Source organism: Populus trichocarpa, chromosome 4 (genome assembly GCF_000002775.5).
Source record: "Populus trichocarpa isolate Nisqually-1 chromosome 4, P.trichocarpa_v4.1, whole genome shotgun sequence".
Classification (NCBI taxonomy): Eukaryota; Viridiplantae; Streptophyta; class Magnoliopsida; order Malpighiales; family Salicaceae; genus Populus; species Populus trichocarpa.
In genome coordinates this window covers 7,693,635-7,754,582 of record NC_037288.2, presented here as the reverse complement: position 1 = coordinate 7,754,582, position 60,948 = coordinate 7,693,635, and the positions used below count along the sequence as shown (strand labels likewise).

General features: G+C 33.7%; 6 protein-coding genes and 1 pseudogene across 9 annotated transcripts; 3 read left to right on the top strand and 4 right to left on the bottom strand.

The window, feature by feature from the left end:
- Window positions 1-211: 211 nt before the first annotated feature.
- LOC7493539 (5-oxoprolinase 1) lies at window positions 212-4,712 on the bottom strand. Its single transcript, XM_052452062.1, has 2 exons — window positions 4,566-4,712; window positions 212-4,459 (listed from the first exon to the last, which is right to left on the bottom strand). Exon 2 carries the CDS (start codon window positions 4,441-4,443, stop codon window positions 634-636), a length of 3,810 nt encoding a protein of 1,269 aa, XP_052308022.1. The 5' UTR covers window positions 4,444-4,459; window positions 4,566-4,712; the 3' UTR covers window positions 212-633.
- Window positions 4,713-6,141: 1,429 nt separating this feature from the next.
- LOC7493540 (probable transcription factor At5g28040) lies at window positions 6,142-8,512 on the bottom strand. Of its 2 annotated transcripts, none has more exons than XM_024598982.2 (2): window positions 7,138-8,512; window positions 6,142-6,861 (listed from the first exon to the last, which is right to left on the bottom strand). In XM_024598982.2, exon 1 carries the CDS (start codon window positions 8,201-8,203, stop codon window positions 7,157-7,159), a length of 1,047 nt encoding a protein of 348 aa, XP_024454750.2. In that variant the 5' UTR covers window positions 8,204-8,512; the 3' UTR covers window positions 6,142-6,861; window positions 7,138-7,156. The 2 variants fall into 2 exon arrangements, with proteins under 2 accessions (XP_024454750.2, XP_024454751.2); XM_024598983.2 differs by having other exon boundaries at window positions 6,142-6,854.
- A 1,461-nt stretch (window positions 8,513-9,973) lies between these two features.
- LOC7493541 (pentatricopeptide repeat-containing protein At1g66345, mitochondrial) lies at window positions 9,974-12,611 on the top strand. 3 transcript variants are annotated; one of them, XM_024599227.2, is made up of 3 exons: window positions 9,975-10,285; window positions 10,547-10,691; window positions 10,781-12,611. In XM_024599227.2, exon 3 carries the CDS (start codon window positions 10,800-10,802, stop codon window positions 12,468-12,470), a length of 1,671 nt encoding a protein of 556 aa, XP_024454995.2. In that variant the 5' UTR covers window positions 9,975-10,285; window positions 10,547-10,691; window positions 10,781-10,799; the 3' UTR covers window positions 12,471-12,611. The 3 variants fall into 3 exon arrangements, with proteins under 3 accessions (XP_002305195.2, XP_024454995.2, XP_024454996.2); XM_002305159.4 differs by lacking the exon at window positions 10,547-10,691 and having other exon boundaries at window positions 9,974-10,285; XM_024599228.2 differs by having other exon boundaries at window positions 9,975-10,691.
- A 470-nt stretch (window positions 12,612-13,081) lies between these two features.
- Window positions 13,082-25,870, bottom strand: LOC18097591 (valine--tRNA ligase, chloroplastic/mitochondrial 2-like; annotated as a pseudogene).
- A 7,234-nt stretch (window positions 25,871-33,104) lies between these two features.
- Window positions 33,105-34,542, top strand: LOC7493542 (geranylgeranyl pyrophosphate synthase, chloroplastic). The gene has a single exon (XM_002305160.4). It carries the CDS (start codon window positions 33,222-33,224, stop codon window positions 34,317-34,319), a length of 1,098 nt encoding a protein of 365 aa, XP_002305196.4. The 5' UTR covers window positions 33,105-33,221; the 3' UTR covers window positions 34,320-34,542.
- Window positions 34,543-46,657: 12,115 nt separating this feature from the next.
- Window positions 46,658-50,990, bottom strand: LOC7487374 (1-(5-phosphoribosyl)-5-[(5-phosphoribosylamino)methylideneamino] imidazole-4-carboxamide isomerase, chloroplastic). Its single transcript, XM_002305826.4, has 8 exons — window positions 50,678-50,990; window positions 50,486-50,550; window positions 49,821-50,031; window positions 49,199-49,284; window positions 48,352-48,453; window positions 47,924-48,057; window positions 47,174-47,222; window positions 46,658-46,972 (listed from the first exon to the last, which is right to left on the bottom strand). The coding sequence occupies exons 1-8, from the start codon at window positions 50,832-50,834 to the stop codon at window positions 46,796-46,798; spliced, it is 981 nt and encodes a 326-aa protein (XP_002305862.3). The 5' UTR covers window positions 50,835-50,990; the 3' UTR covers window positions 46,658-46,795.
- A 455-nt stretch (window positions 50,991-51,445) lies between these two features.
- LOC7493543 (uncharacterized protein At5g03900, chloroplastic) lies at window positions 51,446-59,665 on the top strand. Its single transcript, XM_002305161.4, has 14 exons — window positions 51,446-51,945; window positions 52,845-52,952; window positions 53,053-53,153; window positions 53,264-53,347; window positions 53,666-53,741; window positions 53,834-53,899; window positions 54,589-54,675; window positions 55,942-56,007; window positions 56,242-56,384; window positions 56,465-56,551; window positions 56,634-56,700; window positions 57,708-57,851; window positions 58,677-58,837; window positions 59,315-59,665. The coding sequence occupies exons 1-13, from the start codon at window positions 51,562-51,564 to the stop codon at window positions 58,818-58,820; spliced, it is 1,557 nt and encodes a 518-aa protein (XP_002305197.2). The 5' UTR covers window positions 51,446-51,561; the 3' UTR covers window positions 58,821-58,837; window positions 59,315-59,665.
- Window positions 59,666-60,948: the final 1,283 nt, after the last annotated feature.

The following is a 60,948-nucleotide window of genomic DNA, read 5'->3' as shown; positions in this document are numbered from 1 at the left end:
TATGTTAAATCGGAAAACAAAATCTATCAAAGGCGAGTGTTTTGGAGGGAGAAGGTTTTGGTGGTTATGGTGGTTTTTGCTTTGATGGGAAGATGAACATCAAGATATTGCAGGAAGACAAGTGTTTTGGTAGTCTTTGATGAGAAGGTTTGGGTAGTTTTTGCTTTGATGAGAAGATGAACATCAAGATATTGCAGGAAGAAAGGGAACATACTAAACCATGAATTATTTCATTTGCTCATATGAGAACATTTCATAACCACCCAATATAACAGTCTGGAGTATCACTATCTAGGAGAGAACAATAGCAAGTTTAAGAAAAAGAAAACTCACGCCAAGGAAATAAGAAACTCCTGACACATCAGTTCTTTTTTGCCAGAATGTTGCAAAAGCAATGGAGCTGCAAAACCGGGATCAAAGCAGAAACAGCAATGGAATCAACCTGTAGCAAACTGGGCAATACTGCAAGCTATGCAGCATCAGCTGATACAGCAACTACAGCAAGTTTCATAGCACCAACTGCTCTTGATACAGTCATAGCACTCAGAACAGGCATCTCAATGCAGCATCGGAGAAACCAACAACAAATCCACCCACCACTACCACCTCAATGCAGCAGTTTGCACCAGAAAATCAACATGAACCCCACCCACCACCTCCAGGAGTTAAAATCTCAAGAATCTCCCCTGCCTGCACCTCAACTGTGTTCTTACCTCCAAGGTAAACTCTCCGTTTATCTTTGGTAATTAGGTAATTGGCCCCGCGAGCCCCATCTTTCCCCCCCTTCAGACCTTTTGGTGCATGCACACGCCTTTCTGAAAGAATACTCACTACAACTGGCCGCCTGAACTCTATCTCTCTTACAAGCCCATCACCCCCTTTATGAAGCCCAGATCCTCCACTGTTCTCTCTTAGTCCAAACTTATGCAAAAGAACAGGATACCTTTGCTCAAAAATCTCTGGATCAGTCATACGGGTATTGGTCATATGGCACTGGACTCCACTTGTCCCATCCCAGTGAGGACCAGCACCACTTCCACCTCCAATTGTTTCATAATAGCCAAAAGTATTATCCCCAAAAGTGAGATTATTCATGCAACCCTGAGAACAAGCACAGGCCTGAAAGGCAGTAAGTACAACATCTGTTACCCTCTGAGACGTGAGAACATTACCTCCAACAACTGCAGCCTTGTCACTTGGAGAGAGGAATGAGCCTTTAGGAATATGGATTCCAACCGGGGCTAAACAACCTTGGTTGAGAGGAATATCAACATCCACCAAACAGCGAAGGCAGTATATAACTGCGGCAGCTGTTACTGCTTCTGGTGCATTCCAATTCCCATACACCTCAGGGCTTGTCCCACTAAAATCGAAAAATGCTTCCCCTTTATTAGAATCAATAGTTAGTTTCAGATGTATGACAGAGCCATCATCCATGCTATCTTCTTCTTCTATAGTTACATTATTATTCTCTCCAAACTTGTCTGACTGAGATGAAACTCTAGCAGCAACTGATTTGAGCATTTCCCTCACTGCTTCTTCTGCATTTAGCTGTACATAGGTCATATAGGCCTGAACAGTTTCCAAACCATACTGCTCAATCAGTTCTTTGATAAGGGAGATACCTCTCTGGTTTGCAGCTACTTGTGCATGTAGGTCTGATAAATTGTCTTGAAGCCGGCGAGTTCCAGGGATTTTATGAGCTGATTCATCAGAACCAGGAAACTGGAGAAGGTTAACAATTCCCTCTTCCTGAAAAATCCCCTTTTCTACAAGCTTAAATGCTTTAATTGCAGCTCCTTCTTCCCATATTGACTTTGAAAAGGGGGGCATGCTTCCAGGAGTAATACCCCCAATCTCTGCGTGATGTCCTCTACTTGCAACAAAAAAAACCAGCTTACCATTATCAAACACAGGTGTGATGACAGTTATGTCAGGAAGATGGCTACCTCCGGCACTAGGATGGTTGGTGACCAAAACATCACCTTCATTCAAGTTTTCTCCCCAATAATTGAGCTGCCACCGAACAGTACTGGACATGGCTCCAAGATGCACAGGGACATGGGGGGCATTAGCAACTAGTCCCCCATCAGGGCCAAAGAGAGCACAAGAGAAATCTAGCCTTTCCTTGATATTTGTTGATATGGAAGTTCGCTGTAGCGTCCGTCCCATTTGTTCAGCTATTCCCATAAATCTGTGATTGAAAATTGAGAGCTGCACAACATCTGCAACTTTTTCGGCTATTTTCACGGTGCTCATGTTAGACTCAATTTCAATTTTGATGTTTCCATATATCGTTATGATAGCTTTGCATTGGGGTTCCACTACCACCGTGCTATTTCCATTCATGATGATTGCAGGGCCAGGTATGACGTGTCCACAACCCAGATTATCAAGCTTGTATAGAGGTGTATCAAGCCACCCATTCCCAAAGTAAACCTTATAGTGGCCTTCCACTTCCAGGTTACCAGAAGTGGGTTCCAGTACTTGTGGCTTCAGTATGTTAGTGACTCCAATACCACGAACTCTGACGTCACATATAAGAATATTCCTATTCTGTAGCTTGAATCCGTACTCCTGCTGGAATAGCTTCACAAACTCCACTGCATAGTCGGACCCTGACCCATCTTCATTGACATGTTTCTTTACCATGATGGCAGTATCCGTGCCCTCATACCGCAAGTTTAAATATGTTTCTGTTGTAATGTTCTCCTCTCTGAACCCTTGCTCCTGTAGCTTCTGCCTTATCTGCTTCAGTAACATATCTTCTCTATGGGAAGCCTCCAAGATGGAATCAGGGCCATAAACAGCAGAATATGGCTCTTGTGCCTCTTCAACAACATCTGCCAAGCCCATGCCATACGCACTTAAGATCCCACAGAATCTGTGAACAAGTACTTCTTTCATGCCCAACGACCTGGCAATGGCACAAGCATGCTGTGGGCCAGCACCTCCAAAGCAAGCAAGAGCATGGTTCCTTGTTTCATGGCCCTTCATCTCTGTCAACTGCCGTATCGGACGGCACATTGTTTCATTTGCAACATTCACAAATCCCAGAGCAATCTCTTCCACAGTCATGTCCTTAGCAGATGAATCTTGGCTCTTCCTATAGGAGTTTATTTGATTGGCAAGCTTCTCAAATTCTTCTCTTGTTGCCTTGATATCTAAAGGCTGATCTTCGTTGGGGCCAAAAATGGATGGAAAATGATCAGGAATGACAAATCCTAGAACGAGATTGGCATCGGTAACTGCCAATTCCCCACCTTTACGATAACAAACTGGGCCTGGATGAGCACCCACTGATTCTGGTCCTACCCGGAAAGCTCCAAACTGGAACTTCAACTTTGATCCACCACCAGCAGCAACAGTGCTTATGTCAAGTTGAGGTGCTTGAATAATGGCACCGGAAATCTGGGTTTCAAGGACATGTTCATAACTCCCAGCATAACGGCTCACATCCGTAGATGTACCACCCATATCAAACCCAATAAGGGGCTTCTCTGTTTCAAGCCCAAAAAGTGTCTGCGAATAACCAACAACTCCACCTGCAGGACCAGACAAAACAGCTTTGTGTCCTGAAAACCTATTTTCCGGTGCAAGCCCTCCATCCGATTGCATAAACAAAACATTCACCTTACCCAACCCTTCATCAAATTTCGACATAAAACCTGACAAATAATCCTTGATAACTGGGGTTAAGTACGCATCCACGCTAGCAGTTAACCCCCGAGGAACAGCTCGAACCATGGGAGTCAAAGACGAAGACAAAGAAACATGTCGAAAACCCAAATCAACAGCAAGCTTTTCCACAGCCAATTCATGTTGCGGAAACGTATAAGAATGCATCAACACAACAGCCAAACAACTAATCCCTCTCTCCAACAACCCCTTCAACAAAGGCTTCAAACCTTGTTCATCAACCGGCTTCACAACCCTCACAAGCTCACCCGACACCCCTTTAACCACCGAACCCAAACCATCATCCCCACTATCATCAACAACAAGCTGAACTCTCTCATCAACCTCAATAACCTCCTCGTAAAGGTTGGAGGGTTTCGAAACCGTAAGATCAAAGATATTCGGACGAGCCTGATTACCAATCTGCAACAAATCCTTAAACCCTCGAGTGACACACAAAGCAATCCTCTCCCCTTTTCTCTCCAACAAGGCATTGGTAGCTACAGTGGTCCCCATCCTAATAAACTCAATCTTATTCGTGGGGATTTTGGAGGTTCTGGGAATCTTCTCTCCTGTATACTCCTCAAGAATCCTCCTAATCCCTTCCACCGGAGCATCCTCATAATTCGCCGGATCAACAGATAACAGTTTCAAATCCCGACCATCACTCTTGCCTGAAATTTCCGCATACACATCGGTAAACGTTCCGCCTCTATCTATACAAAATCTAAGCTTTTCTTCTTCTTTTTTCTTCGAACTTCCCATCGAATGATCGATCAATCTATCAACAAAATAAATAACAATCCAAATTAAAACAAGAGAGATGAAAAATCAGGTAGCCATTACTCGATGGATTGATTCAAAGGAAATGAGAGAGAGAGACTTACAGGGTGATTGAGGAAGAGAGTGATGATGGAGCAGCTGAGGTGGCAGTACCGTGGAGCAGAACTGGGTGGAGTCGTCCAGTTTTTAAACACTACCCTGCTGGCTGAGAGATATGGTATAAGCGGGGAAACGGCGACGTTATCGAATATAGCTTTCTCTCGCATAATTAATAATTGAAAAAAATAAAGGAAACCTCGATTTAGTCCCAAACCTATATATTTATTGTCAATTACATCCTAAATTTATAGGATTTATTAATTAAATATCATAAGTTTCATATATTTATTAATTGTTTTCTTTTGTCAAGTTCAAGTCTAATTTGCATATTTTATACGCTAAAACGGCATTTGTTTTGATGAAAAAGTCAATGAGTATTACCATTTTAGGTTTTTGAAATGTTTGGGACCTAATTGATAAAATCTATAGGTTTGGTAATTAACTGAAAATGAGTATATTAATTTAAAACTAAATCGAGATTTCCCAATTATGTATTATGATAGTATTTAACATTGTAATATCAGTTGTTTTTTAATGTATTTTTTAATTATAAATATATTAAAATAATATTTATTTATTTTTAAAAATGTATTTTTGATATTAGTACATTAAAACAATAAAAAAACTAATTTGAAAAAAAATAATTTAAAAAAAAATTTAACCGCAAAAACAAACACTACCCCCGCGCGCGCGTGTGTATATATATATATATATATATATATATACACAGAAACAAGAATGTCGTACAATCTATGTATAATGGCTCTCTTGAACCCTTATTTGTTCTCAACAAGAAGTATCATGTTATAGCATAAACCAAGTTGTATGCTGCTGCTACAGGATGGATCTGTGCATGAGATTGAAAAACTACCAAGCAAACATAACTTAATCTCCCACACGGAACAATATCTATGGAGGTACAGTACAGTACCTTGAAGGGCGTTGGAGGTCTTTCACCTTTCATATCTAGTACAGATTCTTGAGTTTTTGGCTAGTGCTGATGTAAGTGTTTGGGGCTCTCTTTAATCCAGGCCCACGCATAGTTTCTTTCTGCATAGAATGTTTCGGCATTGTGTTGCAGCTACAATGATTGTGTTTGCAGGATGATTGATGGTTGTTTTGAAATGTGATTATAGATATCAGTATAGGCAGTGTTTCGAAAAAACAGTTAAAGTTGTGTTTTTTAAAAAATTATTTTTAATATGTTTTTAAATTGTTTTGATGTATTAATATTAAAAATAAATTTTTAAAAATAAAAAATATTATTTTACTATTTGTTTCTTTGTCTTCTTCCTCCTGAACGCCTGACAGCTTATTCTTACCCAATTCCAGTTGTTTGCAACCCAAAACCAAAACTTGATCCATGTTTAAGAACCAACCTATCCATGTGAGAGTTAAAATTCAAAGAAAAATTTACGTAGTCAAAAAACATGGAGCTCATGCAGTAATCCCTACAGCTATTGTAAACAACAAAGCCAATTATGTGAGAGCACCGAGGTTGTCAAAATAATCACTCACCACCTGCAACAAGAATATTTTCAGCAGTGCAGAAAGTAGAAACCTCTACCCTCACCTTTTCATGGGGTATTTTTTTTCCTGCCTACAGAATAATAGAGTTCAGTAGGAAATCAGAAAACATGCAAATTGAGCTACGGTTCATTTACCTGTTTCATGGGCTGTGTGTTTTCGTCACACTGGGAAGCTTCCTACATTGCTATTTGACAGATGAAACATATAGCTGAAGCTCCAAAGGATACTGTTCTCCTTTTACAACACTATCGCATCCTTGCCAGGCAGATTCACAAACCATACACATAATTAAACTGTTTGTAGAGCTACTGCAAACAATCGTGAATAGGTTACCAAATTTCAAGCCTATTTGTTGATCAATTGATCAGAAAGTTCCATTAAATGGTGAAACCATCACAGTAAGAACCAATACTAAGTTCCATTTCGAGCATGCGAACCACTTTAACATCTGATTAGCTGACTGTTCAGTCACTCTTTATGACTTGGTTCAATTTGAAGCATGCTAACTACTTCAACATCAAAATGAAGCATCACTGGTTCAAACTAATTTGACCTCATGGATCACCGGTGGAAAAAAATTGCTTCTCTCCTGTTCAATGAAGTCTCAAGATGCTTCCTCGAGCTTGAACTTAAGCAGATGACTTCCCTGGGCCTAAATTTTCTACAGAATACACAGGTAAGAGTTTCAAGCTCATAGTCTCACTATTGCAGGTTCTCCCGTGAATGATTTGGTCCTTCTCTGTGGGGTGGCAATGGGACAATACCTGGCATCTAGTTTATAGCAATTAAACATATGGAAACAAGCCAATCTCAAATAAATTGTAAAACTCGTTGAATTTACATGAACCGCATAATGCAAGTTTAGTAACCAACAAAGAGGAAGAGGGAAAAAAGAAATTATCAGAGACAACTAGCACAATCATATGATAGGAATGAATGGACTCTCATTACCTTGATTTCCCGTAAATAATTACATATAACTACTTAAAAAATTATAAATTACAAAAAAAAACCTACATTAGAGAATGCACAAGTAAATCTACTCACAAGTCAACAAAGTCATTGCCTATTTAGCAGAATTGTCAAGAAGCAACCTCAACCGAAGAGCCAAAACATCAAACTCAGCAACTCTTTGCTCCCTCCACCTCCTTTGAAAATCCTTCTCCTTCTTCCCTTCCATTGAACTATCCAACCTCTCTTTAAGAACAACCTTCTTGACCTCCTTTACGCACTCGTCAAACACATTTAGAACACTCTTAGCCACACTCTTTACTGCCACACTACCGCAGCCACCTCCACATCCACTCACCCCCTTATCCACCTCCCAACCCACATTGCCTTCCCTCATTTTCACAACATACCCATCATCAAATTCATCCAAATCCAACGACTCCAGATCATTCAATTCATTACTCACATTTACATTTTCGCAAGGCAAAGCAAAAACCGGCAAAAAACTACCTTTAACACCCACCAAATCCTCATCCAGTTTCGTCCTTTTAACATTATCAGGACGAAAACTACTCACATTACCATCAAAATTACTATTACTATTACTACCTGTACTCTTATTACCTCCAAAAGGCGAGCTTGAAGCAAATTCAGGGCTCCAAAGCTGTTTAGAGAGATCAAAAAGAGAACGATCATGAGGCGATAATAATGAATAATTGAACCCATTACGCGCAAGGCGCGAAGACGTACTGCGAAACTTCTTACGCAGCCTTCTCATTTTCTCAGAAAGCTGAGATTTTGTGTAAGGTTGTGACATTGAATTGGAGAATCTGTCATAAAAAAAGGGCAAGTCTTTAGGAAATGAGAGGCCTTGAGAGGATGAAGAGAGTAGGCCTTGAAGGAAGCTTATTTCATCAGGCTCAGACCAGATTCTGTGGAACTTAAAAGGTGGTGGCTTTGATTCAGAATTAGTGGTGGGAGTGGAGATTGCATCTGGGTTTGTGGTGGTAGGTGTGGTGGTGGAGGAAGTTTCAAGTTTTGGAGAGAGGAGGTGGTGGTGGTGGAGAGAATCAGGTGTTTTGCGTTTGATGGGGAGTTTGGAGGCTGAAGAAGAGGAAGAGGGTTTAAAGGGGATATGTTGTGGGACTGGGGTGGAGTCCATGGCTATGTTTTGGTTCAAGAAGGGGGTTAGGGTTTGATATCAAGGCTTGAGAGGATCTGGGACTTTTGAGTTTGGGGAGTGCGAGAGAGTTTATGGGCTGATTTTAGGAGGGTGAGGGATGTCGAGACTTGAGATTTGAAGACGGTGTTGGTTTGATGAAATGTTTGGTAAATTGTGGACTTGAGATTTTGTTTGATAAGGTAATGTGCAGAGTGAATAGAAAAGGATGAGCATTGTCTACATCAATATTTGGTTTCCAAAATTAGATCTCTCCACCTTACATGTACAGGCAAGAACTAAGGAGAGGAGAGACAGTTTTTCTGTTGATTTATTTTTAGGGTCAATTCCTTCTATTTTTAAGTGAATTATACTTGTTTTAAATTGGAGAGTGATGGGAAAGATTGAAAGGAGTTTAACTTAGAAGTGTTATTAGAAATTGCACATGTTGAATTAAAAAAAAAGAAGCAGGAGTTTAAATTTAAGTAATTTTAATTATTAATTTGTAATTTAATTAGAACTTGATTTTTTTTTTTTTCAAACTAATATTGTTAGACTTTAAATTTTTTTAAAAAATACTATTTCTATCGACTCATGTTAATATATATAACCTGTGATGTGAACTTTCAACAAAGTCATGAGCCAGACCAATTTAATAAACTGTTTTTTAACTTAAAAAAGAAATTGTGTGAAATTGTTCATTTTGTTTGAGAAACATCTACCATGTGTGAGATATGCATGTCAAGTGTGCATCTCCAAATCTCATGAACAATAAAATTTGTCAATCTATCTACACGTTCATTTTTAAAGCAATTATTCTTTGCATGACTCCAATCTATCAGTGATTTTTTTATAAATTATTTTTCAAACTTTCATGTGTTTATTTATCATTATAAAAATTAGTTACCGGAAAACACTTTTCAGTCAAAGAAAAATTTAGCTTGGTTTTCAGGAAAGTGTTTTCCTTTTATTTTGAACGGAAAACACTTTCTAAAAGTTATGAAAAATTTAGAAATATCATCTTATTTGCTGATTATAATAAATTTGATCCTCAAACTTTCAATTACTATACATTTTGTTTTGAATTTTTTTTCTTCAATTTCACCCATTAGAATTTGATTTAATTTGATTTTTATATTAATTTTGATCCTTATTTTTATGATTGTTATTTGTTTTTCTCTTATTATTTTTTTAATTGAAATTTTTTATCTTTCAAATTTGATCCTCGTTCTTTTGATTGTTACTTATTTTATTTGAAATAATTTATGAAATTATAATTATAATTATTTTAATTTCATCGCCTTTCAATTTTTTTTATCTTTAGATTTGATCTCCATTATTTTAATTGATATTTATTTTATTTGAAATAATTTATGAAATTATTTTTTTTCTCAATTTTATTCTCATTCAACTTTTTAATTTGTAAGATTTGTTTCTTATTATTTTAATAAACTTGAAAAAAAAATATTCATAAGTTATTTTCCAACTCATTTTCCATAACATAATCAAACACTGAAAAATACTTTTCAATTTATTTTTTATGACACTAGTAAATATCAAAAAATAAATACTTTTCAGTAAACAAATGGATTGTAGTATATTTTTATAAAGGTTTAGTTCTTGATTTTACCATGTACAAACCCGAATTCTTGGCAAAGTAGTAGAGATGATTTAGCCGTATAGTTGTTACATCTTGTTAAACCCAATCTTGAAAGACATGGAGCTAACATGAGATGAATATTGGATTAACTAGATATTCATTCCATGAAACTTAAGTTAATTCAATAAAAATATAATCAGGTCTACAAGGAACATAAAATATTTTTAAGAAATTTATTTTCTTAAAAATAATTGACCTACGAAACAATAAAATCAAGCAATATCAATGAATGGGCACCTTCCCTTCATTGAATCCCTCCCTTTGTATTGCTCCCTCTTCCCTCTTCCCTCTCCAAAGCCTATAAACTTTTAAAGCAAAACAAAAACCATCGAGGAGCGGGCAGAAATTTCACAAGGATTCGTGAGGGCTTTCTGTCTTTCTCAAGCACTGACCAAGTAGAACGAATCACTCTGCTTACTTATCAGGTTCCTCTCTCTCTATACTTTTGAAGTTTCGAGATTTTTATTGCCTTTCTCAATAATTCTTTGAAGCAAGGACATGGGTTTTGATGCTTGTATGGAGATATATAGAAATGAGAAAGAAAAATTCAAACTTTTGAGGAACAATAGTGCTTAGTGACCCACGCCCACATGCCCATGGTTCGCAAATTGGTAGCAGCTGAATGTTTGAAAATTCTGTGAAGGTGAATAAATGTATGAATGTGTCTAATTCTGAGATTTTGGCAGGCAACGGAAATGTGAAAGTTTAAGGACAAAATCTTTTGGCTTGAACTTTGATCAAGCTTTTTCTTTTTTATTCAATCTGATACTTGAAGATGTTACAGTTACATGTTAGTTGCCGATGCAGAATGTTTTGCAATTGCTTTTAAAGGTAATAGCTGAGCACTTCATGATATTTGTCAAGATGTACAATCCTAATAGAATTCATGTCTCATCCGATACTTTGTCCTGATTGATTAGGTTAAACTTTGGCAAGAGCATGGCTTTGCTGCGTCGAACTTTTCCATCTTTGATTTCAACACCACTCAAGTATTCCATTCATCCACGTGTCTGCAGTTCTTGGTTTGAGGTGGCTAGATTTCTTCATGATGGCACAAAAACAGAAAGTGATACAGTTGTAAGCTCCATATGTGATTCATTAAGGAGAGGATATAACTGGGATACCCTGAATAGAAAATTTGAGTCTCTTCAGCTCAACAATTTGCTTGTCAAAAATGTACTGCTGGAATTGAAGGAACCAACCGATGCAAAACGGGCTCTAGGCTTCTTTCATTGGTCAGCAAGAAGGAATTTTGTACATGGGGTTCAATCATATTGTCTGATGATTCACATATTAATTCAAGCTCGGCTGATTATGGATGCTCAGGCATTGCTTGAATCACTTCTGAAGAAAAGTGTAGGGGATCCTACAAAATTTTTGGTTGTGGATTCCCTCCTTAGTAGTTATAAGATTATTATATCAAGTCCCTTAGTTTTTGATTTGCTGGTTCAGGCTTATGCGAAGCAGAGAATGTTTGAGATTGGTTTTGATGTATGCTGCCGCTTAGAAGAACATAGGTTCACCTTAAGCCTTATAAGTTTCAACACCTTGATTCATGTTGTTCAAAAATCTGATAAAAGTCCCCTGGCGTGGAAGATTTATGAGCATATGCTTCACCGAAGAACTTACCCAAATGAAGCAACAATCGAAAGCATGATCAGTGCTTTGTGTAAGGAAGGGAAGTTGCAAACAATTGTGAACATGTTGGATAAGATCCATGGAAAGAGATGCTCTCCTGTAGTTATTGTTAATACTTGTTTGGTATTTAGGATTTTAGAGGAGGGAAGAGTTGAACCGGGCTTGGCTTTATTGAAAATGATGCTTCGGAAGAACATGATTCTGGATACTGTTGCTTACTCTTTGATTGTTTATGCTAAAGTCAAACTTGGAAATTTGAACTCAGCAATGCAGGTCTATGAAGAAATGCTTAAGCGAGGTTTCAATGCAAATTCTTTTGTGTACACTTCATTTATAGGAGCTTATTGTAAGGAGGAAAGAATTGAAGAAGCAAATCAGTTGTTGCAAGAAATGGAAAACATGGGTTTGAAACCATATGGAGACACTTTTAACTTTCTCCTTGAAGGTTGTGCTAAAGCAGGAAGAGTAGAAGAAACTTTGAGTTACTGCAAGAAAATGATGGAGATGGGACATGTTCCCAGCCTTTCAGCTTTCAATGAGATGGTAGGAAAGCTGTGTAGAATAGAGGATGTGACACGAGCAAATGAGATGTTGACGAATTTGTTAGATGAAGGGTTCTTAGCAGACGAGATCACATACTCTAATCTAATTTCTGGTTATGCAAAAAACAATCAGATTCAGGAAATGCTCAAACTTTACTATGAAATGGAATATCGCTCACTCTCTCCTGGATTAATGGGTTTCACTTCCTTGATCAAGGGCCTCTGCAATTGCGGAAAACTAGAGGAAGCAGAAAAATATTTAAGAATTATGATAGGTCGATCTCTAAATCCTCGTGAGGATGTTTATGAAGCATTGATTAAAGTGTATTTTGAAAAGGGTGACAAAAGAAGGGCTCTTAACCTCTACAACGAAATGGTTTCTAAAGGATTGAAGCTTTGTTGCTCGCATTATTTAGGTGCCAGTACATAGAATATGGAAGGCTTCTTGCTGGATTAGAGAAATCTAGTGTGAGCTTTCAAGTCCCAGCATCAAACTGCCTTGGCAGGTTTTTGCTTGAATCTTGTGTAAAGAATCCTCAAAAACTTGAAATAATTTTTAGATTTTGTTTGATGGGTCCCGTTTCTTTCTTGATACGAATTAGAGAAATGACTTTATCAGACAGTAATGGTTTGGGATTTAACAATAAAGTTAACTGTCAGCCAAGCAGCAATACACCAACAATTTGGAATCTTCTGATGGTGCTTACAGGGAGTTTCTGCTAATCCATAGTTTTGAACTGCAAGTGTAAATTGGCTATTGATATTATTAAGGCTGTAGCAGATAGATAACCACTATTCCCTTCTTTCACATTTACAATCAAACCGATCCCATTCTTGATAAATTTCATATTGATCAGTGACAACGTTCTTCTTCAACTGCATTACAGTGGCCACTGAGAATACAAAAGGTTTTACTCGGTTTCAAATCATCAAAGCCTAAAAGACTGCCAGATCATGATACGAGGCAAAATGGAAGACACATCCATATAAAGGTAAAATATACGATAGAATTTAAGTTATTGAAAAATGTAGAAAGATAAATGCAGGACAATATAAGTAGAAATTCTGGTGGTAAATGAATAACTGTACATTTAGACGGCCAAGAATTCTATCAGTGACCTGTGGCACAAAAATTATCATGGATAGGAGCACAATCTTATAAGCAATTTGTCAAGTACTTTTATCTCTTCCATTAAACAAGGCAAAGCAAGACTCAATTTACGTAAAACTTCCGTACATCCAACTGTTCCACTATCCTGTCCTAAATGGTCATCCATAATCGTCCTTGTCCCACCAGAAAGTAGATGATGTGGATGTCAGATTGTTGTATGGAGCACTGGGTCTAGCAATGAGATGAATCCAATTTTGTGGATTTAATCTGGACAATGAGAAGAAATGAAGTCTACCCAGACAGCCTATTGCGACACCAGAACAGAGGATTTCAGGAAAGCCAACCGATTCTTGGTGAGGTTTATCTTCTCCTCTGCTTCCGCTGCCTTTTCTCAAACCCCATGGACAACATCCTCGGGAGCTTTCTCTACAAACTATAAAGTGAGGTAGATTGTAAGCATGTTGCAAAAGTGATATCAAGAGCTATGAATGTTAAAATATATTTATTCTAGGGTAAGAGACTAGCACTAGCAGTCTTACTTAACATCAAGATGTGCTATGGCCTAGAAAATTATAACCTTGGATCATACAAAATCCATAATGATCATGGTTCAGCAATCCCTTATTTTGAGGGGGAGATTTGTGGGCATAAACACATGTAAAAGTTGAGTAGAAAGATGCTCATAGTTTTTGAGAACTGAGACGAGCACCAAGTACATCATACTCTACTTGCATCTTGGAGAGGCGCTTTGAAAGGCGTTCTACCTCAGCAGATATATCAACCATATCTGCAAGAGGAAGATAAGCTTCTAGTCCCTCACTGGCAACCAGATGAACTGATTGGTTTGCATCCCCTAAAGCACAACAGAATTTACATCATTTAGAATTAAAAGTTCAAAGGCCAGTCATAAGTAAAGGAAAAATGAGAGAAGACAAAGTAATATATGTCATTTATAACTGGCCCATTTACAAGAAAGAAAACAAAAGGCGGAAACAAAGCAGAAAAAGCAAAACTGATTTGGAAATAAACATGCCTGGAGGAGAATCTGTGAAATGGACATTTTGTAGATCTAGCCTGGAAAGAAGAGCTAAGACTTCCTTCTTGTTCTGCATTGACAGTGATTTTTATTACCATGCATAGTGTGCACATGCACAAATTCAACAAACAGCCATGCTACAAAGTGTCCTCCTTAAAAAGGCTACTATTCAATCACCTTGCCTAAACATCTGTAAATTGCAATGGAAGAATGATATAGCAATGACATGTTTATAAACAGCATGCAAAGAAGTGGTAAGATGAATCCCGTGCACAATACCCTTTCTTTTATCAAATAGAAAACATAACATTTAATGAAAGAAACAGAGCTAAAAAGATAGTGAGAGCATAATTCACTATCCTTCAAAAAAAATTATTTGGATGGTTGGGGGCAGACCACTTCAAGTGCTAAAATATAACTTATGTTAGTTTTTCTTGGCATGAAAGGGCATTTACATGTTATAATCAGTTTGGGCAGCGGAAGTTTGAGAATTTATACAAGTAAGAATCCTTTTTCCTAGCTTTACTGACCAGAAGGCCAGTCTGTTTGCAGCATGTTTTATCTGTATTCCTCTCTTTTCAGAATTGTTAATATCTCTATTGCACTAAGAAATGATTTCTTTTGGCCAGGGGCCTTGGCCATGAGCTCAGGAGGTGCTTGGAGAGGGGGAAGAAAAGACAGCATATGAGACAAATGGAGTTGGAACGTAAAAGGTTCAAATTTTACAATGCCAGACCATTGAAAACCAAGGAATAAGAAAGAATGTTTATATCCTCACTTGATTATGCAAGCTAAATCTCTAGTTAAAACAGCACACTAATGCCCACCTACAATACAGATTAAGAAAATGGAGTGCACTGACAGATATATATTGGATGACCTCTTCACTTGCAACTATAGATGCAGATATACGCTTGGCTGGCTCAACTGAGTATTCTGCTCGAGCATTGCGAATTGCTCTAGTCTAATTCATAAGTAAAGATGGATTCATTATTCTTGTGGTTAAAAAAAGAGAGAGAAATACATATAAATTTTGTCACAGATTAACCAATTGAGTGAGCTGGAAATGGAAGTAGTTGTGTACTCACCAGATCTTGGAAATTTTCAAATTTTTTTATGGAGTTCGGAAGCTGTGGAAGTGAAGTCTGGGGCCAAGGAGATACTATAAGTGCTTCTTTCCGTTCAGGGAGTGCCTGTGTATAAATTGGAGGAAGTCAAGAATCAATAAAGTGAAACATATTGTCGTTGCATCTGTACAAATTTTTCAAAGTGACATAACAAGGAACATACTGCATCAACTTCAAACTCAAAGAAGTGATTTTTAAACTTGAACACATAATATCAACTTTTAAAATAAAAAAGTGATCTTTAAACTCAAATGTCAAAACCAACACGGTCACTTAAAGGAGTCCATTTCAGTTTGAATAAAAGATGGGTTGAGAAGAAATGTTCATGTAACGTCTAGTCAATAAAGTTTAGGGCAGAGTTGACAAGGCTTATATGCTACAAAATTGTTACCTGCCACAGTTCTTCAGTGACAAATGGCATGAACGGATGTAGCAATTTCAAAACATTTTCAAAAACATACAGTAGAACAGCCTGTGCCACTGACAAAGTTGAATCAGCTCCGGACTGGTAAAGGCGAGCTTTACTGGCTTCAATATACCTGGCCAAAGAGAAGGCATAAAACCATGGAAACAGCTAAAATCTTTAAACCAAAAAAGCAAGACATCGAAAAGAAAGCTACATTTGGAGTATAACAAGCACCAAATTTATCTACAGTTCTACATCTATGCACATAATAGCAAGCATGAATGTACATGCACAAGACAAGAAAAAACCACGAGTTTCACCAATAAGGAATGAAAAAAGGAAACAAAGAACTTATACCCTATATTTCCCCACTCTGTGAATCCAACGTTTTAAGGGATCAGTTGCCACTTTATCTAAAACATTTGTTCTAAGAACTAGCCTGTTAATGAATGAAAATTTTACCCTTCAAAACAGGAAAATGATAATGCTGAAAACCATGTGACATAGTTCATACGTACATACATGCACTGAATCTCAATCTCTATCTTTCTACCAAAGTGCAGCCTCTCACATGTATTAAGTGCTTTATGTATTGGGATAATTACATATAAGGGTTATGTTTTATATTCCAGAACCAGGAAATTTATTTATTGTCTACAGTATCTCTATTAAAATAAAGGTAAAAGTATTCCAAAGAAAAACTAGATAGATTTAATGTACCAATCAGCAAAATCACCAATCAGCAAAATCACTCCAAAAGAAATCATAAGTTTCCCTCCCAACGTCTCCAAAGAAAAACTTGTCATAGCTAGTTGTGACCATGTCAATAAGCACATGAAGTTTTGACACCTGAAATTAAACGAGGTTATTAGTTTAACTATAGAGATTTGACAATGGACATGATGCTTCATAGCTATTTTCTTACCACCCAACATTCTGGTAAAGGTAGCCTGGAAACAGACTCCTCTTTGTCAAACTGCAAGAAGAATAAAATTTGTTCAGTTAACTGAACAGGGCAATGCCTACAGTAAGCATAGAAAACGTGACAACAAAAAAACCTATGTCCTCTCAAAGAGGATAAAGAGACCTTACAATCCATTATAGCTTCCCAAGCAGATACATCAGTTTGACTGGGCAAATTCTGCAGCACAAACTTGCCTGCATTCCATAGTTTGTTGGTGAAAGCCTTGTTGGCAGTCAACCTCTCAGTAGACAAATTAAGGTCCTGGGTCAAAAAGCATGTATATTAGTAAAACAAAATAGTATCTGTTGTCAGTTTTAAACCATCCACATGCAGGAGGCAGATTGGCTCCGTGTATTTTTTTTTTCTTCAGAAAATGCCATTTAGTCTTGAAGGAGCAGTTTAAAGGATTATAAGACAGGAGAGAAACCTGGCCAGCAGTCCCTAGAGAAATAGTGAATCGTAGAGCATCAGTGCCAAACTCTTTGATTGTATCAAGGGGATCTATTACATTACCAAGTGTTTTAGACATTTTCCGTCCCTGAAAATATGACATGGGATATGGAGATAAAAGTGAGAACAATGCAAGCAAACTAAGCTATAGGAACAGCAACTGAGTAAAATGGTAATCACAATAAAAAGGGCAAAGTTGGTAAGTAATCCTTGCAGTAGTTATTTTTCCGTTGTCTTCATGAGTCGTGAGCTGCTGAACACATACATAGAGCTGTACATGGATTTATGAACAAATACATGCATATGAACAAATTTACAAGCACGCTCTACTCACTTGTGAGTCCCGGATAAGCCCGTGAAGATAAACATATGAAAATGGAACAGTCCCGGTAAACTCAATTCCCATCATGATCATCCTTGCCACCCAAAAGAACAAAATATCATGCCTGTCCAAACAACAGAAGCAAGTATCAATGGCAAATCATGAGGTAACAGAAGGCCATGGAGGCGGAAACCTGAAATAATGAAAAGGCAAGCAGCGGCAAAAATAGAAGCCATGCATATCAAGGGGAAAAAAACCACGTTTCAATGCAATTAAAGATAGTACCCTACAACAGGAAAGACATTCATCTTGTTATGAAGCCAGAAGGCAGGTAAATCACCGAAACTCTTAAATCCTGCCATTGTCACGGATAAAATTGACTACAACATGACTCAGGCATGGTGCCTCCAAGATGGGTGTTATAAGAGAGAATTTTGAGAAAGTTCTACCCTGGAGAGTTTTCCACAAAGTGGTTAGTCAATTCTCAAACAAACTTGAGCACTAGTTACTGCAAGCCAAATACTTTTATGGTGTTTTACCATTGTGCCAAGAAAAGAGCCGATTACTGATCAACTCTTTTATGCTGAAAATTGTTTCCAGCCTATTTATATGAATGAAGTTAGCACCGGTAGTCATAATTATGATGCAGAATATATATTCCATCAGAGTTGGCAGAAAATTATCACCAAAAGCCGAATCATAGTAGCAATGCCACGAACAAGAATAAAAGGGGTGAGAACTGTGACCAGTCCTGTGATGAAAGATGTTTCCCAACTCTCTCTTGCTCCCAAGCCATGAAATCTTCGTCTGTCAATGTTCACTCTACAAACAAAGAGTAGAAGTGCACAATAAACAACCCAAAACACCAGAAGCTATTTTGCTCCATACACAGCCTGCCACAGATTGAGGCTTGGCTGCCAAGCACTCTGGATATTCTTTCAAAACTGGCCAGGTTAATTGAAAGTTTCAAACCCCTCACTCAGCCAAACTGGTCACAAAGTATCAATCCAGCTTCAATTTCTTGAAAATGGGTTCCATATAAAATGATTAAACTACGGCCAGGATAAAAGACAATAACAAACCAAACAAGCAAGTCAGCAAGAGAAGAACATACCCAGTTTCAAGCATTGTTGTTGGATAAAACTTCCTAAAATCCTCTGCTGAAACATCTGGCCAACCAAGAGTACTGAACGGCCACAGAGCACTGCAGATGGAAATTAAATAAATGAGGTTAAGGAGAAGTAAATTCACTTCATTTAAAATGGTAATTCCATGGGGTTATGTGGAAAAAATAATTCCAGAAAACCATTGGTTATTAGGGGAAAAAAAATTAAAAAGTGATGAAAGATTCAAAATTCCCTCCAACAAAAATTACATGACTGATAAGAGATTGAGTGGTACATAAAGAATATCATTGAGGCTTCCACAATAGACACAAATGGTAGAGGATTAAAATCAATGCATAACCTTTGGTATCTATCTTTTTAGCAATGTTTATCACCATATCTAAACAGCTAGATTATTAAGGGAAACAATGTTTGGGAGAAGCAGGATTAACTGAAAGAAGAAAAGCCAATACAGAACAAAGTTTGCTGTTTATTCTATAACTGTTTGCACTTTTCTAGACCGAATCAAAACCATTTGCTGCTGTAGGCATTTCCATGAGAAAGTGATTGATTGTCCAACCTCTTTGATTCTTTACTTTACAATTTAAGCATTCACAACAAGAGATAAATCCTTACCACTCATAAAAAAAACAGACCTTGAAAACCAAGTATCCAGAACATCTGGATCTTGATAAATTTCAATATTTTTCCCGTACTTCTCACGAGCTCGCTCAAGAGCTTCATCAGCATTCTTTGCGACTATGTAATCTTCTTCACAGTTTTTTCCTAAAACATACCATACAGGTATGTGGTGTCCCCACCATAGTTGTCTGCTTATACACCAATCCTTGATGTTTGACAGCCAATGATTGTAAATCTGTCATCAACAAAAAGAAAGAACTTGACACCGAGTTTGGTAAATAGTAAATTTGGTTTTAAAGAAATTAACCACAAGCTGATGGAGTTGATGGAAAACCATGACAGAACCATACCCAGGTTGATATATATTGTTTCAAGATTAATGACGATTTGCATGGCTATGAAGGAGGAATAGATATGCCACATTGAAAAGTAATATCAAGCAGGATTGCAACTTACGCACGTTAGAAACTACTGGGATAGAAGACTAAGAAAAGAGCCAATAACTAAGCAGGCATAAGAGAAAGTCTAGTTGATCAAAATAGGAAACAAATGCAGAGAAACAAGGAATTTTTCTTAATCTTGCATACCTTCTCAAATCTTTCAGGCATTATGGTCAATTCTCCTTTTTCAACAGCACGAAGGGCCTTCTCAGCCAAGGGCTCCATGGTAACAAACCATTGCTTACTTACCAATGGCTCGATTATCTACAAGGAAACAAACATCATGACATAAAATTCCCTGTTGAAGATGCCTTTCACCAAAATTTAAATCCTTGAAATTTGGAAGGGTACATGTAAAGATAGTATGTACACACTTCTCCACCACGTTGGGATCATGGAACCCGTAGAGTGTGTGACTCCTTTTTTACAGCTAATCCTGTCTCCTCAAGTTCTGACCATAGTTTTTTTCGTGCCTCAAATCGATCAAGACCACTAACATTCCAAGATTTGTTTCCGCATGTTAGGCATACATAAATTCTCCAACACAAATTCTTTAACCTAAGATAATCATTTCAAGTCTCACCAGTACAATCCAGCAACCTCGTTAAGGGTCCCATCCTTGTTCATCACATTAAGTATAGGGAGACCAAGTTTTCTAGCAAGATAGTAATCATTATGATCATGTCCTGGGCTTATTTTCAACAAACCAGTCCCAAAGTCTTTATCAACATGCTGCCAAAATAGCAACCAGGTTATTTCCCTGAATTTTCAACTTGCTTTAAGGAACAGAAGTCCAGATTAAAAGTACATGGTTGACATAAAATTCAATAATAAACATGCACTATGGGGAATTCCCAAGGAAAAAATATCATGAACACAGACAACAAAGCAAAATGCAACAAGTATCAGAAAAGCATCTTTTACCCTGTCAGCGATGATAGGTACATGGCGGCCATATGTCATGGGTACAACTGCCATCTTTCCAATAAACTTAGAATAGCGGTCATCCTGCTTATCAAATATATAATATATTGAGCTGTCAGAATTTGCCAGAATCTCCTAAGAATACATATAAGAGCATGTACCACACACTCACACAACCAACTAAATGGCAGGAGATTTTATGATATCTGAGCCACGCCCAAACTGTACATACCATGAGTAGTTTATATATGCAGGTGGTTCAGCTATACCGCTAGAAAGAGAATACTGCTACACCTATTTCATCTTCTTTTTTTTCTATTAAATACAATGATATACTGTGACTAAAGAATGTGTGGATATGCTTTACCACAAAATGATTCAGTAAATAAAGTCCACACTGAAATTACAGAATGAAAGCCCTGAGGTTTAGTTAGAGGGCTTGCATGCTTTGTCACAATGAACATTAACACCATACTGTCTGATCTTCAAAAATCTTGAAACAATAATAAGAATTAGCTGATAGTTATCTCTCTTTTTTTCAGTGATAATGGCAGGTATGAATTAGATGAAATGAAATTATTGTCAATGTTTCACAAGCTTCTAATCATAAAGATTATCAAATTTTTGGATAGCTTAACACCATGTTGGTACTTATTAACCTATATATAATGATAAGGCATGTTCCTTAAATTAAGGATCTAAATAATCAATCCAAAAAATTTGTTATTTGCATCCTGATATAATAGTTTAAAGAGTTCATGTAGATTACATAAAATGCCCCTACCTTGGGATTCACAGCAATAGCTACATCACCAAATAAAGTCTCAGGCCGTGTTGTTGCTACTGTCAAGAAGTCACTCCTACAAAAGGAAGAAATATAAAAATTGCAATATGCATACAGAAGCAATCTTCTAGTAAGCTGTGGCAACATTGACAAGTTCACATAGCACTAACGCTGTACCCAGATAGTCAAGAATATGTTATATGAGTAAAAACAAAGTGGTACTAATTTTCATTGAAGATCTGCTAGACATCATATACTTACAGAGGAAATAAAGAAATAGTACAAGCGTAAATCTCCAATACTTACTGTCCAGCAACTCGATACTTGATGTGATATAAAGCGCCAGGTTCTTCAGAATATTCTACTTCCTAAGCACAAATAAAAAGAACTTATGTCAAACTATATTATTTGTAACAATAATGGAAAATCAATTGAGGCTGGAATCCAAAAATAGCATACCAAGTCTGAAACAGCAGTCTGCAGATTAGGAGACCAGTTAACCAAGTAAGAGCCTAGAAGAAAACATGAATTTAGGGAACCACTTATCACAATAACTAAACGACTGTTTAATATCCTAAATATAGGATACAGTGCATAGTTAAATACACAAACTGAAAGCCTAGAAATTGAAAAAAAGAAGGAAGAAGAAAGCAGCCCCCTACTCTTTAGCACCAATGAACAGGTATAACTTTGTAACCAGGATCAGACTGCAAGAACATGGATCCCCCCCTTTCCCCTTTAGTCGGAAAAAAAAAGAGCTCAAAAAGTTCAATACCTTGATAGATTAGACCTTTCTCGTGAAGCTTGATAAATGCCTCAATCACAGCTTCTGCAAAATTAGAAGGCATGGTGTCAGAATAAAAGATTATCTGATAAATGCAGTTAAGCATATCAAAAGTGCTTTTCAGGCACAATTAAATGAAGAGCTCTCCAAATGGAAGTCAAATAAAGACCAGAAGAGAGAGAGAGAGAGAGATGTGGCACCCTTTGCTAGCAATTTAACACTACCCATAAACTATCCCCACTCAGATACAGTTTTCTAGATTGGCCACTGTTCTACTTCTGCCAGTAAGAAAACTGCCTTAAGACTTAGCTGTTCATCAAGGGTGAAATGCTCTCTAGTCCAATCACAGGAAGCGCCGAGTCTCTTAATCTGATTTGTAATAGTTCCACCATATCTAAAAGCATAACAAGACAAGAAATCATAAAAACACCATAGGAAGTGGGATGCACTGATAACTGAAACTACTGCAAAACATAACAGTAGAAGCAATTTGAAGGTTGAATAATAACAGCAACCTTCAAAATTCAGCAAAACTACTGAAACTACTCTTTTGATTACATGTGGTCTATCAATTTATTTGGAATCCGAAACACATGGCAAGAAATTGAAAGCTGAAAAAAAAAGAAACAGGTGTGTGTTTTGTGAACTACAGAAGAAGGTAATGCTTGGTCAATCAGAAAACATAGATCCCATAAAGGAAAAAAAACAGGGGCGAGTTTGGGGTATATACTTCTCTTTCCACTCCCAAACTCGTTTTGTGAACTCCTCTCTGCTCAGATCATTTCTCTTAATTCCTTCAGATGCAAGCATTTTTTCTACAACCAACTGAGAAAAGAAGCACATTTATTCAAAAAGAGAATTCAAAACACACAAGCAATTCAAGCAATACTTCATCAGAAACTTATTGCCAAAAACATAAGCAACAAGAAAAGTAGTGGAAAGACTGAAAATCAATACCCTAAAAGTCAAATCTAATATAATACGATCCCTATATAAACAGTTTAAGAGGGGATCTTCATTTCTCCAAGAAATGCAACTAAAGAGTTAGGGAAACAAAGTTAAAGGAAATCTCCAATATTGATAATAGTTTTATGGAAGGCTTAAGTGAAAAATGGACTTTTTTTCTGTTAAAAACAACCCAAAAGGAGAATCAGTCAATACACTAATATCAGTATAAACAGACAGTCCATAAACAAACCTGAGTTGCAATACCAGCATGATCTGTACCAGGAAGCCACAGAGTTGGTCTTCCCTTCATGCGATTGTATCTAACCATGATATCCTAACCAACAAGATTACCAAGTTAAAAAAAAAATTCAAAAGGTAGCAGATTTGATACACGATACTAGTAAGACAGACAGCTGGCAAAATGTAAATGTAATTGTGATATACAATAAGAACACCACTTAATATTTCTCAAACTCGGTTCTCCAAATTGATTAAAAAAGAATCAAGAGCACATTATCATGCAGTTGTAAGTCTGTAAAAAAGTAATATCCTCTGCATATACCGTGTTCTGGAGAAATTTAAAATGGCATTGATGACATAGAATGAGATGGCTAAAAAAGCCTCTCATATCATTGATGCAGAGTATTAATGGGATATGCAAAGAGAAAAGTTCACAGAAAAGTCAAAAGAGTGATTGATAAAATTGGTGTTCTTGTGCATAAACACACTCCATCCATGCATCTTAACTTTAGTTGTTGGTTTTAAAATTTGCTTTCCTTAAGACAAGGAACTTTCAAGAATAATGTATCTCCAGAATTCTTCATCATTCAGAATATAGTCAGCAGTTTAGGGGCCTCTATAGCATTTTCTTTTGCTATAAGCCTTAGATGATTATATTCAGACAATCATTCCATGTTGTATCACTTATATCTTACAATCAAATTTTTTCTCATTTGCATAGTTATTGTATCCCTATATTTGAACCAGAAAGATATGGTATTCACTTTTTTTCCTTTTTTATTCTTTGAAGAAAGCTTCAAACATCTTCTCTGCATGCCGAATAAATAGCAACTACAGCTACAGCTACCATTTTTCACTATAACTGATTCATTAACCAAAAATGAAGCGAAAGTTAGAACAATTCTTAAAAGCAACAACTACGTAACCACATCCAATGATCAAATAATAGATAAGAAGTGCATCAACAGGAGTGTAATGTCCATAGTGAGTTATAATTTCCACCTACCATTTAGAAGGATGGCCTAGGAGACAAACTAGGTGTCTGCACTCTACATGCAGTTGATATTTTGTTCTTTGGAGGGCAAAAAGCTAATGTGAGGCAACCCCCCCCCCCCCCACCCCCAACACCCTAGCTGAGCGGTGGCTCAAAAGCTGTTGAAACCACAAAAGGATCACTCCCCCGGTCAAAACTTGGCTTAAAAAATCCTTGAGATTCCCACCTAGCATCCAACAATTAGATGATGTTACCATGAATGAACATATGCTAAGACACGTTTAGAAGAAGCACAGCACCATTTGCATATGAAAAATCTATCAAGTAATATATTTACAGAATGTAAGATGAAATTAGAGTATGGTCAAAGAAACAGTACCGGTTGTAAATTCGTTCTTCTGAAGAAAAATCAAATGACCTTGCGATTTCTGGGGAAGTAAATACACCATTTTCTGTTGCAGAAACAGCAACTAAAAAGCAATAAAAAAGCTATTAAGCTACCAAAAATAGTTCTATAAACAAACTCAAAAATTAAAATATAGCTTCAACAAAATCCAGTTTTATCACTAAAACGAAACAAGTATTAAATTCCTTCGTATTTCTATTCAACAAATTCACAAACTAACATATAAAACTACATTTCTATACATAAATTAACATTTTCAAATTATTAGCATAGTTAGTTATCCAAAGCAATCAAGAGATGCTCTAACAGGCTTCGATACGCTTCACATGATTTTCAAGAACCCTACCTTCCACCGTTATTACAGCTTTACTTCACCCTTCGATCCTCGCTTCAGTACAATTTTTTCAAGAACTTAGCGATTTCATCCCTTGACAGTTATGGTTTTGAAAGAAAGAACTAGAGAGAAAAGTAAACTCTGAATTGTATTCTACTTTGCCAAATTTGTTACAACAATCACACCTTTTTTAGTTACAGCTAATCTTTTCACCAGCTGAACAACTAATTGGATTGATATTCTAAAATCCTACTAATCACGTCGACACTCAATACAGTTGATTATTACCAGCCGTTGATCACATTAGACTACAGTCAATATCAGAAGTTTCAGACTTTATAATCTCAATTTTCTCTCAAACTGAACTAAAAGCAGATGTTAATTAACAAAAACAAAAACCCATTTTCTATTACACACAAAATCAAATTTTGAAACTTCACACAATCCCAAGTTTCAAACTTTATAGTCCCAATTCAGAATTCAAAGTTTAAAATTTAAAAAGATAAAAATTTTACGGTTAGTAACAATGGAATCACCTGTAAAGAATCTGGGTTTGGTGAGAAGATTGAAACGGAAGTGAGAGAGTTTGATGGGGCAACGGCGTCGTTTAGAGAAGAGAAGAGGATTGAGCCTGTGGGCAGGGGAACAAGAAGATAGGAGAAATGAAGAAGAGAGTCTCATTAGAAGTATCGTATTTTTTATGGGATTGTGTGTAAAAGATGGTGGCTTTTGGAGAAGTGAAGGGAAGAGATAAACCCTGTCAAGGGAGGGAGAGGAGTGGAGAAGAGAGGGAAAGAGAAACAAAAGTGGATCATGTTTTCTGTCACATTGAATTCGGTCAAACGTCATATTAGTCCCTTCTATTGTGATTAATTCTTATTTCATCCTAAGAGTAGGAAGCTTGTCTATAGGGTTCCTAAGATTTTATACTTCTCAGTTTGGTCCTTCCTTTGATATTTTCTATTAGATTATCATCCAATAGGAACTTTTTCAGAGAGAAATGGCAAAACAGTTAATGATAACAATAGCAGGGGTCGATTGAGAAAAATTCAGAACTTTATGGACCTTGTTGATAACATGTTTTGGTACAAGATTAGGAGATGGGTAAGATGTTAAGGATGAGATTGAGGAAGTTGAGTGACGGTACTCTTGTCTGGTTGTTTTAAATCCCGGTCCGATAAGTTGGCTCCTAATGTAGATGATTTAGGGCCTAGGTTAGATTACATTTTAGTAAAATATAGAAGAATTAATCTAATATAACCCCATTAATAATTTAGGTTAATCCAACCATGAAAAACCTAGTAAAAACTCAATCAAACTCATTAAATTTTTTAAAAAATTATATTATTTTTATCTTTTTTATATAATAAAAAAAAATTAGATTAAACCAAGTTAATTTTCTGTAATTTAAGATTCGTCCGTGAACGATTCTAAGTGTAGTAGCTAGGGCTTTTTTGTACATAAAGAAAAAGGCTCGGAAAAAAAATCTGCTTTGAAGATATGATATGTTTTCCCTTTTCTTTTAATATCATAATTGTTTTAGTACATTCAATGAATAAATCACTTCTAATCTCATATGCATTTCAATTTATAATCATTATGGGAAAGAGAATATACATGTTTTTTTTTTTTTTCCATTCCCCACATGCTTTTTCTTTTTCATTTTTTTCCAAAATTATCCTTTTTTTTTCATTTTTTTGTTTTTATGTTTTTTTAAATTATCTTTGTCGATTTTATTTTTTTACTATTAAACTGGTTGGGAATTTAGTTTTATAGTTTTTTTCTTTGAAATATTGTCGATTGGTACAGTGTTTCTCCATATAGTTTTTGCTTTGCTACAGTGTTTTTTTTCTAAAATTATCTTTGTTGAATTTATTTTTTTAATATTGAGATGGTTAAGAATTTAGTTTTGTATTTTTTTTCTTTAAACATTTTGGATTACTACAGTATTTCCCCACATGGTTTTTGTGTTTTTTTTTATGATTTTCTCCAAAATTATATTTGTCGATTTTTTTTTTATATTGAGTTGGTTGAGAATTACAACTGTAGTTTTCCTCACAAAACATTGTGGATTGCTATAGTATTTCTCTACATGGGTCTTTTTTTCTTCTTTTTTCCCTTTTTTTTATGATTTTTTTTTATGATTTTTTTCAAAACTGTCTTTGTTACTTCTATTTTTTTAATATTAAGTTGATTGAGAATTTAGCTTCGTATTTTTTTTCTTTAAAACATTGTGGATTGCTACAGTCATTCCCCACATATTTTTTTGTTATGAATTTTTTTAAAATTATCTTTGTCAATTTTATTTTTTTAATATTGAGCTAGTTGAGAATTATAACTGTATATTTCCTCACAAAACACTATAGATTGCTACAGTGTTTCCTACATGGGTTTTTTTCCTTTCGCTTTTTTTATGTTTTTTTTCTAAAATTATTTTTGTAGTTTTTTCTTGAAAATATCGTAGACTGCAACAGTCTTTCTCTGTATAATTTTTTTTATTTTTTTCATAAGTTCACGACAACGCACAAGCATGCCATAAGCCTTCGACAGCATGCGGGCATGACATCTAGTTCTCATGTATAGCATGTTTATTAGTACTGTAAATGTTGTTTTTTAAAGAATTTTTTAATTAAAAATATATTAAAATATTGTTTTTAAAAAATAATTATTTTTTAATATACTCACATCAAAATAATTTATATATATATAATTAATTTTAAATAAATTTCAAATTTAAATTTTTAACGGACAATATTTTTACCACAATGATAAACACTGTGATAAAATTTCACATCCAAGTGGATTTGGTTGTCCTATACAAAATCAGTATCTTCGGATTTTGTTCATGTGCGAATAATCAAAAGATCCTGCTTTTTTTTCTCTTTTTTTTTTACGGGTATTATTAAATCTATTATGTTTTATTGGTCAATTTAATGACATGTTAACCATTTAAATTAAATTAAGTAAGATTAAATTTGATATAACCCAGTTAAAATATGATTTAGCTTTTTTAAGATTTATTTTCAAAACAAAGTTTTTTTTATAAAAAAAACACACTTGAAATGTTATTATTTTTTGTTAATTAAAATCAATACAGATTAAGCTATATAACTCATAATCTGAGTTCTAAGCCAAATCAAGTTTAATACTTTGACTTGTGATAACAAGTCAAGCATGCATTCTGGTCAACTATATACTATATTCCAACTAATAATTATTTCAGAGTTCGGACACTATCTAGTCAAGTATGCATTTGGATTTAATAACGAATAAAATTGGATTTGTCTAATCAAGAGAATATTAAAATAAAAAGAGTGATTAGTTCGAAACAGGGCTGTTTAGGTTGCAGTTATTTTTTAAAGTGTTTTTTATTCATGAAATATATTAAAATAATTTTTTTATTTTTTAAAAACTATTTTTGAGATCAGCGTATCAAAATGATTCAAAATATATATAAAAAATTTTTAATAAAAAAAATTAATTTTTTTAAAAATACAAATTCACCCGTGTTTTCAAACAATTTAGTGCCCGTTTGGCACTGCGGCAGCGGCTGCGGCAGAAAACAAAAGCTGAATTAAAGTGTTTGGTTAATCCAAACTACACATTTTTTCACATGGATCCCGCCTAATAATTGAGGTCGAACCTCAGCTCATGAGAAGCAGGTTTTATCTGCTTCTCCTGTGTTCTTCTCCTGCGGTCCTGCCTGCGTCTTCTCATGTGGAGAATGAACTCTCTACTGTCCACTTAAGTGAACAGTGGAGAGTGAATTAAATTCACTCTCCACTGTTCACTTAAGTGGACAGTGGAGAGTTCCTCCACTGTTCACGTGAACAGTGGAGATCAGACCGGTCCAAAACTATAAAAATATATTGAACCGGGTTCGACCTAGTAAAAAAAATATTTTTTATTTTTAATTGTGTTTTATTTGAAAAAACTAGTGTTTCACATTATTCAATAACACTATATAAATTAGAATAAGATAACTTGATGACGTAATATTTGTAGAATTTGATTACAGTCCTAATTTTATTTCTAATGATATTTTACCTGATATTGTTGCGCGCTTACGAAACCAATGAAACTGTAGTCCTTGTCGGATGTATTTCATACGTGATGGAATTGTAAATAGTTCAATGGAACAATATAAAATATTTTATATAAAGTATTATTTATTTCATAATGTAATAACAATAGTAAAATAAATTAAAAACATTCAATATATATATATTAATTATTTTATAACCTTAATTTGAAAAGCATTTTTTTAACCAAACACATTAAACTACTTTTTACTCAACCTCAGTTTTAACCACAGTTTTAACCAAACATATATTTTTTCAAACCAACCTCAACTAAAAGTACTTTTTATAAAACAACTTTTTTCAAACCACAACCACAACAGCAACCGCAATACCAACCACACTCTTATTGTGAAAGATTTATAGAAGCGGGTTTATGGGAATGGTTTTGTCACCATTGTCCCTTTTCAATGGGTATGCACGGGAAGTAACGTTTAAGTTGGAAAAAAAAACAAATATTTATGCATTTATTTTCATTTAAAATCTTATTTTATATCATTCGACATAAGTTCGTATCATTTAAAATTACTTTTATATCATATGAGATGAGCTGAAATTTTCTTAGTGTTTTATCAAATGTTCTTAGTTTCTATTTCATTAATTAAAGAGCTGTTGTTTTACAAAAAAAATCTCCCATTTCTTCATTTTATAATTGCTTGAACTTTATCCAACTTTATAACCTATAGATTTTGTTGAATTAATGATTTTATAAAAATCTAATCTAATTTTAAGCATTTGCTAAGAATACATTTCAAGTATTTAAATTTAATTGATTTTTAAATGGAAAAATTAGTTTTTTCACCAAACTAAATAAATATAAAGCACAGTTAAAAGATATTAAAAACCTGTTTGGGAGTGTATTTGTTTTTTAAAGTATTTTTCATGTTAAAATATATTAAAATAATATTTTTTATTTTTTAAAAATTATTTTTGAGATCAGCACATCAAAAACATAAAAAAATTAATTTTTTTTAAAATTGAATTTTTAAAAAACACGGGTTGATCTGCGTTTTCAAACACTCTTTAAACCACCAATAAAATGTTTCAATCCGTTAAATCTCTGGAAAAAAAACTAGATGTTTCCACTGTTAGTTTTTTATTTTTTCTTGTCCATTGATTATTTATTCTTTAAACCATAATTATAAAATCCAGCTCATATCATCATTAAATTCAAAATCTAAATTATAAAATTAAACAAGTTAATTTAAAATAATATTATTTTTATTTTTATAATCATTTGAACTACATTGTTTTTTATTTTTTAAAACAAAGTCGTTTTACTTAGATTTTAACTCCTCCTATCAGTATAGTTATCAATTTTTATGTTCTTACAACAGAGTTAAAGATTAACAGAAACTAATTCATACGACAAAAGCACTGCAACATAAGAGAGAACATTATTGATCAGAATAGTGTGAGAACTCATTTGTTTATTGGGGGTAAATCAGTATTTTCGGTGAATGAAAATAATCGGTGACAACTTAGCACCGTTTGGGAACGCGGTTTGAACCGTATTCCATAAAAATTTTAATTTTTTTGTATGTTTTGGATCGTTTTGATACGCTGATCTCAAAAATAATTTTTTAAAAATAAAAAAATATCATTTTGATGCATTTTGACACGAAAAACATTTTAAAAAACAACCACAACCACAATCTAAAACATTATTGTTATTAAAAGAAAAACTCTATCAATAGTATTAAGAGTATGTTTGGATTTTTACTTTTTCATAACACAATTTGATAAAATTTAATTAGCCTTAAGGGAAGATTTCTTTAATTGGACACTGTGTTTTTTTTACTTTTATCTTCCTTTGGTTTTTATTTTGCTATGTATAGAAAATATTGATTTGATATTTTAACATATATATATATATATATATAATTTTAAAATAAAAGTTTGTGTGTGCAATAAGTAAACCACTCAGTCATATTCAAACAAAATTTGTGGTGACTCACAACGGTCAAGAACAACCATCTTTATATTTTTATTATATATTAAATTAATCAGACTTATTGAATTCTGTTAGGTCAATAACCTGGATCTTAAATTTTCCTTTTTTAAAAAAAATGCTATGTCTGAATATCTTTTTTTATATTAAAAACACTATCAACATGCGACATAATATATGCCACTAATCTATGTTTACTTGAGTTATTTTTTTTAATCGAATATTGTTTCAATATCGAGACTACAATATTTGGTTGATTTGTAATGAGTTTTTTTTTTATTCTGATTTATATTCTATCATATTATTATGGTATCATGTCTTATGCCTTAAATAATAGAATTCATTGATTAACCTTAATGATTACAAATTAATCTAATATATCATCATTTTAATATATTTTTTAAAAATATATAATCGTATATTTTATAGCTTTAAAATATTTTATCTAATACATATCAGATTTTTTTTTTGGCTTTATGACATTTTAATATTATTTTTTAGGATTTTAATTTTTTTTTATTTTGATTTATATTCTATTATATTATTATGGTATCATGTCTTATGCCTTAAATAATAGAATTCATTGATTAACTTTAATGACTATAAATTAATTTAATATATCATCATTTTAATATATTTTTTAAAAATATATAATCATATATTTTATTGCTTTAAAATATTTCATCTCACACGCATTAGTTTTTTTTTTTTTTGGCTTTATGACATTTTAATATTATTTTTTAGGATTTTAAAAAATTGATCTTGCGTACAGTACGGTGCAAGCTAAGTGTCTAGTCTGTTACTAATTATTAACATGCTGGAAAGTTATTTGGTATACTCTGCATAATAATTTAAAAATCTTATTAAAATAGAAAGAAATCAATAAATTTCTTAAACAGTAAAACAAGTCAACTCATGAAGAAAGAAAAAAACAGAAACTTGATAATTTGCAATCCAAATTATCGTGGTGTCAAAAAGTAAGTGAGTGTATCTCGTTTAAAAGAAGAAGAATGCAGTGCAGGTGGTTCGTTCACTCAGCAATTGTCTACATTTACGTGTTTTTTCTCTCTTTCTCCATGCAATAATTCATAGAAAGAAAACAACAACTTTGATACGTTTTAAATGTAGGAGAGATGCTGACCAGCCTCCAAAATAAATGAACATTTTTTTTTGTTTGGATTTTACTGATAACAAAATTCTAATTAATGTATTATAGTTCTTAGTGTCTATTAAGATTAAGATGTTTATTTTTATGTTTCAAAAATATTTTTTTAAATTTTTTTTAAAAAATTAATTTTTTATTTACTTAAATTAATATTATTTTTTAGTGTTTTCAAATTATTTGATGCGCTGGTGTCAAAAATAATTTTTAAAAAATAAAAAATATACTATTTTGATGCATTTCTGAATGAAAAACACTTTGAAAAGCAATCGCAACTACACTCTTAAATACCTGTTATTTTAGACGATCTTAAAACTAAAACTGCATTGCATCTTCAGTGCATTCAGAATAATTGACTGTTTTTCTTATATTCTAGTTTTCAGATTTAAAGGATGTTTGAGAACGAGTAGCGATTTGTTAAAAAATATATTAAAATAATATTATTTTTATTTTTTAAAAATAAATTTTAATACTAGTATTTCAAAACAATTTAAAAACATAAAAAATTTAATTTTAAACAAAAAAATTTTCTTGGAAATTTAGGAGAGGATATCAAGAAAAGGGAATGAAAAGGCTTTCTTAATTACTAGATCATTCTGTTGAAATTATGATATCTTAACTAATATATTCATAAAAAAGATAGTTTTTTACAGCCTTCCCCTTAAAGCATAAGCAAATAATCATCAATCATATTTTAATTATAATAAAATTCCAAATCTCAATAATAAAAAAAATTAAAACCAAACCTTTTGATGCCTTTAGGAGCATGCGAATGAAGCCAAGAGTACAGTCACAAGGGTCCAAAGCCATATAAAAAGGAATAATCATTACTTAGAAGCCATGCTAAATCAGCATCTTTTCCAGTCATCTTCTACCATGTAAATACAGCACTCATCATCAACAATCCTCTTGAGAACCTATCTCATTAATAGTCCCTAGCTCTGACCTTCTCCCAAAATCACATCTCAGTCATGGCCTTCTCTTCAACAATCTCTTTCTATGACAATTCGCTTCTCCTCAAAAAACCCATCAATGGCCTTATAAACAACCAGCCAAGAACCCCATTAGGCCACCTCAAATTTGTGCCCTTGAAAATTCAAGCCACCTATGTTGCAAGCCCATCTTTCAAACAGTCATTTCAATCCCAAGAAGTGGGCAACAAGTCACAGAAGGTCCCTTTGCCAGCATTCGAATTTAAGGAGTACATGATCAACAAGGCAAATCAAGTGAACAAAGCACTAGATGAGGCAGTACCCTTGCAACATCCCCAGAAAATCAATGAAGCCATGAGATATTCTCTGCTCGCGGGTGGAAAGCGTGTACGTCCAATTTTATGCATTGCTTCGTGTGAATTAGTGGGAGGAGATGAGGGGTTAGCAATGCCAGCGGCTTGTGCACTGGAGATGATCCACACCATGTCATTAATCCATGATGATCTTCCCTGTATGGACAACGATGATCTCCGACGAGGTAAGCCCACAAGTCATAAAATATTCGGCGAAGATACTGCAGTTCTTGCTGGCGATGCACTCCTATCACTTGCCTTTGAGCACGTAGCTAGGAACACCAAGAATGTTTCATCGGACCGTGTGGTCCAAGCCATTGCTGAGCTTGGATCAACAGTTGGATCAAAAGGTCTTGTGGCAGGTCAGATTGTGGACATTGACAGTGAAGGTAAAGAAGTGAGTTTGAGCACATTGGAGTATATTCATGTCCATAAAACAGCAAAGCTCTTAGAGGCAGCGGTTGTTTGTGGGGCGATAATGGGAGGTGCAGATGCTACAAGTGTCGAAAGACTTAGGAAATATGCTAGGTCTATCGGGTTGCTGTTTCAGGTGGTGGATGATATACTGGATGTGACCAAGTCCTCAGAGGAACTGGGGAAGACAGCCGGAAAGGATCTGGCGAGTGACAAGGCGACCTACCCCAAGCTGATGGGCATAGACGAGGCCAAGAAATTTGCTGCCCAATTGGTCGATGAAGCCAATCAAGGTCTTGCTTTCTTCGATCATGTCAAGGCTGCCCCATTATACCATTTTGCTAACTATATTGCTACTCGACAAAATTAATGGGGTTTTGGATTATATATATACATATCCATGATTTCGCTTTGTTTCTTTGTTTAATTAAGGATATAATTAATATATATAAGATGTGTTATTTGACGGATGCTAATAATTTAATTTATTTTTATTGTTTTATAAGAAATTACTGTGTACATCAGTAATTGTATTTCCTTATTATTTTATATAAAAAAATATAGGATTTTCATGTTTTTGTCAGAGATATAAAGGAGTGCAATTTCCGATGTACTGAATAGTTTTTCGTTGTATGATAACGATGAAAATAACTTTATTATATATGTACATGTAAATGTATATCATGCTGGAAGCAATTTTTTTTTCTTTTTTATTTTATTTTTGGAAGAATGATGAAAACAACTTAATGGAATGTAATATTAGTGGAAAATCCAAATCAAAGCAACATAATTGTTAGATGACAGAACGTTTGATGCTATTCAGTGAAGGATCGGAAAATTTTACAAGTCCAATCGTTGCTTGTGACCGGATGTTTACCACCGGTTCCTTAGACTTTCCTAAGGTCACCGGGAAAGACAGATTGGCTTATATTTTTGCTGCCCTCGAATTAACCTGGGCATGTTTTGAATGTTGTCATCATTCACAGAGGTTTAAGAGAGAGAGAGAGAGAGAGAGAGGAAAAACCAAGAACTTCAACAAATTAGAAGATCTTCATTATTTATTACCAATTACTAGTAGAAGTGCTCAAACCATAAAATTAAACCAAAACTTGTTGTGTACAAGTTATTACACCTGATTTGTTTATGATTTAATTTATGATATAAGTTATGAGTTGAACAGTGAACTCGTATTTATTAAAATAATTTTATTTTAATTTTTTTTATAAAAAATCAAAAAATATATTTTGATTTTTTTATAAAAATTAAATTAGTTTTTAACCAGATATATTAGATAAGGTTGTACAAATTTAACCGAATCAATTATCATTAATTTTTTTAAAACTCAAACCAGGCCAAGTTCTAGTTTAACTTGTCGGGTTTAATAACAGTCATTATATCTTTAATAAAAATAAACAAGTTGATCGGGTTTAATAACAGTCATTATATCCTTAATAAAAATAGAGAAGTTGATGTATCCCCCAATTTGTTTGCTTCTTCTACGTAAAAGATTCCGAACCACTAGTTGCAGCAGGAGGAGAGGTCGTCTTTCGTGCTGTTAAAACTTTTTGTTTTTGTTTAGGGTTGTGGTAATAATTATAATTTAAAATGTTTTTTATTTAAAAATATACTAAAATGATATTTTTTTTATTTTTAAAATTAATCTATTAAAAAAATTTAAAAAAATTAAAATAAATTTAATAATTTTTTTAATTTAAAAAAAATATAATTTCATCCGCATTTTCAATTATAAATATAGTAAATCTTGAAGGTAAGAAAAAGATTAGCCATGGCGATGTAAAGGTCACCTTTGCTCTTGTACGCTATTTTGGGCTTCACTCCCTGTACAGACTCTTCAGTCTTCATTGGTCCATTGGACGTCTCCATGTTAATTTTCTAATACATTAAGAAATATTCTAAAAGACAGGCTAATTTTCTCGTTAAGGGGATTTCCGATTTGTCTTTTTCTTTTTTTTTTATAATTTTTTTATCATACCGATCTAAATTAAAGATCAATTAAAACATATTGATTAAGAAAGAACAAGATTTAAAAATAAAGGACTAAAATGAAAAACATGACAAAAAAGATGGTTTTTCTAAATGTGAGACTAAATATATAGTTTGGTCCTCCAACTTTTTAAATTATAAACTTTCAATCCCTAATAAATTATGACATTCATTCATGTAGTAATTGATCCCTATAATAATTGCTTAGACTTTATTTATTTTTTAAGGGTTTGTAAGAGTTTATGTAAACAGGAAAGGATGGTTAAAAAAAAAAACTTTTTTTCCGAGCAGAAAATATTCAGGCGGTAGAAAAGCCAAGTAATATACGGATTTGGACAAAACACAACAGATATCTAGTTACTTTTTATACTAAAATGTATAAAGAAATCTAAATAATTTAATTAAACTAGCGTATCAATACATCTCAAGGAAGGTATGCCTTCTTGTGTATTTCTTTTATGGACAAACCTTAAAAATACAATATATGGCTAGTTTCAGTGTATCTCTAAATAATTTCTTATATCAATTTTACTTTAAATTTTGAATTAAGAACTTTCATGTATTTTAAAGACTTTTTGTCAATATTTGTTTATACTGGATATTGAATATTTTAACATAAATGCTTAATTAAGAAATTAAAACAATTTAACTGTAAAATTTATTAAAAAATAATTTAAGTACAAAATTGATAATGCTTTGTAATATATTTGAAGTTTGCTTCTTTTTTTTTAATAACATTTATCCTCTCCTTTTTAGCATTATTATGAAGTTAATTAAGCCTAAGAATAGAACAAACAAATAAATAATTATCACGGGGAAATTTTAAATTTTCATAGTCAAAACTTTTTTATTCAAATATGTCTTCTTTATTACCAAGTGCAAATTCAATCTCATCCAAGTGCTAACAATTTTTAGTTCAAGTTTTTTCATGAAAATCAAGAAATTTAATTTCTCAAATAAGGAAGAAAAACCTTGATAATAAAAAATATAAAATTGCATATATACAATGTTTTGACACGTTTTAAAAGGGACAAGCTAAAAATATAATGTTGACTCTCAAGTTTATTAGAAAATAAATTTATATTATAATGTGTTTAGAATTATATTATTGCATTTTGTACTGATAAAGCTAAATTTTATGTTTATTTCTCGCTTTATTTTATGAGGTCAAGCAATATTTAGCAAAACGATATTCCAGTCACAACTCATATTTCTTGTAAAATAAAATTAATAAAAAACATTTAAATAAGGTCCATCTAAACATCCATTTGTAATATAATTATTTAAGAAATGAAATCAATTTAAATGGTATGGAAAGGTATCAACTATTTTTTTTGTTGCTCTAATTTTTCTTGGTTATTTAGGACTTATCATTGTACTAGCTTTAATTGCAAACTAGATAGGTGGCTCACAATATACCGTGGGATGTGTTGAATTTCTCTTAAAATAAAAAAAAGCCTAAATAATGATAGTGTTTTTAAAGGAGTAATAAAAAATTAGGACCCGAGTTATTGATTCAAATAGGTTTAATAATCTCATGATTTAAAAGCCAACAACAATAAAAATAAAATAAAAAAGGCCAATGACTAATTGAAAAAATGACATCTTGCCAAAAATGAACTCCATCCAATATTATGAAAAGATACCCTTTAAATATTCTTAAAAGGTTTCAACGATCTTATTTGATAATAAAATAAAAATTGAATGAGAATGAGATAAACTCATAAAGAGAAAAATAAAAATAAATATAAGCTCAATTACTAGCAAATCAAACGTTGAAAGATGAATTGAAAAAATATATAAAAAAAACCCTACTCAAGTTATAATGCTAAATTCGAGGCTTATTCATGAGACTGAGATAACCCTGTATAGAAAAAATAAATATAACAATGAAGGTTAATTACTCTTAAGCAACCTAAATGATGAAAGGAAAAATTAAAAACAATCAATTAAAAAAAACATAAAGAAACCTAGAGTCAACCTGTATTATCTTGACTAACCCATAACCTAAGATATGAGATTAGGATAACCTCACAAAAAAAAACATAAAAAATCACGTAACTCAAGGTCCAATAACTTAATGTCAAAAGATGAAATTGAAAAAAAAATCAATTTAAAAAAAAGGACCTAAAAAAGATCGAAGTTAAACCAAGTTAATTTTTGAAACCCGTGACTTAGGTCATGAGATCAGGATTACCCCATAGAGGGCAAACATGAAAAAATCATGAAGCAAAATTCTTAATCATCCAAAATTAAAAAACAAAACAAATAGTAATCAAATGAATGATGACCAGATTTAATATAAAAACTAAATGAAATAAAATAATGAAAGACTAAATTGAAAAATAAAATAAATCAATAAAAGGATAAAAAAAATAGCAACCAAAAGAATGAAGACCAAATTGGATACAAAAACTAAATGAAATAAAATATTGAGGTACAAAATTGAAAAAATAAATAAATCAATAAAATAATAAAAAAACAAAAAACAAAAAAAAAGAATAAGGACTAAATTGGATATAAAAATAAAATAAAATAAAATATTAAGGGATGAAATTAAAAAAGAAATCAACCTAAAAAAGGATTAAAAGCAAAACAAATAGCAATCAAAAGAATAAAGTCCAAAATCAATACAAATACAAATTAATATGATGCATTTAATTTTTGGAAGGGTTGGCATGAAACTCGAGGTGAAAAGAGAGAAATGAGGGAGGAAAAGAAAAATTTCTATCGGAGCCCAATCAGTACGCCACCGTGCACACACACTGGACCACCGGAAAGAGAATGTTGTGACACTTCCATCTGATTGGTTATGCCAATGAGAGCTTATTATTATTTCAAAAAACATATTATGGGAATAAGAAAATGGTTTCAAGGATCAAGAAGAATGACTAATGTGATTTATGCAAGAATGGAATGAAGAAATTTAATTTTTTGATGAAAAATTACAAACCAATCAGTTTTACTTTATTATACATAGCTTTCAATCTGATTATTGAATCAAACTAAAAGTTTACAAGGTATCTTTTTGTCATAACCCAAATTTTGATCCTTTTATTTTAATTATTATTATTATTTTATTTACTGAAAAGGATAAAAAAAAATGATGATGAAAAAATAATAATGATGAAAAACAAGTAAAATGAAATAAATGAAGAATGAATTAAAATTTGGGTTAAGGACAACATTATTAGAAGTTTTGAGGTTTAATTAAACTTTGAAATTAATATAATTAATCCAATCAAGGGTTTAATTGGTGAATTGATAAGTTTTGAGACTTAATTAAACTTGAAATTAATTTAATTAATCCAATCAAGGGTTTAATTGGAGAATTGACAAGTTTTAGACTTAATTGAGCTTGAAATTAATTGAATTAATGAAATTAGGGACTTAATTGAAGAAATACTAAAGTTTGGGGTTAATTGGGGGCAAAATTGCAACAAATTAGAGTCCAAGGACTGTTTTGTAAAATGTGCTGAAATGCAGGGGTCCAATGAAAGTTTATCCAGGGGCTTGCTTACGAAAATTTCAAAACTTCAAGGACCAAAACGCAAATGGCCATTAACAATCGAACGGCGTCGTTTCAAAGAGAACCGTTCGTATTCTTCCGCTCACCAAACCAGAGAAACGGATGCCCCTGCCATCACTACTCCTGCAATAACGGTCCTGAGTCTTCATTACCAAGGGAAACGCATGCCATTCTACGACTATAAAAGCCAGAGAAGGGATGCACACCAGGACGGGAAAAAAATAATTCCATGAACGGCATAGTACAAAAAACACAGAGACGAAAAAAGAAAACAAAGAGAGGGAGAGCGTAAGGAAAGAAAAGGGAGAAGGGAGAGTAAAAGAAAAACAAAACAGAGGAGAGAAGGCAGTGGCAGTGTTGGTGGGACAGCCCTTCTACACTGTCATCTTCGTCTGCAACTGCAAGCAACAGGTTCCAGGAACCAGAGCGTTTCTTTCTTTCTTTGAGAACAGAGGCAGAGAGGAGGACAGGGAAATAAGAAACCCACAGACGAAAACAACAGAATCACCACTGACTTCCTCTTCTCCAGCACCAGCTTCCAAAACCAGAGGAAGAAGCTAAAAAAAAGAGAGGAGAGGAACGAGCAGCTAACAGCAAGAACACACAACACGAAGGAACGAACAACAAAAGGGAGACCTGGAAACGCAAACAGAGGTGAACGAACAGAAGCAAACCAGGAGAAAAAGAGCAAAACCAGAGGAGTAGACAAAAAGCAGTAACAGAGAGGAGAAACGCTGGTCAGTTGTCATCCTCGTCTTCAAGTGCAGCGACAGGTAAGTTGCGTTTTCCTTCCCTGCATTTTAATTGCATGTTTCTGTAACAGGCGTGCGTGAGCAGTTCACGCACGCCTGCGGGTAAAACTGCCTAGTCACTGGCTTGGGCCAGTGACCGGGCCGGGCTGGCTGGGTCAAGCCCAGTCCATATGGGCTGAGCTGGGCCCAGCCCCAAAAAAATCATAAAAAAAAAATAAAAAAAAATATGCATGCATATATTAAAATTTATTTTTATTGGTTTATTTAAAGAGCTAGAGTCAGCAACATCATTCATTTTTGTTTTGGGTTACGTAATACTTACCAACGACAGAGTTGGAAGTATACGTAGTCGAATATTCACTGACGCCTGAGTCAGGAATATTATAAGCAAATCATCATAGCATAAACTAATAAACATTTAACAATTTAAGACAAAACCAGCAATGCAGTTTGCCTCAGTCAGAACGTTTAAAGGGTGATAATATCTTCCTTTTTACGTAATCAGTCCCGTACCATAAAATCTCTGTTGACTGGTTAGGGTTCCTAGTGACCATAATACTAGGTGGCGACTCCTTAAACAAGACATTTTCCCTAAAAGAACAAGATGCCAGATATCTGTTCTTTTTTTCCATTCACAAGATTTATTTTTAGGGCCGCCGCGATATCGGGTGCGACACTTTTAACATATTTTCCTATCTTGAGTTAAAATTTCAAGTCAATTAGAGTTTGACAACATCTTAAGAATTAGGTTAGAAGCCAGGTATGTTTTATAGAGATACTATAAGGTAAAACTATAATTAGAGAGAAAAAAATAACGCATTTGACCATAAAATGGGTTGTCCAATAGAAGTAAGGGGAGAGGTTTGTCTCCTTCATTTTCTTAGACCATTTTGAGATTAAATTGAGAGAAATGCCAAAAAAAAACTAGGTTTAAGTGACAAGCAAAGGTTTTAGAAGGACCGAAAGGGAGGATTCAAGTTTTTTAAGGGGTTTTAAGCTTGGAAAAGAGAAATATTGTAAGTTAGAGAGAGAAAGCGAAGAAGGTGAAGAAAACTTGGGTTTTCTTGCAAATTTCTTCTTGGTTCCTTACTATTAGGAAGTAAGAACTACTCATATCATTATTAGTTATGATTTTAACATGTTTTGAAGCTTGGTGAGTTAGGAGGTAAGAACTACTCATGTAATTATTACTTATGATTCTAACATGTTTTGAAGCTTGGTGAGTTATGTGTACATTATGGAACTTTGACTTTTGTATGCTGAGTAGTATGGAATGATGATATTTGTGTAGAAACATGTTATTGGGCATAAATAACTAATGAATAATATGGAATTACTGAGAAATTTGAAAGGAAAACATGAATCCCTTTTATAAGCATAACCAATCAACATAAGGTGATATATTTAAAGATTGAGTATGATGTCAATTGCATGAAAGTTTAAGGAGAACCTATATTTCTTTTGAATACTAGTTTTAGCCTAGGATGAAGAAAAGAAAAAGGGGTTTTATTTGTTTAAATTGTTGAGATATTTGAATTAAAATATGTTTGGTAAAGTGTAACATGAATGACTAATGAGAAATTAAAAAGGATTTTTGGAAAAAAAAATCCATACCTCTTTATAAGGCAATTTGACCAACAAGGGAAATTAGAGGGAGAATTGAGTCGTGCCTTGAATTATTATGTTATTTGTGATTAATTGTGTTGTCTCATATGCTTAATAAATGGCAATGAAGCCAATTTTATAAAATTATGAAAGGAACTTATGTTCCTCTTGAAATAAGAATCGACTAAAACTAAGTAAATAGGGGAAAATTTAATTATTGCCTTGAATTGATATGATATTTTTGTTAAATGAGGATTTTGAGATGTATTTGCATGACTAAGTTACTAGGAAGTTTGAATAGAAACCTCAAAAAACCATCTTTAAGGTTTAAGCCAAATTAGAAATAAAAAAATAGGCTTGTCGAATTATATTTTGAGTGTGTGGATATATGTTAAAATGTGACTAGTTGTAATTAAAAATGAATTACCAAAATGAGAAGCAAAGGGAAACTTATAATTTCTCTAAGTTAGGCTATTAAGATAAAACTCCTTATAATGAGGGGAGGACCTAATGTTTGCCTTATTTGTTTTTTTAATTGTTATGAAATCAAGGGTTTTAGCAATTAAACTTATAAGAATGAATATGAATATAGAAAGTGTTCATTGTGTGTGGGATTTTAAGGGTTTTCTTGTTGTTGATTAGAGAATATTAGTTAAATAATAATTGGAATGAAACACTTATAATGGTTGTTGTGATGATGATGATTAAACCCTGTTGATACATGGAAGGTTGTCATATCAGAAAAGCAGTAGGGAGCAATAACATGAGCACAAACTCTAGATGAGTGCTCTGCATCTTTTTTTTTTTATTAAGAATATTTCTTAAGTTTTTTGTATCTAGATCAGAATAGTAGTAAGGAACAGCAACATGAGCACAAACTTTAGATGGGTGCTCTACACCTTTTCTTGTTAAGAATATTTCTTAAGTTTTTTGTATATTAAAATTCTTTAAATGTATCATGCATCGATATTAATTGTATTATGTGCCATTAAAATAAAATAAAAAAAAGACTAGTTACTCGGTAATGGGGCTAGTGCTCTGTAATGAGTTAATGATAACAATTTTGCTCCTTTAATGATTATTATTTAAATTATTTAAATTTATTTATTTGCTATTTCTCTAATTATAGACTGTATTATTACTAATTATGGAAAGTGAAATGAAAAGGTTTGAGATTTGACTAGTATTTGTGGGATATCAGAGGTGTTAGTGTGAAGTACTGATGATCGAGATTGATGATTTGACTATTCATAGGATATTAAAGGCATCGGTATGATGCACTGATGACCGGGATTGATGATCCAACTAGCATACGTGGGATACTAGAGGCGATAATGTGATGCACTAATGACCGCACTGATGACTAGGATTGATGATTTGACTAGTATCTGTGGGATACTAGACGCTTCAGTGTGATGCATTGATAATTGATATTATGGATTTGACTAGTATCCGTGAGATACTAGAGGCGTCAGTGCAAGACACTAGTGACTGAGATTTTTAGTAGTGGTATTGAAATGAAGTTTTAGATTAGAGGATCTGCTTAATGTCATGTGAAACTATGTTGTAGAAGTGTTGGAAAAATCACCTAGACAATGAGATTGTAAATGACGAGCAAGCTATACGAGGATAAATATATTATTTCTCTAAAAGTTGTATAAATGAGTAAGATGTACTTGAACTATTTTGATTGAGTGTATTGAAGACATATGAAATTGTAATCATGTATATGTAAAACGTTGTAAAATCTTTAAGTAGTGATATGATTGTATCATATTGTGAAGGAATTGTATTTGTGGTATTAAATGTTGGCTAAGTATAACACGTTGTTAAATAAAGATAGTAAATTTACATCTATGGTATTGATTATTGAATTAATGAGATTAAATTAATGAAAATCTAATTCCCGTGAAGGATGGAGATTAAGAATTATATGGTATCAAAACAAAACATAGAAAGGGTAGTTGACTTGGTCAACAACAAAATAATGAATTAATGGAAACCTATTGACCGTTGGGTACCCGTACATCAAAAAATTCTAAGGGTGTATGTGCATCTTATTTTAAAATTATTTTGATAAGGTGTAATTGTCACATTTTAAGAATTAAATTACTGTGTATGTGTAAAATATCATAGAAAATATTTTAAATGATAAAATTATATGATAACAAAAGATTGTATGACTATTTATATGAAAGGAAAGTTTTATTAACACTGATGGAATTGTGCATGGAAAATGACTACCAAATGATTATCTAACGTAAGGAGCGAAGAGAGTTTTGGTTTAATGTTGAATGCACGAGGAAGAATTTGTTGTGATATTTTAAACTCATGGTAAATAATTTACCTAGGGTTGAAATTATCTATGCACTAGATATGTGGTTTTTAGTGGCAATAAGTTCGTTAATACTTAAAGAATTAGTAAAATATAAAATGTGATGGTAAGCTAAGAGTATTAGGATATTAACCTGAACCGACATAAAAATAAAAGGAAAGTACCCTGAGGCCAAGCATGCAAATTGATAGCATAAAAATTAAGTTAAAGAATTGAATTATTAGATAATTCAAAGAAAATTAATGTTACTTTTGAGTATGTGGTGTAGTTACCTTATGAGGTAGGATATTGCTTAGCGAGTCAAATAAGACCTTGAATAAGAAGTAAAGGAAATGAAATGTAAGCATGAACTGATGTGGAAAGTTTATGACAATACATGAAAACACCATTAAGTAAAATGAGTAATTTAAGGAGCTGGTTGATAATTTGTATTATTTATGAATAATGTGATTTTAATTATGTATTGAGTTAAAAAATAAAGAGTTACATATATACCAATTCCTTGCAGGAAACTTAATTATCATGCCGTAGTCAAGATATTTAAGATATAAGGGGCTCAAAGTGTACAAGAATTTATTTTAATATACAAATAAATTTAAAATTTATGATATTGTTATTAGAGTTTATTTACTAGGCTATAATATATCATGAGTTTACCCTTTTGTATTTTTCATGAATTGGATTGTATTGCTTAACATATTTAATTATTATATTATGTATGCATCAAACAAATACAAAATGTTAAAATCGTAAGATTAAACGTAATATAATGTTGTTATATGTTGGGATCGGATAAAATCCAAGATAGTTGGACATGTTATGATTATGATGGACACATCAATGTGTTGTTGATAACATGATACTAATATTTAAGGGAAACTCAATCAAATAAAAAAAATTTACAATATTTTCTTGAGTTCAAGGCTCAAGGAAGTTAATAACATTAATAAATTATTGGGCGTTCAACTTGAAGGCTTTAATTCTATCCGAGACTTGTACAAAGATGATGGAGATTTTTTTAATGCGTGGAGACTTGCAAGGAAGGTAATTACAAACGTATATGCTTCGATATGACTTTTTATTCAAGGGATCTTACTTATGCCGTCCAATTTTTTTTTTAAAGAATACATCGTCAAAGAACTTCACTTAAGAGATTTAAGTGGACATTTTGGATCGAACAAGTCTGTACTTCTTGTTAAAGATCTGTATTTTTAGCAAGCTATCTATCATGATGTCACTCATTTTATAAAAGAGTGCAGAGTTTGCCAAACTTGTAAGGGTCAAGCTTAAAATATCGATGCTTATACTCATTTGAAATTCTGAAAGCCCATAGGAAAGATGTAAGTATGAATTTTGTGATTGGTTTGCCAAAGTCAAAGGGGTTTTGATTCTATCTTTGTTGTTTTTGATAATTATTCTGAGACATTTCATTACTTGTGAAAAGACTATAGATGGTTCTATGTTTCTAATCTTTAGTTTCAGTGAAATAGTGAAATTTCATGCTTTTCCAAATTCTTCTACTTCTGATCGTGACACTAATTTTCTGATTCAATTTTGGAGGCATTTGTGAAAATGAATTGTGACTAGTTTGCTTTATAGCAATACTTATCATTTTCAACTGGTCGGCAAACTGACGTAATGAATCAAATTCTAGGAACGAACTTCAAAGTTTTGCTTCTGAAAGGCCTAAACAATGGCATTTGGTGCTTACCCAAGCTCAATTTGCTTATAGTTCAATTGTGAATCGTTCTACTATGAAGAGTCCATTTCAAACCATTTATGGGATGGTGTCTAGGCATTAACTAGATCTAGCAGCTGTTCAAAGTTCTCCGATGTCAAAAAAGAAAGCTAAGTACTTCGGTATGAATTCAAGAAGACGTTAGAAGGTTCAAATACCAAGAGGCTACAAATGTCCATCGACGCATCAAGCTTTTTAATAGAGGAGATCTTGTTTGGGTTTATTTGAGAAAGGAAAGACTTCATGTTGGTTCTCACAACAAGCTCAAGGAAAAGAAAATCAGTCAATGCCAAATACCAGAGAAGATTAATCACAATATCTACAAAATTAAGCTTCCTTCAAATATCTAGACTCATTCTACTTTCAATATTCGAGATTTATCAACCTATTATGGTAAACATGATCCTAACTCCTAGATAAGTTCTTTTCCACCCGGAACGTATAGTATTCCATCATGTTTTCCTAAAAAGTAGCTGTCTTGAAAACTTGCTAGATGTCTTGGAAAACAACTTCTATTAATATTTAATTTAAATCCTGTTTATTAGAAGTTATTTTGAGAGTCACTTTTCCTTAGTTTATATTATGTCGAGTTGAGCTAAGCTTCTCTGATTTGGTGTCTCCTTTCTTTAGCTGTGGTGTTTCATCTTCTTTTTATCTCTTGATTGTTATAAGTTATAACCCACACCAGAATCCCAACTTCGAAAGTCTTCTTAAACCCAGATCATATGAGGTTGCCAAAACAAAATGCAGAAAAAAACATGAAACAACTAGGAATCCTTTGCGGTCTACATGCATCATCTATAAAGATCTGAGAAACTTCAAAAACTAAATGAAACTTGAACTTTAAGTGTGGGATCATACAAAACACAACAATTAGAAGGAACTAAACCATCAAAGTCTCCTGCTGCGTATGCCAAGACACAACATCTTTGTATGGCAAGTTACCCCCAAATATTTCAAGAGCACTGCCCACAGTAACGTCCACGCGCCTGTCCCCTGCCACCTTTATTCTCTCTAAATCATTCATTACTGTCACACCGCCAGCATAAGTCACAGGAATCTGACACACCCAAACAGAAACCATTAGCAATCCATACATTAAAACAGTGCATAAAGACAGGCACATATAAATGCCTAGTGATCTGCTGTGTCTTGTTCCATTACAAAAAGCTAGTGTTCCAGTTAGAAGCTGTTAATCGTGGATTCAGTAAGAAGGGTCAGTTTCATGTCCATAAGAAAATGATACTCCTAAGTCACTTACTGGTGAGTGCCTGCCAAGCAATGCCACGAGCTCTTCATCAATTCCCAACCTGCAATAAGTAGTAGTTTGGTGCATGTGGTGTAAATATAACGAAAAGGAGTTTTATAGGATTAACTTTTTTTTTTGAAGAAAATCCTGGAAAGAAGATACTATCATGTTGTGCCTAAAATTAGAGAGCAGAATAGCATCAATGTTCTGAAATGGTTTAATTCTCCAGTGAAAAAGAAAAAGCCCCAGAGAGTCGAAGAAATTTCAGAAGAAGAGGTTTTAGATTCCACATTAAAAGCATCGCTATTGTAGGGTATATAGTAACTGATTGAACACATTTCTTTCCTGCTTCCTGAACACATTAAATCTGCTCCAGGCTTTACTGATTACTTCAATAATTCCAAAGTGTTGTATGATATGTAGCTTTGATGTATTACCGAAATCATGAATTCATTACCGAAAGAAGCAGCAGATCAATCAGAGACCAGTCTTCCAACAAGAACTCATAGCGCCGAATTCAGAGACATGTAATAGAATGATCATATTACTCACAATGGAAAGCACAAAAAAGCAAGCAGAAACCATGCAGTGACAGGTTTTGGGAGAAGAAAAGATAAGGTTGATGAAAAGTAAATATCTCCTAAATTGAGTCACGATCATTATCTGCCACTATTTATATATCTAACAGAAACTAGATGATAAAACTTACAGGAGAAATAAAAGTAGAGCACTTAAGGCAACGAGGCAACACTCAAAACTTACCTTTTGCCTTCAACATCAACACCATGAACCAAAAACTCATCAGCATAGTTTGCAAGAAATTCTAATACTTTCTCATCAAGATATACATCACTGAACTTCTGCCATCTATCAGTGACAATTGCATATCTACCTTCCTGCACATCAGAAGCAGCACATAGAAGGTCATTACAAGAAGTTGTTGAAAATAAAGTACCTTTTAATTTGTGAACGGAGATGGCACTATGTCTTTAAAGATAAATTGTTTAGGCTACAATACTTGAGACATGCCATCAGCACAACTATATAAAACATAAAATACCAGCAGTAATTAAAAATTAAGTTGTAGAAATTTCATATGTTCACGCACAACTCCCAATTCGAATTGGATATCTCTAAGTCATAGTCAATGCTTACAACAAGAGAGAAATGTGTGACACTTGATTTCTTACCTTTTTTCTGCAGCTAAGGTCTAAAACAAGCTTCTGCTTTCCAACAACACGAACAAGGTCTTTCAGCCTTTCTAGGTCCATTTGACCATTGTTAAAGACATACTGTGAGAGAAACACAAAAAAGCTATTTAAAGAAAAATATAATAAGAAAATTAACAAAAGGATGATAAATGAAAATAAGGGATTTCCAGGGATACTTTCTTCAAGGGTACTTAACGTGACCCTGTTCTAAGCACATTAAAACACAATACTCAAAATATTTACCACTATCACATGGACTTTACGCTCCTAGGAGCACTTCCTAATAAAGAGCATTATTGATGCAAGGACTTTCTATAGATTTTATTTTATTTTATTTCTGATATTTGGGTTATTTAATTATTTATATGTGTCATGTGATTAGCATTTGACATTTTATAGTATTTCCATGGAGGTTAAGTTGTTTTACATGGTGACTAAGACTAGGGCTTTAACTAGTATAAACAGGTCGCTAGGGTTATTTTAATAAACATCCTTTGTTATTCATCAATCTATTAAGATTTTTGAGGTTTCTTGGTGAACCCTAAACCTTTTATCTCATTGCAACTTCAATTTTATTCAATATTTTAGACTTTATTCTGCTGAGATTGCTCTTTTATACTGTTTTCTTCTTCTCACCCTGTGTTAAATATAAATATATGCGTCCTAGTAGCAGGAACTACAAATATACCAGAGAAAATAAAGCATGGCAAACAAAGGAATTAGACTGAAAATTCTATAAAACTATCAGAGCAAACTTTTTTTTAAAAAGAAAGCATAACATGTTGCAATTGAATGTAAAAAGAGAGAAAAAAAGTTCTTAACATACTGAAGTAACAATAACATGGCTGGCTCCTTCTTCTATGTAGCTCAAAGCATTGTTTACATTGATACCACCTCCAACTTGCAAGCCGCCTAGATTTTTTGAATCCTCGCAGTAAGTTCAGCAGAGGAAAAATCTGTAAGTTTTAAACATCCCATCAACTATACAGAAGTAAAAGACCATATTCATTATACAGTTGACGGCATTTGAAAATCTCAGTATAAATTATAACATGATCTTTTTTTTTTCTGTGTTTGAGGAAATTAGCACTCTCACATGTTACATATAAAACAGCACCTTAATTGCAAATTTCCCCAATTGTGCCAGTAGATCCAGAATATCTTCGGCAAACAGAGCTCATTTTTTTTCAGCCAACACAAATACAAGTAAACAACAGAACAGACCAAATAAAATCATCTTTGTTCTATGTAAGGGTGTATCCTTAAATAGAGAAGAAATTACACAAACCATAGGCTACCATCAACCGCATTGAATTATTTGCGGGATAGGTAAAATTGTATTTTGCTGGAATCATTTTCTGAAAGAACCACAGAAATGGCAAAAGCTAACATCTCAAACAGTAGAGAACAAATCCAATCCACCAGAGACAGAAAACACATAGATCTACCAGGATAGGCACGCAAGGCTTCAATGGCTGTGGCTTTGCTTAAATCATCAGCTCCAAGCATAATCACATGGCCACCCATGAGCCCATCTTCTTTATACAAATTTGCAAACTCTGCTGCAGTCTTATCTGATTCAAAATTTGTCACAAGAGCTGAACCATCCTCCCCCTTCAAATCCTGGAGGGTAGACCCAACAATTTGTTTCACTTTACCCTGAAAAACAAATCATAATTTAAACACAAACCTAAACCCATTTTCACTCGAGGACAACCTAACACAGAAGTAGGGCAACAATTGAGATTAAGAACCCAATTTCAAAATTCACTTCAAGAATAGAATAGCCAATAAAAACTGAATGTTGCTAAAATGCAACTCCTTGATTCTATTTGTTAAAACACAAGCAACCAAATCACCAATTGGACAATTGACGTATAAATTCAAAAAGGGTACTTAAAATAGCAATCAAATCACTCTCACTCGTAAACTTATCTGTCACAGTTTACACACTTTTAAACAATTTCTAAAAGCATTCAAATTGGTAAATCTTACAGGATTAAACAAAGAAAGAAAGGTAAGAAAATCCAATAATTGTGAAGATGGCTGTTAGAATCATGTTGAGAATTACAACTGGTGGGGACCCGCATCAACAACATATTGAATCAAGTACCTTGTGTATATCGATGCAAGGTCGAAAACGTACAGCACATTTTATAGACAAGCAAGAAAAAGATCCTGCAAGAACAAAAAGATTAGGAATTTCAAGTTAGAACTAGTGACAAAGGACTAAATCTTAGCGAAAGTATAACCGTAGCAGAATAACGAGATATAAAAAAAGAGTGGAAACAAAAGAAGAACATACTAGAGGTGGCATGCGAAGAAGGGAAGGATGCAATGAATCTGTATCTGCGGTGCCTTTGAAAACCATGAAATAATGAAGAGCTAAAGACCTTTCTTGAAGCAAGAAGCTTGTGGGAGGATGAAGCAGAGGAATGTAGGCTGCTGCTGCTACTTGCCATTGTTGTTTTTGCTAAAGAAACTGCGAAGACAGAACTGCCTTAGCTCAGTTTGTGCGACAAGAAGAGGCCAAGCTTTTTTCTTTTGATCACCCGCTGAATTAGGGTGTGCGTACCTGAGCTTAAAAGAGAGTTGTAAGCTTAATAACTTGAATTCTAAGGTCCATAACTACCTAAATCCAGCCCAGGTATATGATTTTTGGTTTGGTCTTGGATAAACAAATAAAATATATTTAAATGCATTTAATTTTTCACTTTTCGTACATAAAAAATATCTTCATAAGAATATTTTTGGCTAAATTTTAATTAAGCCATCCCAACTAGACAAGTATTCTTGGATGAGTCCTGAAACATATTTTTTTTCTCTATTCAATCATTAAAAGTTCAGAAAATATTCAATTGAATCTCATGTTTGATTGTCCATCTCCATGAAACAACACTGTTTTGTTAGGAAAATTGAAGATTGAAATCATTGAATTAATACTACTATTTTTTTTAATCTTGCACGAGACCAAATTTCTCTTAGTACTCGGTTAAAATTTGAGTTATAGTTCGGGGACTAACTTGAGGTTTGACCATATCTTTATCCTGATCAATTAAAAAAAAAAGAAAAGAAAAGGAAAAAACAACATCATCGTCTCCTCTCTCCCTCGCAGCACACCACACAGCCTCACACTCCAACACCTCCCCTTTACAGCACAAAAAGAGGCACTCTCATTTCCGCACAAAAATGGCTTCAATATCCACCCCCCTTTCATATTCCCCTTCACCTGTCCGTCTCAAACCACCTGTCCGTCTCAAACCACCTGATTCCTTGCTCCTCAGAACCCAAACACTCCATAAACTTTCCTTCAAATCTCCAAACCCTAAGACCCCCATTGGATTTTCTGTCAAAGCAACCGCTGATGTTACAAAAACCATGGGAATTAGGCCTGGAAGTGTTGTGGAGACTGATAAGTTACCTTCTGATGTCAGAAACCGTGCCATGGAAGCTGTTGATGCGTGTGGTGGTAGGGTTACTATTGGTGATGTTGCCAGTAGAGCTGGGCTTAAGTTGAATGAAGCTCAAAAGGCCCTTCAAGCTCTCGCTTCTGATACTGATGGGTTTTTAGAGGTATCAAAAAAAACATTCTCTTTTATTTCTTTTTTCTCAAGCAATGAGAAAGGCAGTTGCTTTAAGAGTTAGTTAGGGTTTTGACTGCTCGTGTTTTCGATGGCATTGCGATTCTTTTGCAAGCGAGCTTTTACAATTCTCGCTCAAGAAACTTTGCGATATTCCGGTCCAAAATGTTGCAAAAAATGTAACCTTAGTCCCAACTTTTTCAAGCAAGTTGAAGTTGCAACTGTTGTGATCACCCACTTGTGAAAGAGAAGCGATGGCATTGGATTAGACAAACGACATTGTAGAAAATTTCCAAGTAACATATGGATTGAAGTTAAACAACTCTTAGTGATATGATTTTTTGTGGAGTCAAAAGTTAAAAAGAGAAATTGAAGCAAGAATTTGTTGAATGCTTGATTATTTCTAGAACGAGCTATTGATTCTCGGGACCGGGTTGAGGTTAGCATGTAGAAGATGTACATTTTCATATGTGTACATATGAAGCATGTGCTTATATGCAAATGGTATTGGACAGGCTTAATAGTTGTAGAACTACAGGGGTGGTTGATTGTCTAGTGGGTTTATGTAGTTTTAGTGTAGAATGACGTAATTGATGTACTAGGTAAGCAGCTGTTGCCTTTCTTTGTTGATGATTAGATTCTGTGGCAGATTGTACTAGACACTTTGGAAACTATACAGAAAACGAACAGTATTAGAGTGAAGCTGAAGATTGTGAAATTAAGTAGAAAGCAGGAGTCTCAGTTTGGAAGTATTGATTTTTCTTATTGCAATTTTTTTTTTGGTGCATCTAGAATTTGGGAGAAGCTTGTTAGTTGGTTGTTACTCTTATGTGTATCAATTTGAAGTTCTTGATTTCATGAGTGCAATTGTTTTCAAGATGGTCTCAACAGGTTTCGGATGAAGGTGATGTGCTTTATGTTTTTCCAAAGGATTATCGCTCAAAGCTTGCTGCAAAGTCATTAAGGCTAAAATTTGAACCTTTATTTGAGAAGGGAAAGGTATGGAACCCATTCGTGTTCAGAATTGATATTTAGGAAAAGAAAGATTACTAATCATATAACCTGTACTTAGGCCTGTGCTACTTTGTATCCATAACAGGCTGCAGCTGAGTATCTCATCAGGGTTTCTTTTGGGACAGCTCTAATTGCTTCAATAGTGATTGTTTATACCACAATAATTGCTATTCTTTCAAGTAGTCGGTATTTTTTTGACTCTTACACTTGAAATTGCAATTTTTGTTCCATAGCAAGTATCTATTAGTAGCTTTCTTTGATGGCAAAGGAAGTGACACTGGCATTCTTGGTTACAGTGATGAAAATGATCGTGGAAGACGAAGAAGCAGATCCTTTGATACAGGATTTGCGTTTTACTTAAGTCCTACCGATCTATTTTGGTATGTTCTTTGAATTGACATAAATCTGACTTGTTATGTCATGGCATTTATAGTGGCATTTATAGAATGGGAGTCAGTCACGAATCAGCTTACACAGTTTAAAGTTTGGTATCACAGTTTACAAGCATCTATTTGGAGATTGTAATTTTGGTCGATCCAAAATTAGAGAATATGTGTTTGGCTAGCTAAAAGTTGGATTATTTTTTTATTTTCTAAATTCTACACTATCATTCAAATGTTAACTGTATATAACTCTTGCTCTTATGTATGTAAAGAAGACACTTCAGCTGAATCCTTTGCCCCCCTATTTCTTGTTAGGTACTGGGATCCATATTACTATAGGAGAAGACAACTAAGAACAGATGGTGGTGACAAAATGAACTTCATCGAATCTGTAAGTGAAAAACTTGCTTCATGTCTAATTTCTTCTCTGGTTACTCTCACCTCCTGGAAAGACAACAAATTTCATGAATTACTGTCGTTTAGGTATTCTCATTCGTATTTGGTGATGGTGATCCAAATCAAGGAATTGAAGAAGAGAGGTGGAAGTTGGTAATACTTCAGTACTGAGTTTCAGTGGTCCGTTGCTTTTCAACATATTGTTTTTCATCTCATTGGTGAAACTTTTTCACTTAAATTTCTGTTAGCTTTCTCGTTTTATCATTTCTACCTTTTTTTTATTGCCTGGCTGCCTTCATGCCTGTTGTCTGTGATTCACATTCTTTTCATATGCTTGGTACATATTTAGATCCTTTAATTTGGCCATCTATCCTGTTCTTTTTTTTTCTCCAGAAAATTCATTTAGTTGTGTGAATCAATTAAATCAAATGTCTTGAATCTTGATGACATCTTGGCACACATTGTTTTTCAAGTATAAGATCCATATGATTGACCTAGCAAGTTTCATCTTGACACACAATCATTTTTGGCCAAGGTTTACATATGAGGGTTCACACTAATACTTGACTACAAGTTTGATATGGACTAGGATTAGAAGTTTTTGTTTTATGTGTCATCTTCTAGAAAGGACAGTTTTGGAGAGAAGTTAGTTTCTTTGCAATTTCTCTGGTTGATGGTAGCAAATGTTTTTTTCTTTTTCTTTTTTGGATTTTTTTTTTATGTTTGATCCTTTTCCTTATTGTCTTTGAACTAGTAACAGTCCTAGTGGTTTATTCTCAAGGAAGACAATAAATTAGAGCGGGAATTTATGGATATTGTTTTGTTCTGGAACATATTTACAGATTGGACAATATATTTCCTCTAATGGTGGTGTTGTTGCTGCTGAAGAACTAGCACCGTTTCTTGATTTGAAAACTACCGAGGATATGGTATGCATATACATGTATACATACATTTTATTTTATCTACCTCGCATGATAATGTAGTTCGTCATCTTTATTTGTTGAACTTGTTATTTCTGCCCTTGAATTCACAATGATTAATTTCTCTCAAATTCATACCCAGATTGGCCATTATCAGTTTGAAATTTCACGTTACCTATTCAGAAGTTAGGGAAACAACCAGAAATAGCCTTGTATACTGGTTACATTTGTAATTCCCCAACTCCAAGCTGTTTCCCTCAACATGCATGCGTAGTCTTGGTTTCATTATCTTATATTTGTTTCATGGAAAGTAACATCTTTTTTTTTCCTGCTTATATATCCTGCTCCTTGTACCCAATAGATCTTTCAACCATTTGGAATGCTTTTCATTCGTACTATTTAAAATCTTTACAGTTGAAAACACTCAAGGTGCTTGTTTTTATGTGGATGTAGAGTTTATATCTTGTTGTTTTATAAATTATTCACTAAAGTCTAATCTAAAGAAATTGTTTTGACCATATCATTTCCTTGTCATTTTTCTGTTTTCAAAAAGGGAAAATTTTAAACAAATATAAAATATGAAAACCAAATATCTTTTTAACAGTGTAAAAACAAAATTTTGGAATGTGCTCTGCAGAAATTAAGGGACTAACAAACAGTTTAAATTGTACACAGCTTGAAAGTGTATGCCTGACTATAAATCAAAACCAATCAGTTAGCCAAGGAAATTGGATTCTGGGTTTCAAATGACTCATGTTACTTGTTTAGAAATTTTCTAGATTATGTCTGTTGTTTCATAATCAGATGCACAGAACTTATTTGGAATAGACTGGGTAAAAAATAAATATTGAGAATAATTTATATAATCCAAAAGTGAAAATTACAGTCATGAAATTACATAAAAATGGTAAAATCTCCAAAACTGCTGAATCAAATTCAAATCCATACACTTCATCAACCTAGGGGGATTTCCATTATCATCACCATCCATTCAATTTTGTTGTTGAATCACTGTGAAAAAGAGATTAAAAGTAAGAAATGGGGGGGGGGGGGGGGGGGTGCTGTTAGGGCGGGGTTTGGGGCTTTTAGCTTCAAAAAAATCATCTGGATTTCATTCAGAACTTCTTGTCAGTATTTTTATAGAATTCTGATTGATCACATTTAATTGACCTTTTGAAGACTGTACCAGTTTAGTTTCTACTTTCTCCTTGCATCCGTGTTATTTGCTGTTTTCAGTTTGGCTATATGACCTTTTTTTCTTCTTGTGTTCAGAGTGATGAATCATACATCTTACCAGTTCTTCTACGGTTTGATGGAAAGCCAGAAATTGATGAAGAGGTATCAAAACTAATGTGATCATTAATGAAATAGGAGAGTTCATTGCTGAGTTTTTTTCATATTTGCATAGCAATGAATAAGACAACAATGAAAGTTCTTGTTTTACTTGTATGCATTATAATTGGCATCCATGTTCAAAGAATGTCTTGTTATAAAGGGTGGGATTTTTGTACCTGGTTGTGCTAGTGTGAGAAGATTCCACTTACACTTTTATCCAAACTGCTCATCATGTAGGGAAATATTCTGTATCAATTCCCTTCACTTCAGCGTACAGCTTCTTCTAAAAGGAGTGGGAGGAAGGAATATGTGGGTAAACGATGGGCAGATTGGGTTGGAGGGGTTGGGAAGTTTTTCAGAGAGAAAACATGGCAATTCAGGTTCCTCCTTTGCTAGTTCTTGCCACATAAATGTCGTCTGTGTTATTAAGTTCCTTGATCTGGGAAGTTTCCTTTTGCAGTAAGACAAGTTCATCAGAGAGAGCAATGGCCATTGGGTTGGGCGGGCTTAATCTATTTGGAGTGATCATTCTTGGAACAATGTTACAGTATGGTTTCTTGCGAATTGATGTTTCTTGGTGTATTTATGTTTCATCTCTCTAAAGTCTCCACTTATCTCTTGATTTGAAGGGACATGGCCATTACACAAAATGGAGGATTCATTAAATTTGTTTCTAGCATATTTCCTCTACTTCAGGTATTTTTTAATGTTTCTTTGCAAATAAATAAATTGCAGTCAATTACAGATTAGTTATGTATTGTTAGAGAGTAACATAAAATTATTATTGGGACCTTACCTAACAGCTTAAACTTTTGGGTTAAGATGATTATTTAACATGGTATCAGAGCCTTGATGACTAAACGGTCATGAGTTCAAATCTCATCATCCCATTCTCTCTTCTAACTAGCTTGTGCAAGTTTCAAGCCCAAAAAGTTTTCATTTGAGGCAGTGTGTTAGAAAGTAGAATAAAACTATTCGTGAAACAATTTCACAATTTAAGCGTTTGGGTTGAGATGGTTCTTTGACATATATTTTATCAAAAACTATAATAGGGATGCTGACTAGCATCATTGTGAAGCTGCTACATGAACTTGATAAACCTAAGACCTAGTTAGGGTCACAAAGCATGCCTGGTAGATGAAAAAAATGCATGTTCAGTTTATCTTACACTCTAAGTATTTATGGATTGTTTTCTCATGGATTGATTTTTTAAGCCATAATTTCTGTGCTATTCAGTCCTCTTATTATTTTGCACACCTCTAAACAAAATGATTTTGTTGGCTGTAAATTGAAGAGTATTGGTAAAGAAAGATGCAGTGTTGTAAATTCTCTCAATCCCATTATAAGAACTCATCAATGTTTCTGGGCTTCAGTATTTTTTTTGGTCTGCTTGCTAACTTATTTTCCAAAGACTTGCAAAAACTAAGCTTTATCATCCTGATGATTTCTAGATCTATCTTTTTGAGTGTCAACTGTATTCTGATATAAGCTGGAAACATTAGGCTCTTGGTACTTTCAATACTTAATGATAATGATTCTAGTTTTTTAAAGTTCTTTATTTACTCTATCCAATATAAGTTAGAAAGATTAGGTACTTGGTGCTTCAATATTATTGATTTCATCTAGCAGCTTTTGTCTAAATAGTTACCAATAATAAAACTTGCAGCTTTTGTCTAAATAGTAACCAATAATAAAACTTGCAGATATATGCTGGTTCTTTCTTTGCAATTCCATTGATCCGCTGGTTCCTCGTTCTCCAAAGGAATGCTGAAATAGAAAATAGAAACAGAGCAAGGGAGCAATGTGCTCAAATGCTTGAGTTACCTGATATTTCACTGAGGCGGAAGGTAGCCACTTGAAATGCTTTTTGTACGTTGCACTTTTGCATTTATAGTTGATTGTGAATGTTATTTCAAACTTAAAACTCGTGCTTTGTCATTGGGTGATTTAACAATTTTCTGTTGTGAATACTAGAAAGACCAAATGACTAGAGACCCTAGTTTCTAATCCTTTGTCATGACTTGGCTTTAGTCTTCATGGCATCAATCCTCAACTTGCCCGACTGTAAGAACCCTTTGGGCTTGCAAGGTGTCAGCTGGTTGCTGAAGCATCCAATCTAGTGGCATGTTTTTATTTTACATCCTCCCTCCTTTTCTAGTGCCTTCAATGTTATGGTATCTTTTGGGTCAACATTATTATTAAAACAATGTCATTTTTGGTTAGCAAATACATAGCAGAAGCTCTTTTTGGTAACAAATGGTAGTTCTGCAGTTTAGTTCTTCTTGCATGGTATATAGTGGTTCATCAAATTCAAATTAATCAAATATTGGTTACTTTTCTCAACATGAATTTGTTTATGAAATATTATATTTAGATTTATGCAAGCGAAAGGAAAATGGCCCGAAAGTCTCTAGCATCATATCTTCAAAATACATGAGTTGGAAAAATTGCTTGTGATCATTTGACCTTGATATTTAGGTTTCTCATCCTTTGGCAATTATTGCCACTTTCTATGATATCTTGTGATTTCACTACATTCTCGCAGGAGCTTGTTTATTCAACTTGCTCCCAATAATCTAGTGTTGGATCTCTCTGATGATGTTGTTACAAAATTCTTGAGGACAGATTCGCTGCTATTAGGAAATAATTCTTTTCATCTTTTTGCCTGCCAGATTCTAAGTGCTCGGGATATGGCCCAAAAAACAGTCATAGGGCAGGATCGCATTGTCTATACCACTGACAAGGACATAATTGAGCAAGATGTTGAGGCCCGAGAATGGGATCAGAGATTCCGAGAGATCGAGAAGTCAGATTGAGAATGGGCTATTGTTTGGTAAATTTTCACATGATTCTACATTTGGTCTCAAGGAATTTAATAACATTTTTATTTTCAAGTTTGTTAAATCTAATCAGGTCAACATACAAAGTATAAATAGCATGTTTCACTAACAATTTGGATGGGATTTAACTGAAGAGGCTAAATAACAAAGCGAGTGGTGGTGTCTGGAAATCAAGCTTCTAAAATCAAAGGGAGGGCACATCTAATCATGCATTTTTAAGTCTGATTTTGTAATTTAGTCCTTTTGGATAATTTAAGTGCATGGATTTGAGCATCTTCAGGAATCTCCTTAATATGAAAAATACTCAACTATCCTAACATAACAAATTGGTTACTCGGCATGCGTTTTATTACCAGGGCACTGAGTCTATATGTTGCTAACGATATTATGAAATAGATCTTGGAGAAAAATGCCAGTTGATAGTGCTTTGTATGCTTTTTTCGAAGTACTGAAAGTACTCATGTTTCCAGGGCTCGAGCCTGTATTAATAATCTCAGAGTGCATCAAAGTGTCTCTGCTTTGCATAGCCTCCCAAGTGGAAGTCATTTTTTGGTATTGACAGTTGAAGTCAATTGGAAGCCCTATGCTGTCGTGGTGACGTTTGCATTTGTATGAGCAAGGATCAACAGTCTCCTGGCATTGCAGCAGGATGGCAATGACTTCGTACAATAGTTGCAGTTTTCTTCAGTAACATTTTTACCAAGATAAAATTCTTGGATAACGAAGCTCAAGCTTACTTCCTTGTACATATATTATTGTTTTGAATTAAAGATGATATTACGAGAAAGGGGAAAATAAGTAAAATACAAATTGACACGCAATGAATCCTCTATGGAGACATGGAATACAGAATGTTTTGAAAATTTGTGTCGCAGGTATCAGAAAGCAATCAAATCCAACCATAATTGCTGTGAAAGGGAGCAGTTTCTAGGATTTGTTTATTGTGTGTTTGGTAGTGTGGTAGCTATTGTGGTTGTGGTTTGAAAAAAATAGTTTTATAAAAAACATTTTTAGTCGAGGTTGATTTGATATTTATGCATGTTTGGTTAAAACTGTGGTTGAAATTGAGGTTGAATAAAAAGTAGTTTAATGTGTTTGGTTAATAATGCTTTTTGAATAGAGGTTATAAAATAATTTTTAAAAAAATATATATTAATATTGATGGTTTTTAATTTAAATATTGTTATTGCATTATGAAATAAATAATACTTTATATAAAATAATTTTTATTGTTCCATTAAATTATCAACAATTTCATCACGTATGAAATACATCCGACAAGGACTTCAGTTTTTTTGGTTTCTTAAAAGTGCAACAACATCAGGTAAAATATAATCAAGAACAAAATTGGGATTGCGATCAAGTTCTGCAAATGCTATGTCATCAAGCGATCTTTGTCTAATTTATGTAGTGTCATTGAATAATGTTAAACACTAGTTTTTCAAATAAAACAAAATTAAAAATTAAAAAATAATTTTTATTTTTTATTTTACTGGGTCAGACCTGGTTCAATGCATTTTAAGTTTTGAACCAGAACTGGTCCGGCCAGAAGAATATAGCTTACTACACTGTTCATACTAATTAATTAGCGTGAATAGTATGCAAGAGCAGCATTTTACTGCCTTTTCTTTTTATGCATCTCGAACGCAAAACATGTAAGACACATATTCACAGTAAAATATGTTTTTTTTTTTATCAAACAAATTATATCTATATTTTAAATAAAATACAGACGTAATCTCCTTACCAAACAGAGTCTAAAATAACGTCTCCATAAGACATTTTAATCCTTAACAGTACTGCTATCTATGAAGTGAAAGTTGGTTTTCAACTTGCTTATGATCAGTACAGCTCCCTCCAATAGCCAAGGAGTCTGCGCGTGCACAGCCTTACCCTTTTAGGTGGATTGAGGACATGCGTGCTCGCACGTTGTGTAGATCTTTTTTTTTTTAAAAAAAAAAAAATAGATATTTAACATTTTATTTTTAGAAAGAAAATGTCTGTGTAGAAATTATATGACAACATACTAATTATGCTAAAAAAATATTATTATAACCTCTAAAGCATTTACCGCATTGCTAATTTTGTTTTACATTACTATATA

Coding starts and splice junctions, on each gene's coding strand:
- LOC7493542 (XM_002305160.4), top strand. CDS start 33,222: ATGGCCTTCTCTTCAACAATCTCTTTCTATGACAATTCGCTTCTCCTC.
- LOC7493543 (XM_002305161.4), top strand. CDS start 51,562: ATGGCTTCAATATCCACCCCCCTTTCATATTCCCCTTCACCTGTCCGT. Junction 51,946..52,844: donor ATACTGATGGGTTTTTAGAG/GTATCAAAAAAA, acceptor TGGTCTCAACAG/GTTTCGGATGAAGGTGATGT. Junction 52,953..53,052: donor CTTTATTTGAGAAGGGAAAG/GTATGGAACCCA, acceptor TATCCATAACAG/GCTGCAGCTGAGTATCTCAT.
- LOC7493541 (XM_002305159.4), top strand. CDS start 10,800: ATGGCTTTGCTGCGTCGAACTTTTCCATCTTTGATTTCAACACCACTC.
- LOC7493539 (XM_052452062.1), bottom strand. CDS start 4,443: ATGGGAAGTTCGAAGAAAAAAGAAGAAGAAAAGCTTAGATTTTGTATA.
- LOC7487374 (XM_002305826.4), bottom strand. CDS start 50,834: ATGGCAAGTAGCAGCAGCAGCCTACATTCCTCTGCTTCATCCTCCCAC. Junction 50,551..50,677: donor TTCTTCGCATGCCACCTCTA/GTATGTTCTTCT, acceptor TTGTTCTTGCAG/GATCTTTTTCTTGCTTGTCT. Junction 50,032..50,485: donor CTTGCATCGATATACACAAG/GTACTTGATTCA, acceptor TTTGTTTTTCAG/GGTAAAGTGAAACAAATTGT.
- LOC7493540 (XM_024598982.2), bottom strand. CDS start 8,203: ATGGACTCCACCCCAGTCCCACAACATATCCCCTTTAAACCCTCTTCC.